General features: G+C 41.1%; 1 protein-coding gene and 1 non-coding gene across 4 annotated transcripts; one reads left to right on the top strand and one right to left on the bottom strand.

The window, feature by feature from the left end:
• Positions 1 to 16,307: 16,307 nt before the first annotated feature.
• On the top strand, positions 16,308 to 61,255 carry SLC6A15 (solute carrier family 6 member 15). 3 transcript variants are annotated; one of them, XM_020777777.3, is made up of 13 exons: positions 16,308 to 16,481; positions 30,049 to 30,162; positions 35,236 to 35,716; positions 38,130 to 38,287; positions 38,849 to 38,975; positions 42,425 to 42,606; positions 47,658 to 47,768; positions 53,471 to 53,712; positions 53,822 to 54,011; positions 56,094 to 56,286; positions 58,080 to 58,239; positions 58,489 to 58,651; positions 59,800 to 61,255. In XM_020777777.3, the coding sequence occupies exons 3-13, from the start codon at positions 35,428 to 35,430 to the stop codon at positions 60,169 to 60,171; spliced, it is 2,187 nt and encodes a 728-aa protein (XP_020633436.3). In that variant the 5' UTR covers positions 16,308 to 16,481; positions 30,049 to 30,162; positions 35,236 to 35,427; the 3' UTR covers positions 60,172 to 61,255. The 3 variants fall into 3 exon arrangements, with proteins under 3 accessions (XP_020633436.3, XP_020633441.3, XP_078233102.1); XM_078376976.1 differs by lacking the exon at positions 16,308 to 16,481 and adding an exon at positions 16,976 to 17,088; XM_020777782.3 differs by lacking the exon at positions 30,049 to 30,162 and having other exon boundaries at positions 16,309 to 16,481.
• A 3,778-nt stretch (positions 61,256 to 65,033) lies between these two features.
• TRNAW-CCA (transfer RNA tryptophan (anticodon CCA)) lies at positions 65,034 to 65,105 on the bottom strand. Its single transcript has one exon. It is a non-coding gene; the product is annotated as a tRNA-Trp (tRNA).
• Between the last annotated feature and the right edge of the window lie 6,984 nt (positions 65,106 to 72,089).

Here is a 72,089-nt window from a genome sequence, read left to right as displayed (position 1 = left end):
CAATACAGCATTTTAACCACTGCGCCATGATATTCCACCAAGGTCCACAAATCACTGATGACCTGTGCCGTAAGTGCCTTACCTGTCCGGCAAACTCAGACACTGTCAACCAAATGAATCACTGCAATGGCAGGAAGCACTTCTGGAGTACCCTGGGATGCCAGTTCAAAGAACCTATCCCAGGACATAACTCTCTGTCTCCTCCATTTCCACAAGGCTGAAGCGCCCAGGCCCAGATCCAGACCTCAACTGGTCTGACTGGCACGCTTGGCAACCCAGTATGGAACCATGGCCATTTGAAAGAGCTCAAAGCCATAACAACAGGATCACCAGCCCTGCAAGGGGAAATACACAAACACCAGCAACATAGCACTGTGATATTGAATGCCCATAGTACATAACCATAAGTTGATCACTACCCTACCTTGTGTATACTTCCCACTCTGTTTCTAAGTGACTAATTGATTGTGTGCCAAACTACCACCCTTGAATGCCAGACTGTTGTAAAATTTGTAAAGTTGCTCTCCATATTTTTCACATTCTTATTGTTTTTGTATTTTTATTTTATTTTATTTCCTCTCATTTTTGTGACCAGTGACTCAGTCCTGAACCTCAAGAGCCCCCTTCCTCATCTCCTCTGCATTGCAAGGAAACCAAATCACTCACAGCAGTCAAGGTCCCTGGTTGAATACTTCCCATGTAATAACCTGACCCTTTCCAACCTGCTTGGTGATTATTTTCCTGGTGAATAATAATGTGGTCTTTGGGGACCACCACACCCTTCCTCTTCAGAGAGTATAGGGATGCATCCCCCCCTTGAGGCTACCCCTAGCTCAATGACTCAGCAAGTCTCAAAAGGCCTCGCTTTCAAAAAGGGGTCAGATGTCAAAAGAGTCCTTATACTCTGCCGCCCAGGTGTTCCTTAACTGCACTAGCATGGCTGAGGAAAACGTGATAGCTCGTACCCTGCTCTGCCCTCTGTAATCTTCCCCATACAGAAATCAGATGTTACCTAAGTCTTGTTACCCTGGAGCTATAGCATAGAATGCTATGGTGAACCTTTTGCCTAGAATTGACCTGGATGCCTACTCCATATGGTGAGGATATACCAAATTGCAGCAGGTGCTCGACCAGGGCATGGCCTAGCCCTTCCTTATCACAAGTTGAGAAAATTCTGCACAGGCCTCTGCATAACTGTGCCGAGTGCTAGGCAGCACTGTCAGACATATGGACCTTTGGTCTCCAAGATTCTCTACCTCCTGGCAAGACAGCCATTTGAGCTTGGGCCCCAAGCTCCAACACGCTGAACCAGTTGATCTGTTAATGGGACTGGGAGTCTGCAAAAACTTTTGCCCATGCCTGACTACTAGTGGGCCTGAATACTATATTAAACCACAAGCAGCAGAATCATTTAATTAATTAATTGTTATAAATTTTTCTTGAACTTGTTATCCTTTATGTTGTAAGCCGCCTAGAGTGGTCGAAATGTCTAGATAGGCGGGGTATAAATACAATCAATCAATCAATCAATCAATCAATCAATCAATCAATCAATCAATCAAGGCTGTACCCAGCACCCAACCCTATAGTATCTGGACAATATGGAATTAACAGCTTGTACAACTACTTGGTTGTCATTAAAAGGCAAGTCCCTAATCGGCCCTTGAATAATGCCATGCCACAAGGCCTGCCTATGGGAAAAGCTCAAGAGATCAGATCCCTTGTGCTACTGGGAAACTCACCACTTTGGTATATTGTCTGCCCCAACAATATATCCTGTAGCTCAGGGACGCTACTGTATTGGTTTGTGCCTAAACGTCAGTCCTCAAAAATGGACACTGTTGACTCCATGAAAAAACTGTAGCCCTGCCCAAAATCTTAAGACCATCTAAATTGGCCCTGGGCACAGCTGGCCTGCAGTATGGCATCTAACTGAGTATTCAAGTCAACACTGTGCACGGTCTTATAGTCTTCTATGACTAAAATTGTCCCAATAATGAACCATGTGGGGTAGTTCCACCCTGATGAAACCCCTCAAGTGTCTGCAATAGTTGGCACATCCTCTGGGCAGCAGCCTACATGCAGAGACAACCTTCAAATGCCCCAAACCTCTAGGAGATTTTTTTAAAAAATCCTTGGGGTACGCCAGTAGAAGCCTAAAGACTGGCTCAAAGTCACACTCTGCTAACTCTTTCCCCAACCTGCAGGCTCTCACCATGTGCACCGCTGCGTCAGCAGACATATTGGGCACAGCAAGCTCCTGGGGAATCCAGTCATTACTGAATCCTCTGCCTTAAGCAAATGGTGATGTAACTTAAATTCCCCAGATGCTTTCTTTGATATGACCCCCCAATGAAGACACTACCAATGGAGTGGGGCTGTGAAAGGCTCCCTACCCTTCTTCATGACACTTCTTTGTGCATTTCGTATGCACAATGTCAACTTACACATAACTGACTTAAACTGTTAGTGATGGAGGCCACCCTCAAACTGCACTGGCATGTTAAACCCAGCTTAACTATTGCTAGCTACCTGGCAGCCACCCTATCAAGGTAGGCTCACAGCCATTCTTTCCAAGTCTGGAATTGCCCTTAGCTGGGCTTCATGCTGAATTTGTGGGACTGGTGGGCAGCATTCTGTTCATTACCTGTCTTCTCAATGGAGTTAGTGTGCTTGCTTGCAGCACCACAGAATCTGCCACATAAGATACACCCAATTGGCTAGAATGTGTGGTTCCTACACAGTGAGATAGGAGAACATCACATAAGCAAGCTGCCCATTTGTTATTTGCATGCTTTGGATTCTCTCCAAAATCTTCACACTGCAAGGGTGCCATCCTCCAACCTCTCCAGAGCCCGCTCCATAAACCGTGCCTCAGTTTCCCCATATAGCCCTGATAGTTACTTGGCAACTCCTGATTTGCTATTTTGTTTATCAATCCATCCATTTATTCATTTATTTATTGATGTCTATTTTACACACACATGCACTCTCACATACCTATATATGGAATAACAACACACCACAAACACACATACAAAGGAAGAAAGTATAGTAAAATGAATAATATAGATACAGGGATATATATATATTCCATTGAGTAACACTGCAAGCAAAATTGGGGAGATGGGTCAGAATTCCACTCGTCCACTGGTGCTTAAAAAAAACAGACGCACCTCCCCCTTCTTACACCAACAAAACTCCCTGCTTCTCTTTTATTTTCATTTTTTTAAATAGAATGGAATGGCTTGCACAGGGCTGGGCTGGCTGGCTCAGAGCCACTCTGCGGCCTCCCTGAGTCCTTCTTTTTCTCTTCGTTCTTTTTCTTTCCACTTCACCTTTCCTTTATTATTATGATCATGATTATGATTATTAAATAGGTCAATTTCTCTCTCTTTTAATAATAATAATAATAATAATAATAATAATAATAATAATAATAATAATAATAATAATAATAATAATAATAATAATAATAATAAGTAGTAGTAGTAGTAGTAGTAGTAGTAGTAGTAGTAGTAGTAGTAGTAGTAGTAGTAGTAGTAGTAGTGGGTTTTTTGCGGGCTCTTTGGCCGTGTTCTGAAGGTTGTTCTTCCTAACGTTTTGCCAGTCTCTGTGGCCAGCATCTTCAGAGGACAGGAGTAGCACTTCACAAATACAATAGCCTTCGCGAATACAGTAAGAAATCCCCTCCATTTCTCGCATGCTCCATTTTTCCTCTCTTTCTCTCTCCTTCTTTCTTTCTCTCTCTCTCTCCCTTAAAATATGAGGGGCCCACTGAGCCCTACAAGCTCCAGACACCCCCCCTTTAGTCTCCAAACCATGGGGGTTGTGCTGATGCACAACCCCTTCCTCCAGGCTTCCTCCAGGCTATTCAAAGGGCGGAATCAAAACTGTCCACAGCTGCTGAGCTGATCCTTTCCCCCCTTCCCATCACCTTCTGGGAGAAAGAGGCAGAGTCAGGGGCAGGCTCACCTATAGCCCTGCCCCCATTCAGCCGGTGTCCCTTTTTCCCATGCTCACCTTCCTTTGTGGACAAAGGAGCACCACTTTTGCAGCTCCATGCAATCGCAAAGGACTTTGTGCCTCCCTCTGCCATGAGCAGAGGCATACAGTAGTTGAAGGCACACAGAGAGATTCCATTTGGTATCTGTTTCCGGATTCTAAAACTTCATGCCAAGCATGGAGGAATATTGTATGTTCGCCCATTTGGTCTTTTTTTGGGGGGGGGGCAATGTTTGAGTGAACTCTGATCAAGTACTAAAAATGGGTAGGCCAGAAGTCTGTCTTTGCTATTCTGTGTTGGGCACAAGGTAATGGTGGCTGCCTTGGTTACAGTTGTTATGGAAAATAGGCTTCATATTGGCAGTTTGAAAATGACTAGGAGTCAGAGGAGGAACTACTTTTGTTTGAACTGGCTAGGTGGAGGTTATCAATAAATGTGATTGGCAAGTAAGTGTTATGTTCGAAACATGACTTGTCAGTGGTTTTGGCCAGGAGAAAAGAAAACTATACACCTTTATAAAGTAGATAAGGTTTTATTATGCCCATTCACTGTGTTCACATGGTCTGTTGTATTGCATAGATAAGACCCCAGAAAAATCAACAGATGTTCACACTAATTATGCTGCCTTCCTGCTGGCACTCTCACCTGAATCCCTTACTCATTATCTCTTTATAAATATTCTAAATGGAACCCATTCTTTGCATATGAAATAGTTTCCTACATACAATGGAGATTTGCAGTTTTGTGTTGTCCAGTTTCCCCTATTTAACTCATTGAATGATAGACTGACTAGGCTGGAAAGGGACAGAAGGTCACAGACACATGAGGAAGGAGATTGAAGCCAGGGTACCTTTGTTCGGGTTTACCAGGTGAGACTCAGAAATTTATTGATTGGTTGACTGATTGGATTGCAGCCTGGTCATTGATCATAATTCCCAAAGGTGCACAGAAGTACACCAAACCTCAGTTTTAGCTGCCACTAGGCACTCTATGTCAGCATTAATCAAATGAATGAATGGCTATATTAAGCTTACATACAAATTTTACCAGTAAATACATCCTAGTTACATGTAAAGTGCAACTAAGCACTCAGTGCATGCTTACTACAAACAAGAGCAAAGAGACTTTTCACACACACATTGAATTGTTTCCAACAAACTGGATCTTATATTTTCGGAAATTTTATTTTGACATGCTTACTGTCGCCATCAAAAAACATTGTAGTTTTGAAATCCCCACTGTGATGTTTGATCTGGGACACTGAGGATTTCATACTATTTTACATATATCGCTAAAGTTCATTTTCAATATATAATAAGTGAACATGGCAAACTTTAAAAATATACAGCCCAAACTATAATGAAGTGGCAACATGATTTGGAAAACCATATGGATTGAATCTCAGGTCTCTGAAGCAGCTGTACAACTAAGCAAATATCTAATAGAAATGAATAATTCATTATAGCATTGAGCTGTAGTAATTTTCTCCAAATTGTTGGTAAAACTTTTCTGAAAACCATGAAGGCAAGGTATAATTTGTCTCTAGCTGTCTTCTTTAATCCTTTCCTCTTCAATTACATCAGGCTTTCCAAAGGAGTAGAATATTTAAACCATAAAAGCTCACACTGGAAAAAAATTTATTAGCTTGAAAGGTGCCACAATTCTATTCTCTGTACCATTACCAAGAACTTCCTGCATGAGAACTGTACTACATTATTCCTTACTAGAAGTGGAAAGAGTAGTAGAGTATTTGAAGGGTTTGAGTTCTAAAATATCATTCTTATGCCTGTTCATCACATTCTGCTAGTTCTAGCATCAATTTTTATTATCAAGTGCCTATTCTGTTGTGTTTCGTTCTATTCTGTCCTCATCTTATACAACATATAATAACTACAGTGAAGAAGTGATTGAAAAGTCAAGTTTAGTTTTTGTTTGGTTGTTTTTTTAAGATACATATTTTAATGCAATTATTTTCTGAAGCTTCCTCTGGAATTGCTTGCATAAGTCAATAATTTTTTCACACTAATAATTCCATAGCCACGGAGATCTAGGTATTTATTGTAAGATATCTTTACATCAATTTTTACTCCAAAAAATCCCAAATCAGTTGGCCATATTGAAATATCAAAAATATAGTAATGACACAATGCTAACACAGATGTACTGGCACATACTGTGAATATCAAGAACTTCCAGGTAGAGCTAGTAAAATATTGTGCCTTAAACCCTAGACACCGACTGCTGACAGTCAGAGATAAGAATACTTGGCTAGATGGTTTGGCAAACTATTAGACCAGCAGGCACAAAAACTCTAACTGCAGCTGTCTCTGTGTGAATAGATTTCTTGATATAGCTACTGCCATATCCAAATCCCTACTTTCTCATACTGTCCAGGATGCAAAGTTCTAAGGATAGCTTTAGCATGCTTTTCAACCTAGTTGATACCTTCATTAAAATTTTCCCTAGTGAAACAAGAGTAAATGAGCACTGCCACCTCCAACGAGGCAGAAAATCAATATTGCAGACAACAGCTCCAAATAGCAACTTCCAAGCAGGGTAACTCAACATGAAATCCCCCTGTTCCATCAGACTTAAAGTGATAGATGCAACAAACATCAAAACATTCTGTACTTTGCAATGCAACCAGTGGTGGGATTCAAATAAATTAACAACAGGTTCTATGTCCTAATGATAAATAAATAAATAAATAAATAAATAAATAAATAAATAAATAAATAAATAAATAAATAAATAAATAAATAAATAAATAAATAAATAAATAAATAAATACCCAGGACATTTAAAAAAAAGGTACCACATAAGCAACAGTCTTATGTGGTACCTTTAACTTGAAAAAAATCATAGTAAAATGAGGACGGTTGGGTGTTTGACTGAAGAGGTCTCACCCCAAAACCTTTTCCCTCTGTGTCCTGCCTTCATGCCTTGTCAATCACCCCCCCCTCTGCCTCAAAGCCATGAGCTTTCCTCCAGTGACGTCAAGGACTCATCGTCACCCCCCCTTTCCCCCATTGACACCTCTGCTCTTTCCAGGGCTTTATCTCTCTCACCCACACCCCACCTCAGCCGGCTCAGTGTGGTGCAGGAAGGGAGGCAGCTAATTGTGCCCCCCTCCCCCCGCTCGTCGCTGGTCACCTGGCCCCTCCTCCTTCATTCATCTCAGGCCAGCAAACGGTTCTAAGAACCAATAGTACATTTAGGAATCGGTTCTATAGAATAGGTGCGAACCTGCTGAATCCCACCTCTGAATGCAACCCATTATGGCAATTTCTGAGAAGAATAAACCAAAAATCTGGATCAGCTGGTAGAGAGTGCTGGGGATGAGGTAGCAGTGGTGGTGCATGTCAGCACCAACAATGTGGGGAAATGTAGTCAGGAGGTCCTAGAGGCCAAAATTTGATTGCTAGGGAGTAAGCTTAAAGCTAGGAGCTTCTCAGAAGTGCTACCTGTTCCATGCACAGGGCCAGGTAGGCAGGTGGAGCTCAGGGGTCTCAAAGTGTGGATGAGACAGTGATGTCAGGGAAAGGGGTTTAAATTCATTAGGCACTGGGAAATGTTTTGGGACAAGCTGGACCTGTACAAGAGGGACGAGCTTCATTTAAACGAACACAGAACCAGATTTGCTGGTGTGTGACATTAAAAAGGTGGCAGAGCAGCTTGAGGGGTACTTGAAATGAGGAGACAAATCAGGGAGGTGTCCAAGAGGGACAGGATTGTAATCATGGGGACTACAATTATCCTCACTTTGACTGGGTCAATGCATGCTTTGGTCAGGAAAGAGAGACTGGGTTTTTTGACATGCTAAATGACTGTGCCTTGGAGCAACTTATCCTGGAGTCCACCAGAGGACAGGTGACTCTGGATTTAATATTGTGTGGTATTCAGGACCTGGTTAGGGAAGTGAATGTCACTGAGCCACTAGGGAATAGTGACTATGCTGCAATTTCTTTCACCAAGCATGCTGAGGGAAGAGTGTCAAGCAAATCTGACACAAAAACCCTTGATTTCCAAAGAGCAGACTTCCCTCTGATGAGGAAATTAGTTAGAAAGAAGTTGAAAGGGAAAGTAAAAAGAATTCAATATCTGCAGAGTGTATGGAGACTGTTTAAAACAATGGTAGTAGAGGCCCAGCAGAAGTGTATACTACAAAGAAAGAAGGGCTCCACTAAGTCAAAGAGGGTGCCGGAATAGTTAATGAGTGGAGGGGCTTTAAACGCCAAGGAGGGGTCCTTCTATAAATGGAAATCCTTCCCAAATGAGGAAAATACCGTAAAAAGGAACACAAACTCTAGCAAAAGAAATGTAAGAAGATGATACAGAAGGCGAAGAAAGATTTTGAGGAACTGTGAAGGCCAGGAGGACAAGAGTGCACCGTCTCCTTCAGAAAGCAAGGATATAAAAGGGAAGTAAAGGGAGAGGGAGGTGTTAAAGACAAAAGAGGATGAAGAAAGGGTTAAGATAGAGGTCTGCCTTACAGAGGAGCAGAAAGGAAAGGAGGAGGAGCAAATGATTGATGTATGGGAGGAGGACATAAAAGTGGGGACCAGTGCACGGGATTTTTATATTGAGACAAGCAAGAAAGGAAGGGAAGAAAAGAAGCATGACCATGTAAGCAATCTGCTGAAGGACTTTCCAAACCTGAAAGTAGGAGGTCTGTTGCCAGACCCAGTATCGGAAAGAGGAGGAGTGACCATCAGAGAGACATCCGAATGGACAGTGGTGGTTTTTGTGAGGGGAGAAGGTCCCTGGAAGAAGGTGGTACACCCAGACCCCACTTTCAACAAGCCACCTCCAGAGGGGGATTCGGCCCGCCACCTGTGTTGTGGCAACATATGCCCGGTAAGGAGTGCCCCACTGAAGAAGCCCAGCGACAAGGAGCGTTTTGGCCTGGCACCCCAATACTAAAGAAAGACTTTAATTCTGATAATGTTAAGCGTTTTGAAAGATAGTTAAGTGATTGGGATCTGTTTATCCCAACCGAAGTTATTATTGATACACCTTTGTTAAACATGAATAAAAATGGTTATAGTTTGAATGACACGTCTACTTCTATTTCCGCGCCAAATTCAGAACCTTCTAAAACTTTCAACAAACCTTTTGACAGGAACGTATGACCAGCAATATAAAGGGGAATAATAAAAGCTTCTTTAAATATGTTAGAAACTGGATACCTGCCAGAGAAGTGGCTGACCCCCTGGATGGTAAGGGAGGTAAAGGGGGACTTTGAGACTGCAGAGAAATTAAATGAGTTCTTCGCATCTGTGTTCATGACAGAATACCTTGGGCAGATTCTGCTCCCTGAATGGCCCCTCTTGACTAATGAATTAAATTGGATACAGGTTAAAAGACTTAATCAATAAATTGAAGATTAATAAGGCACTGGGCCCAGATGTCAAACACCCAAGGGTTATTAAGGAACTGAGGAATGAAGTTGCTGATCTCTTAACTAAAATATACAACTTAAAACAGTCACAGTGCCAGAGAACTGGAGGATAGCACATGTCACGCCAATCTTTAAAAAAGGAAGGAGGGGGGACCTGGGAAACTACAAGCCAGTTAGCCTAAGGTCTGTTCCAGGGAACAGGGATGGTGGAAAGCCTCATCCAAAATAAAATTGTAAAACACATAGAAGAACAAGGCTTGCTGAGGGAAAATCATCATGGCTTCTGGTAAGGGTAAGTCTTGCCTCACAAACCTTTTAGAATTATTTGAAAAGGTCAACAGGCATGTGTATATGGGCAAATCTGTGGATATTGTCTACCTAGATTTTCAGAAGGTGTTTGATGAGGTCCCTCACCAAAGGCTGCTGAGAAAACTCCACAGTCAGGGGATAGGAGGGCAGGTCTTCTTATGGATTGAGAATGGGTTGAGAACTAGGAACAGTGTCAATGATTAATTTTCATAATGGAGAGAGGTGAAAAGTGGTGTGTCTCAGGGATCTGTCCTGAGACCCATGCTTTTCAACCTGTTCATAAATGACCTGGAGAGAAGTATAAGCAGTGAGGTGGCCAAGTTTGCAGATGACACAAAACTTTTCCACATGGTGAAGACCAGAAGGGATTGTGAAGAGCTCGAGAAGGATCACTTCAAACTGGAAGAATGGGCAGCAAAATGGCAAATGTGTTTCAATATAACAAAATGTAATGTACATTGCAGCAAAAATTCCAAACTTTATTTATCAGCTGATGGGTTCTCAGATGTCTATGATTAATCAGGAAAAAGACCTTGGTGTGCTGATGGACAACTCAATGAAAGTGTCAACCCAGTGTGTTGTGGCAGTGAAGAAGGCCAATTCCATGCTTTGTTTTGTTGTTTAGTCATTAAGTCGTGTTTGACTTTTTGTGACCCCATGGGCCAGAGCACACCAGGCCCTCCTGTCTTCCACTACCTCCTGGAGTTGGGTCAAATTCATGTTGGTAGCTTTGATGACACTGTCCAACCATTTTGTCCTCTTCTCCTCTTGCCTTCACACTTTCCCAACATCAGGGTCTTTTCCTGGGAGTCTTCTCTTCTCATGAGATGGCCAAAGTATTGGAGCCTCAGTTTCAGGATATGTCCTTTCAGTGAGCACTCAGGGTTGATTTCCTTCAAAATGGATAGGTTTGTCCACCTTGCAGTCCAGGGGACTCTCAAGGGCCTCCTCCAGCACCACAATTCAAAAGCATCAGTTCTTCGGCGGTCAGCCTTCTTTATGGTCCAGCTCTCTATTCCATACATTGCTACTGGAAAAACCATAGCTTTGACTATGTGGACCTTTGTCATCAAGGTGATGTCTCTGCTTTTTAATATGCTGTCTAGGTTTGTCATTGCTTTCCTCCCAAGAAGCAGGCGTCTTTTAATTTCGTGGCTTCTGTCATCATCTGCAGTAATCATGGAACCCAAGAAAGTAAAATCTGTCACTGCCTCCATATCTTCCCCTTCGATTTGCCAGGAGGTGATGGGGCCAGGGGCCATGATCTTAGTTTTTTTGATGTTGAGCTTCAGACCATTTTTTGCGCTCTTTCACCTTCATTAAGAGCTTCCTTAATTCCTCCTCACTTTCTGCCATCAGAGTGGTTGTTGATATTTCTTATGGCAGTCTTAATTTCAGTTCGGGGTTCATCCAGTTCAGACTTTCACATAATGTATCCTGCATATAAGTTAAATAAGCAGGGAGACAATATGCAGTCTTGTCACACTCCTTTCTCAATTTTGAACCAATCAGTTCTTCCATATCCAGTTCTAACTGTTGCTTCCTGTTCCACATACAGTAGATTTCTCAGGAGATAGATAAGGTGGTCAGGCACCTCCATTTCTTTAAGAACCTGCCATAGTTTGCTGTGGTCCACACTGTCCAAGGCTTTTGCATAGTCAATGAAGCATAAATGGATGTTTTTCTGGAACTCTCTGGCTTTCTCCATAATCCAGCGCATGTTGGCAATTTGGTCTCTAGTTCCTCTGCCCCTTCGAAATCCAGCTTGTACTTCTGGGAGTTCTCGGTCCACATACTGCTGAAGCCTACCTTGTAGGATTTTGAGCACAACCTTGAAAGTGTGTGAAATGAGTGCAATTATACTGTAGTTGGAGCATTCTTTGGCACTGCCCTTCTTTTGGGACTGGGATGTAGACTGATCTTTTCCAATCTTCTGGCCACTGCTGAGTTTTCCAAACTTGCTGGCATACTGAGTGTAGCACCTTAACAGCATCGTCTTTTAAGATTTTAAATTGTTCCACTGGAATGCCATCACCTCCAAGGGCCTTTTTTGTTAGCCATGCTTTCTAAGGCCCACTTGATTTCACTCTCCAAGATGTCTGACCACTCTCCAGATGTCTGACTCAAGGTCAGCAACCACACTATCTGAGTTGTCCGGGACATCCAGATCTTTCTGATATAATTCCTCTGTGTATTCTTGCCACCTCTTCTTTGTGTCTTCTGCTTCTGTTAGGTCTCTACCATATTTGTTCTTTATCATGTCCATCTTTGCACAAAAATGTTTCTTTAATTTCTCCAATTTTCTTGAACAGATTTCTGTTTTTTCCCTTTATATTCTTTTTCTCTTATTTCTTTGCACTGTTCATTTAAGAAGGCCGTCTTTTCTCTCCTTGCTATTCTTTGGAAGTCTGCATTCAATTTTCTGTAATTGTCCCTATCTCCCTTACATTTTGTTTCCCTTCTCTTCTCTGCTATTTGTAAGGCCTCGTTGGACAGCCACTTTGCTTTCTTGCATTTCCTTTCCATCGGTTTTTGTTGCCGCGTCCTATACAATGTTTTGAGTCTCCATCCATAGTTCTCCAGACACTCTGTCCACCAAATCTAGTTTCTTCCATGCTATGTATCATTTAAAAGGGGACTGAAAATAAAAGAGCCAACATTATACTGCTATTGCACAAAAAAAAAGAGGTAAGGCCGCACCTGGAAGGTATTGAGTACAGTTCTGGTCACTGCACCTCAAAAAAGACATAGTGGTGCTGGAAAAGGTGCAGAAGAGAGCGACCAAATGATTACTGAGCTGGGGCACCTCCTATATGAGGAAAGGCTACAGCATTTGGGGCTGTTTAATCTAGAGAAAAGGCACCTGAGCGGGAATATGATTGAGATGTATAAAATTATGCAGGGGATAGATAAAGTGAATAGAGGGAAGCTCTTTTCCCTCTCACACAATACTAGAACCAGGGGACATCCACTCCAATTGAGTGTTGGGAGAGTGAGAACAGACAAAAGAAAATACTTTTCTCCAGCTTGTTGTTAGTCTGTGGAACTCCTTGCCACAGGATGTGGTGATGGCATCTGACCTAGATGATTTTAAAAGGAGATTGGACAGATTTCTGGTGGAAAAGTTCATCATAGGTTACATGGCATGATGTGGATGTATAATCTTCAGGCTTAAAAGGAAGGTACTTCAAAATGCCAGATGCAGGGGAGTGGTATCAGGAAACAGGTATCTAGCTGTCTTGTGGCTGTCTTGTGTCATACCAGAGGCATCTGATGAGGCCATGGTGAGATATAGGAAGCTGGTCTAGATGAGCCTTTGGCCTGATCCACCTGTTCAAACTCATGACTCATTTGTGACTAGAGGTGCACCTTCTGAAATATGTTTTGGATCATCAAACAATTGTTTCTGAGTATTACAAGCCAACCTCATTTGTCAGTCATACCAGAATCAGCAGGACTAAATTAGCAAATCACAAAGCATTCAAAGGGCTCACATGCCCTTGTTGGTCCAAATCATCAAATCCAGGCAACTGCACAGGACTCTTCAAATGCCTAGAAGAAATGTAACTTTCAGTTGAGCATATGCACTCCAGTTACCTCTTTTTAGCTGAAAAGTACTGAACTGCTACCCCTTAAAGAGCAATGTGAATTATCACCTGTACCCATCCCATAAAACTCAGTGTAGTCAACTTCTAGGCATCAAAGTTTTGAAGAAAGTTGCAGTCAGATTTCTTTCCTATAGTTCTCTTGTTGCTCATATGTGTCATCAACTTCCTTCTGCCTTATGGTGACCCTAATAGTCTTCTTCTTTTTTTTTTTTTTTAAAAAGGTATATTAGATGATCAAGGAAAGGTTTACTGTTGTCACTCACAATGAGTTTCCTTGGCCAAGTGAGAATTTGAAGCCATCATCGGAGCCCTAGCCTGACCATACCACATTGGGTGATGTAATATTCAAATGAAATGTTCTTTTAGACAGAAGGGAAAGGCACAACACATCTCAATTTAGAGAAAAGGTGAAAGAAAAATATGGATATTTGTTACAAAACCTTTACGTTTAAACCACTCTTAGGTATGTGGCAGTGTGGCTCGTTCTTTGCCATAGAATGCTATCAGGGCTTGATTTGAACCTTTAGTCAAATCACTCTAATTAACTGTCTGAGATTTCTGTCTGAGGAACATTTCAATGTATGAATGATTCATCGGCTATGATTCCATGACTGCAAGTAGAAGTTTGATCACACCACTTTATGATAAGTAATATATCCATGTTTAAATGGAGGGTTTTTTCTAGGCAAGCAATAAATACCTAAATTAAGTAATGGACTAGGACTCTGAAGACCCAAGTTTGAATCCTTGCTCAGCCATGGAAACTCACTGGGGAATGGAACTAGAAAAGCCTCTCAAATATCCCACTTACCTTGAAATCCCTGTTCGGGTTGCTATACTTCAGTTTTGACTCAATGGCACATACTAACCAAGGTGCTGAAAAACAGCCATGATAATTGCTTTTTGTTTGAGTGAGATGCAATTAACTGATGAAAAAAGGATAAGAATTCAAAGATTTTCCCTTGCTTGTGAATGGTAGTGAGCACCAGAGAGGATGTAGTAGAAAATCTTAACAGATAACATTAATGCATCAGTTTCCAGGCTGGCTTATGCTATGTAAAGTTGGCTGTCTTTTTGTTTTGGTTTTTCCTGCTGGCAATGCTGGCATGATATTTCAAGGAAGTGTCAGACCACTTTCTGGCATTTTTAATCATTGACCACAGAAGCAATACCCCACATTCATAAATCAGAGGAAATTTTTTTTGGATGGATGATTATATGTGTACACAAATATATATATGTATACACTAGTATGATACTAATACAGCTATTAATTTGGACCAATATAAAACAAATATTGTATATATATATATATATATATATGGGTCTCTGACCAATCCATACCCAAGTAAGGGCACACAGGTAACTGGCTCACTCTGCACTCTTTTGGTGACACTCCAACCTGATCTTTGTCCAGGTCTCTGATAGTATTTGTGTGTTTCCAGAGTTCTGTCCAAAAAAAAAATGGGTATGACCAGAGGTGGGATTGGGGCCACACAGCCTTCAGTTTTGGTGATGTGATAAACAGGAGTATATTAGCTCTGTTGGCATACACACATCTTGCAATTGTTCAAAAGTCATCAGGCGGTGGGATCTGCACTACTACACAGAAGCAAACAAAGGAAGATGGTTGAGGGGGGGGAATGACAGATCCTAGCACATAAATGCTGACCTAGTCTATCAAAGCCCATGCAAGAGGAACAGAGGATCTGCAGTCACTGAGACACTGAATCATGGTAAGTGATCTAGTTTGGTTGGCTTACTAATTAAGGAGGACAAAAAAAGAGAGAAAATTCTAGAATGTGAGTCCTAGCTAGCAATGAACTGTATTAATCTTTCACTTCAAAGCATACCTATGTAAAATGGGTGGTAGAATGGCTGAATGGGTATATACACCTCGCACTGAGTTCAGCCCAAGCCTTTCCTAAGGTTTAATGTCCTGGAAGATGTTGGATTTTATAGGAGAAGTTCTACTATTACTCTCTATCCTTTGTTGCCATCAACTCTGCCTTTTCAATTGCTGTTTGCTCAATTCAAATTCTGGTTAAAACTCTTCATCTCATGGATTTTAGAAGGAACACAAAGGATCTGCAGAGTGTTGCTCCCACAGGTGACCAGGGGCTCTTTGATCTGCCCTGCAATCGCCCCAGAATTGAACATGTACTTCCCATTTGGTCCATTTTCGCAGATTTATCTGAAGACATTGCAAGCTTTTAATATGTATGCAGTTACTATGAGCCAATGTACGTGTGTGCCAGACTTCGTATCTTACACCTAACTTCTATTCCTATCTGCGATGCTCCTCATCCAACTAGTCTTCCCACAAGAGTTCTCTTATGGGGAGCCCCCGCCATTAATCCACTACTACCCTTCCAGGGGCGGCAGCTGCCCTCTCCTCCATGTGCACCTTGAAGGAGACGTTTCCTTCTAGCGCGGCCCCCTTTCCCCCTTCAAGAACAAGAGGAGGCTTAAGTACCTAGGCGGGAATAAAAACGGTGTGTGTGGGGGGAGGGGGAGAGAGAGAGGCGTAACAGAGACCACAACGGGCGCGCGCCTATGAGGGCAGAAAAACCCACCCTGCCGCAACATCCCGCTCCGGAGCCGTAGGGTGGGGTTAGGCGGGGAGGGGGTGAAGGAGGACGGAAAGGAGCGGGGAAAGCGGGCCTGACGAAGGGCGGGAGCTCTGCTTTGTTCTCCCAGAAAAGCCTCCAGCCTAGGTTTGGCGGTTGCGGAATGGGGCAACGCCCTCAGCGGAGTGTGTGTGGGGGGGAAGACCCTGCGCTCCGTCAAGCCTGGCTGGGAGGAAGATGCTGCCCGCCGTTGCAGGCGGCTCTGCGTCAAGGGAAGGGCGGCCCTGCCTTTGCCCCCTCCCTCCTGCCCGCCTTCCTTTCGCTGCGTTTTAAATGCTCTGCATCGGAAGAGTCGCCCACATGTCGCTCCCCTCCTTCATAGAGTCACACACGCACGCGCGCGCTCCCCCACCACACAGTGACCCAAGCCGCGCGCGTGCTCGCTCCCGCCCGCTGGTTAAACCCCATCATTGAGTCTTCTCTTTCCCATCTCCGCCACATTGCAGGGGCTGCGGAAGAGGGAGCGAGAGGGCAAGAGGGAGCGAGGGACTCCTCCGAGGTACACTGGCCGGCCCTGGTGAGAGAAGGTAAGTGAAGGGCGACGAGCCACACCTGGAACGCGCAGAAGAGCGGAGGCGAGAGTGAATAGAGGGCTCAGGCAAGCCTCGTGGTCGCCGAGGCGAGGCTGTGGGGTGGCGCGTGGCACGGAATATCACGCCGCCAGGTATCGGGGAACTGAGAGCCCGCCAAGGGCGGAGGCGGCGGCGGAGGGGGGGCGGTCAGGGAAGAAACCATCTGTCCCCAGATGGTGGTTTTGCCTTCTCCCATGGGAGAAGTAGAAATATGCAGCATCCTAGATGGACCAGGCGAGAGAAATGACACAAGGCCATGATGTGATGAACCAGATGGATCAGAGACCCAATATGGGAGTCAAGGGGAATGGACTCATAACCAAGGGGTTTTTTTCCACAACGTTGATGGGCATTACCTCTCCCCCCCCCCATCTCTGCAGAGCTCTCCCATTCCTCCCGCCCAGCGTTGGAGCACAGAAAAGGGCATTCGCGCGCGCGCACACACACACACACACACAAAGGAAGGCTGGGGCGGGCGAAGGGGATGTCGAAGGCCAGGGCGATCCTCTTGAGACTAATGGATGGATGGGCCCCGGATCAGCCGCAGCGCAGGCTGGAAGAGGTGCGCGGTGCCTCCTGCCCTCCCTCCGGAGAATTTGGCAGCTTTGGGGCGGTGGAGGAGAACGAGTACAGACGGGAGTATCCTTCCTGCCTAGAAGATACCCACACAGCAGGATGATGGAGCCAGGGTGGTCAGACTGAAAAAGGAAGGAAAGCAAGAACGGGGGAGGGGGAGGCGAGAGACAAAACAAGAGGAGGCTCCGGCGGGCGTCAATGTAGGTTAGTAGGGTTTAGGGGCAGTAGAGCTTCCCGTATTCTGTGTCAAGTTTTCATCCTCCCCCCCCCACACACACACACACCTTGGAGGAGGGAGGTGGCTGCAGGAGCCGTCCGGCTTAGCGAGCAAGTCCATTCTTGCAAGAAAGCAGGTTGCCCGTAGCATCCTCCTTCCAGACAGATCTTTAGTGCGGCCTCCTGGTCGTTTATTTTGCTTTCGTGACATGTGTGCGTGCGTGGAGAAAGAACGAATAAGAAACCCGGCCGTTTCCAGCGGAACGCATGGCTGGCATTTTGCTTTCTTTCATTGACTGCATCAGGAGAGTGCAGGGCATCGCAGCTTTCGGCAGGTTGATTTAACATTTCCTCCCTGCCACCACACCTGTGTTGTGACTGTGTCGCTTAGTGTGTTCGGCAGGAAGGCCCCTTCTCTCTCCCCCCCCTCCCAAACCTCCGCGATCTGATTGATAACTGAGGTTACTAGGCATAGTTAATTGGAGAGACTCTCAAAGACTTTCTAAAAGGAAAAACGGGTCTTCCCTTGTAAAGGCTTGTGGCCGATCCCAGAAGGTGACGAAAGACGGCATCAAGGACGCGGGCGACCCTTCTCGGATCTTTCATTCGGAAGGATAAGGAGGGAAGGAGGGGTTCCATCTGCTAATTTGCCCGTGCTGGGGTGGTAGCAGGAACTCGGCGTAGGGAGGAGGGGGGAAAAAGGCAATCCTTCCATAGGTGGGAGGCAGAGGGAACGAGATCCTGAGGAGAAAAGCTGCCGTTTCATCCCAAGTTACAGCTCGATGACAATTAGAGGCAAGGACGGGCTCGGCTTCCCTAGTGCATGGTGCAATAATTCCAGCCTGCCGCTCCGTGACGTCACCGTGTTTGGGTGGGTATGTTAATGAGGAGCCGCTCTTTCTGTCTGGAGAGCAGCGCCTTATTTTCCTTCTAGCCAGAATGATCAGCCCCACCCTTTTCTGTTCAGGTTGCCTGTAAAGGAGAGGTGCTGTCTTAAAATTTATAGTGTGATTGATCCCTCCTTGCAGTTATATTTCCTCTATATAAATTAAAACAGCAAAGCTCTGACTTGCTTGGACTACATTTTGAGGCTTTGTTTTGTTTTTGTTTCTTGTTTAGGATATCCAGTGTGATACATAAAATAGTTGTGGCCATGTATTGTGTGTATAATATTGCCCATAAAAATTAACATATATCTTACTACTATCTGTCTCTGCAATCTGCATGCACACTGTTCTCCCTCTAATACAAACATTGATTTGGAGCCTAAAATTGTTAGCAGACTCACTTTGAAGTAAGTTCCATAGGGCTCCCTTGGGCTCCCTCCATAATCCATAAACATGTTTAACTTTCTAAGTAATAATGGAACATTTTAAGTAATAATGTATGTGACTTGCAAAGGAAGAGAACATTTGAAATTGAATTGAAATTGAATTTCTTATTTCCACAATTTCATCTTTTCTACATCCTTATGGTTCCTGAATTCCCAAGAGCAGCTTTAGAGTGGAATGCAGAAGGAAGGTGTAGGTGAGAAAGCCCCATTCTATGAATGTAAACTCTTTTTTTTATTACTAGAAGGTACATTTAGATTTCCATCTGTAGTGGACATGGGTGGGACAGCAGCATTAGGCCCTGAATCATGTGTTCTGTTACTGAGCAAACTGTGCATACAGATTATAGAGATAGATGAAAACGAGACAGAAATGTATATATTATTTCTTATGGGCAATATGTTTATACTCTATGAACAATTTCTTACTGTTAAAGTGAGAACATAGAAAATAATTTAGAATGATAAAGAATTTCAGTTTTCATTGGCATCTGCTGAAATTTAATTTTTGTTTCTGTTTCTTGCATTCAAGATCACTTCATGCTGTGTTGAGATATTTTAAACAGAGCACTGCTAAATATTAGTCACAGCAGATTTCTTTAGACTTAATATAAGATGTGTATGTCAAAGAAAACTGAAAGTAAGGAAATAGTTTAATTTTGTTCCTTTTGTAAAGTGCTTAAATTAATGAATTGAAAAACTGATGACTTTTAAGAGTCAGATGGTTCTTCAGATTGTATGTTATGACTGTGCATTAAAATCAGTTTGGGATTTCCCCACATACTACCCTGTAAATGAATATTATGAACGGAAACATTAACCAGATAGTTTTGTTTCCTCCTGGAATGGGGAAGGTGAGACCATTCTGCAAAAGGACCATGAAATTGCATCAGCAGTCTGCTGTCAGCAGCTTATATGCTTGCTGGTGCATACAAATGCAAATCTGTCTGTTAGAGGCATAGCATCAACCTCCTTTGAATTAAAAAGGAAGTACAGTTACTAATTATTATGTGTGGTTGTGTCAAAATCTGTCAGTTTGCAATTCCTCTGTAATTATCTGCAGTTCAAATAATAGTAGCTAGGCACTGTTATTATCTGGCATACCTGGAACCATTTTTTGTACACACCCAAATTCCTGTGAACGGTTGTAAATTTAGGATCCAAATCTAACTGATTTTATCTTAGCGGGCAGAATTCCAAATATGCCAGCAAACATATTAACTACTGATCTGCTGTCACAATCTTCTGTTTCTTTTTGCAGAATACATCTGACCTTTCCTTTCACACAGAAAAACAAACAAAAAAACCCCACCCTTAGTTTTCAGATTTCAACTACCTTCCCACACACCTGGAAATTAGGAAAGATATGCAGAAAAATGAACGTGGCATGATATAAATCAACATTTCTAAAAGTAATGATAACAGGGCAATTCTACAATACTGTTTGCAAAGATAGCTTTATTAAAATATAGTCTCTGGATTATTTGTGCAATACCTGGAGAAAACACTGGGAAGTTAATTGGATCCAATGATCAACCTGATGAACTCTGTAGGATTTCATATACACTGCAGCTAGGAAAAAGCCTTTGGACTAGAACTTCCAGAATCCAAAAAAGGTTCTTTTCCAAGCTCTGATAGACAAAGCTGTTTCTCTGCCAGCTCTGCAAGATCCCCTGAGGTGATTCCATAGTGATCCTTCCACTATCTTCATACTGATCTGTGGAAGTAGTGAAAACTGTTATCATGTACTCTTAGATTTCAGGCACCTTTCTCGGAGGCAAGCCTCTAAAATGTACAGATAGAAAGAACCTCATTCAGTTGGCTTTTTGCATGGAATATGGCCGCAGAGACCACTGGTTGCAGAGCAGCCATCATGTTTTCGCGTCTTGCATATGTTCCAGCCTATGACTTGCATCATCTCTGGCTGTTGTAGATTTATCTAGATGGGTGGTATAAAAGCCAAATAAATAAATAAAATATTGATCATTCTGGCTGAGGATGATCGGAGTTGCTGGCAGAAACATCAGGGGAAAACAGTGGCTCTTAGGAAAATCTTAGTCACCAGGGAAAACTCATATAGACTGTAGGTTGTAACAGCGGGAAACAATTTTGTAGGGCTCTTGGCTACAGTACACTTAGATGACGAGGAGGAGCATGGTTACAGATTGCATGACATGTTGTGCCCAAAGGAGAAGATCCTATTGGCAGGCCCAAGCAGGCCGAATGAATAATTCTTCTTGCATTGTCCTTACTTAAGTACATTTTGTGTCCCAGGGCAGAAAGTACATGTGTCCTGATGACGTTGAGGGGCTTTTATAATATTACAGATGGCTTAAAGGAAAAATAAAGGCTGGCCTGCAGAAGAGGCACATCCAGTGATGTTACAACAGACATGTGTCAGGGCTTCAAGATTTCACTGTAAATGTATCCAATCCAACTTTATCAGTTTGTTTTGCAACAGTGTACTGTTGCTTTGATTTTTCTGCTACTGTGTTGTTGATCTGATTTGCCACATGTAGAGCTTCAGGAACAGCCCCTATTCTGATGATTCCAAGATTTGGCTTGTATAAAATGACAGTAGGATCTAGTGCTGTTAGGCCACATACCATCTTGAACTTCAAAGGACTTCTCTCAATCAGGTTTACAGCAACAGTTACTACCATGTACTACTCCAAGCAAAACTTGGCCACTAGACATTCATTTAGTTTATTTTGTGTGGTGGGTAATTCTTTGCCATTTTCATCTCTCTGATCATGTTTTCCAGTTTTCGCAGGGGTTGACTCTTCACCCTCTCTGGTTTTACTATCTGAACTTGTACTTGACTTTGAACCTAAACATATTACCATGGACTGTTGATTAATTTTCAGGTTCTTATGATGTAATTGGTCCTTGTGCATGAGACACTATAGCTTTAATCCCCATATTACTTACTTCAAAGGTTTTGTAGCGCACTTTACAATAACCTTTGCACTTGTCTCGAGCAACTGGTGATAGCCATGGAACGAAGTCAGGATGAAGTTTGAAATCCAGCCACTGCATATTAAAACTGTCCTCATAGAAGCCATCTTCAAAATGTGGTTTCAGATACAGCTATACACTGAACCACCTGCCTGACACCAAGATGGTAGCAGATTTGTTTTCTGGCAAGTAGGAACTTTCCAAAGCTGGGAAAGCTTCACTTTCACTTTCTGGTTCCAGAAGGTGTAATGAACAGAGCAGCAGCAAGAAAGGAGGTGGAGTTTAAGTGCTCGTAGATCATTTCTGCAACCTAGAGAAGCAGACAACCCTCATTTGCAACCTTTATGCATGGGAGAAGTCAGGGAAAAGGGTAAGGGAGGTGGTATTCTGTAAACTCCAGCATTTTTCACTCCAAATTTTTCACATTTGAAAAATTTGTATGGTGCATAGTAGAAAGTGCTAGTTGATTGTGAAATCCAACAGCAGCAAAACTCATTTGCAACTCTGTGCTAGGTTTAGCAGGAGACAAAACATCAATTCCATACACAAGCATGGCCCCAAAATATGCTTATCTTTATACGTAAGTTAAATTCAATTCTAGCAGGTGGGGATGAAAACAGATGATTAAAGTTTGTATCTTGCTAAATGTTTAAACTAGCCTTGCTTTGCAAATGCTACGGGCAGACCTTGGGAATCATGCACAGTAGGCTGGTTGCTGGGGGTGGAGCTGAGAAAAAAGTGTAGCTGGGAAAGGGCATCATTCAATTTTACTTATATCCTGCTACTTCTCTATTCCAGTTACCACAAGAGAAGATCATGCTCTTGCAGCAGCAGGTCAAAAATCCACTGCTTGAATACATTTTAATCACAATTTCCCTGACTTTCCCTGACCAATTTCCATTTCCCTGACTTTCCAGAAAGTGGCAACTCTGTAATAGTAATGTTTCAAAGCTTCAACAAAGTCCATTTTCTGGACTGTAACTCCCAATGGCCATGCTGATGGGATGGTTTTTGTGGAACTGTTGTCTAGAAGAATAACTTTTAAGTCGTGAGAGTATTGTAGAGTATGTAGATTTTTTGAAACAACAACAACAACAACAACAACAACAATAACAAAAGAAAGAAAGAAAGAAAGAAAGAAAGAAAGAAAGAAAGAAAGAAAAATCTGTCCTGATGGTAAACATTGAAACTCATGGGGATAGGGACCAGATAGAGCATTCTCCTTCTTATTGCCCAGCTGCTCTCAAATGAATAAGTTCATTTCCACCTGAATGATGGATGTACAGTAGGCATGACTGTTCTCCCATACCTGGTGAACGTTCTGGTTCTCTGAAAAAAAAATTGCAGTAAGGAAAATTGCAGTTTAGGAAACAGTTTTTTGGATTTTTTGGGGGGTCCATGCTTCCTAAAATTTCCAAGTCACCCAGAGTCCTGTAGGCTGGGAAATTCCAGGAGTCATCAAAAACCCAACTTTTTCAAGCTCTAGTTTTGCTCCTTTATTTGCTCTCCCATCGCTGACCTAAATTCTATGTCTGCACTGCCATCAGAACAAAACTTTGTTCTTCTCCCCTTTCCACCTCCACTGTAGCCTTTGGTACCATTCAAAAACTATGGTTCGGGGGGGGGGTACCAGAGTAGTTTGGGGGTGTTATGAGTTGCTGTTGTTGTTTAATCGTTAAGTCATTAAGCCGTGTCCGACTCTTCATGACCCCATGGACCAGAGCACGCCAGGCCCTCCTGTCTTCAAATGCCTTGCGGAGTTTGGTCAAATTCATGTTGGTTGCTTCAAAGACACTGTCCAATCATCTTGCCCTCACACTTTCCTGACATCAGGGTCTTTTCCAGGGAGTCTTCTCTTCTCACGAGATGGCCAAAGTATTGGAGCCTCAGCTTCAGGATCTGTCCTTCCAGTGAGCACTCAGGGTTGATTTCCTTCAGAATGGGTAGGTTTGTTCTTGCAGTCCAGGGAATTTTCAAGAGTCTCCTCCAGCACCACAATTCAAAAGCATCAATTCTTCGGCGGTCAGCCTTCTTTATGGTGTTATGAGTAGTTGTCATTAAATGTGATCTGCTAGATTTAAGGCAGCTAATTATTCCCAGACTTCCATATTTTAACACAGTTTTGATAGTTGTTACAGTCAACTCCCTGGAGGTCTCTCATGTGACTAAACACTTTCTGATTTATTCATATAGAGTGCTTTGTATTCACCAACTGCATTTTGCCTTTTAATCCCCTTTAAAGTAGGAAAAGTGATTCTGAACAATTTTTTTTAAAAAAAACCTAGGTATTAAAGTATATGAAAGCTACTAGGAAATTGCCTACATGTAAGACTGTTCAGATGACAGTGAGCCAAAACACATCTGCAGTAGACTGGTAATAACAGCCTATTAGCACTTTAAAGGATTATCTGTTTAGTGTACATAGCTCTTTCCTCCCACCTAAAACACAGAATGTTAAGGGTTTGATTGAATCTTAATAATACCGTGTCAGACTAGGACCATAACAGTGTGTGGAAAGGAGAGAGAATCTTGTGAGTTATGGTATATTACCTGATAAGAAGGAAAACAAACAATGAAGACTTTGATTTCTGTTCTAGTTCATCTGTCAGTACTACTTAACATCTACTTTGGGTATTAAATTTCAAAAGGATTTGATCACTAATGAAATAACAATGCAATACTTCAAATATGATTCTTGAAAATTAATGTCACAATGTATCCAGAAATGTGGACAGAAAAAAAGTCCATTAGTAATTTTGTACATTTTCCTATTTATACAAATGCCATTGCATCATAAAATTAATCAGTAGTTTACATTAATAATTAGTAATCTAAATACCATATTGCCCCCAAAATAAGACAGGGTTTTATATTAATTTTTGCTCCAAAAACACATTAGGGCTTATTTTCAGGGGATGTTTTATTTTTTTCATGTACAACCATCTACATTTATTCAAATACAGTTATGTCATCTTATGGTTGCTGCACAGTGGTGGAGGGCGGGGTTTCACTTAACCGGGGCTTATTTTTGGGGTAGGGCTTATATTAGAAGCATCCTGAAAAAATCATACTAGGGCTTATTTTCAGGGAAACAGGGTAGAACGCTGGTTGGATAGCTCAGAGAGCTGGGTGCCTGGCTGTAATGCCAAAGGTTGGGATTTCGAATCCTCGCTATGGTTTCAGGGAGAAGAGCCATCTGTGTAGCTTCCTCTAAGCTCAACAGTCCAGAAAGTCCCCAGAAGAAGAGAATGGCAAACCACTTTTGTGTACTTTATTTCTGGAAAACCATGGAAAGTTTTGCTGTAAGTCAGAATCCACTTAATTGTGCATAATTACAGTATTAATTAATATATATGGAATCACCAGTCAGGTCTTCTATTCCATTCTGCTCCGTGCTCCCTTGTTTTGTTTGTTTGTTTGTTTGTGTTTTGTTTTGTTTTTGCTTTCCCTCTTCAGCATTAAACATTGTGTATCTATGAGATTTTGGAAATCATTCATTTATTAATGCTTTCAGCTACTATTTTAGAATTCAGTATTTTTAGGATTAAATATCAACAGTGCCAATCTTTTAAGATAACAGTGTTTCTCAGTAATTTGTTACTGGCCATTTTTATGACTCAACTTCCAGTAACCTCACCTAGAGGACTGAGAGTCTTCACAGATATAAATCTGGAGCGATATTTTTTAATGAAGCTATTCAGTTGCCTTATTTTTCCTTGTATAAAATGACAATTTTTCTTAAAATAATCAGAGAAAAAATTGAGGGTCGTTTTATACACGGAAGGCAGCAGGAGGAGGCGGAGACTGAGGCAAAGAAGCAGCCGGGCTCAGCCGCTTCTCCTGGCTGCCCATTGACTGCTGCTGCCGCCGCGTAATTGTCTCCTTGCGGTGGCAGCAGCAGTCAATGGGCAGCCGGGAGAGGCGGCCAAACCCGGCTGCTTCTTTGCCTCATTCTCCTCCGGCTGCTGCTGTTGCTGCCTCCACAGCTGGTTGCGGGCTCAGTGATCATGCAGCCCTTTGATCCCTGCTTTTCCCTTCCTTTTGTTAAGCCCCGGGTTTAGGAAGTGGCGGGGAAAGCAGTGATCAAATTTTCAAATTTGAGGTTAGAAAAGGGGGGGTGTCATCTTATACATCGGGTCATCTTATAAACAGAAAAAATATGGTATGTAAATCTAATTATTAATTAATTAATTGAGTTAACACAGTCCACTCCAATCTCCTGAATGGTATTAGGTCAATGAATTAATATTCTTTAAATACTCAAAATTAGTATTTTAGCACCAATAACGTTTTTTCCAAGCTATGGTGGCTACTAGTCATGTCCTTTTCTTATTGGACTGTTTTAGTTTGTTTTGATCCCATAGGTTTTTCTCCTCTAAAGATTCTACAAATCTTGCATGCTTATCCCTCTCCTTCTCTCTCCCCCTCTCCAGAAAATTCATAATTTCAATTCCGCTATACTTAAAATACTTACAGCTTTTATGTAAATTACACTGGGTTTTGAAAAATAAATTTTGCTTCAAAGGAAAGGCCACTTAGGCATCAAGTTAAATAACATGTATAAAAATGCACTATTCTTTTGGGTTCAGTTGGCATATTCCATTAGTGAAAGTTCCAGCCATATGCAGCTTGAATCTTCATCTGTTTGTAACAGGTTGGGAGACATTTTGTTTTAGTGTGTAGTCATGGAGATGGTACCATCCAAGTCTATAAAATTTCCATATTAGATTTTAGATAGTATTATAAGTAGAAGTTCTAATACAGCAAAGAAAAAAGTATATTAGATTCTGTGCATCAGAGGCACAACTCTATATAGTAGTCCCAGATTGGAACTGCTCTAGATTTACAGCTTACAATTGTAACTCAGAATTATTACAATATATGAAATGTTTTAACACACATAAATAGCTATGGCTTGTTTCTTAACAGCGCTACTCCTAAATCCTCCCACACTAGCAGAACGATTGTTATCAGAGATAAGAAAAGTTAGTGTTTTGCACAACAGTTCCCCAAACCATAGAGGTAACAGGGCCATTTTCCCCATCTGGCACATCATTACTCTTGCATTGGTGGGAGGTCACTACCCTATAGTCCTTATCAGTTAATTGGTCTCTACTCATGCAGCAGAGCAGATGGTGTGTGGCAGAGAAGTCCTATATGCCTAGGCTGGAATGTGATTATCACTGTACCATCCTGAACATGTCAATTTTATTTCATAAGTTGAACAGGGTCAAATGCTTGGATTGGAAAACTGAGGCATACTGGGTTCGGTACTCTACCAAGGCACTATTACTCGGTAGAATAGTATGGTCTTAGATTAGGGTTAGGAAAGCATCCTGCAAGAAGCACTGGTGAGATGTTGCCAGTTAGATTTGACAGTAGTGGAGTAGATGGGCCAATGGGCTGATTGATTGTGTGGCAATTTCCTCTGATTCTCTGAATCTCGGGGTTAATTCCATAACCCATGGAAATCCATCAACAGTGGCTTAGCAATTTGCTGTCACTGGAGTCACTGAATAGTTCCAGGTAATGATCCCTTTTTTCTTTCTCTAGTCCCGAATTGCTTTGAAAGATTGAATTCCCTCTGTTATTTGGCCAGTCTCTGTGTGAAGCCTGCCTCCCCTGCCCCCAGTGGAATTGGCAGCCTTGGGTTTTGCCACCAATAACTCAACCAGATCCAGATTGCTGGTCAGAGCATTTTTTATTGAGTTAGGTTCCTTCACCAGCAGTCCCCAGGGGACTTCCAGCACTAGTCCCTTGGAAACGATTATTTCAGTACAGTACTGGCTTAAAGTCTCATCAGTGAAGCCAGTGAAGTCCTGGTGAGGAACAAGCCCTGTCCAGAACTGGGCTTGGAGCATTTCAATAAAGGCCAAAGCGGTGCCTACACACTTGCTCCTTGAGGAGCTTCCTTCTTCTCTTGTGCTCATGTTTGCATCATCAGCTCATTAGTTGGATAGGGGAGGGCACCACAGGACCTGTCAAGCATATTGGGTGCCACAAAGCTGGCAGGGAAGGAGCCTTCTCCAGGGCAGAAGTGGTGATAGTTCCTTTTCCTTGGCCATGACTCCTAGCCGCTGAGAAGGTGCTCAGGAACTCTCACTATGGGTCATCTTTTCATTCCCAGGCCAGCTCAACAGCTGCATACTCCATAGGCCCCACTCCTTCATTGCTGAGCCTCAGGTTTATTCCTTCTCTGTGGATCCCTGACTGGGTGTTCCAGACCCAGCAGAACACCCAGAGCTTTTTCTCCCCACCTTCCTTTAACCTTGGCAATGGGTCCTCCTCCAGCCCTGTCAGGTGCTTCTCATCCCCTTCCTCCCTGAAGACACTTGTGCTTCCCTCCTTCTAGTCTCCTTGGGTTTCAGAATATCTGCTTTGCCCAGTCTCTCAGGGATGGGGATGCAGTGAGAGCAGACAGTCCACATGGGGTGGTGTTGGTGACCACATCACAGTCTCTGCATCAAAAGGACAATATAAGAGCTATCCAGGAACTACATGTATACCATGACATAATAATAATAATAATAATAATAATAATAATAATAATAATAATAATAATAATAATAATAATAATAATAATAATAATAATAATAATATAATTTATTGTCATTGTAAGTATATACACAGTATACCATACAACGAAATTCACAAATTCACAATTTTTGGTGATTTTTTGTTTTCCCTATTTAAATGAATTGAACTGTCCATTCAATTGATTTAAATGGGGAAAATAAAAAAATCATCAAAAATTAATGAAGACTCAGAACAAAACCAAATTAAGTTTGCACATGTTTCACAAGGTGCACTATGGAATCCAAGCATTTAAAACAGGTTTCAAACATTTTAAGACACTTTTAAATGAGCAAAAAGGGACATCGTTAAGTGAAATTCCCCCATAGAGAACATCGTTAAACGATGGGGGAAATTCCTCAAAAAAACCCATCGCTGTGTGAATTCATCGTTGTATGAAGCAATCATTGTGCGAGGCACCACTGTACTTAAGTCAAGTCAATATTTTCCTATGAGAGCGGTTCTTAAGTCAAAATGTTCTTAACTCAAGCCGTTCTTAAGTCAAGACCCCACTGTAGTTTCTGGCCCCAATTCCCATGGCAGATCATGGTTCTCCTGCTCCCCTAGTGATGGATTATACTTTATGGAGGATGATGAGAAGCATGTGCTTCTCTAAAGAAAAAGCATGTGCTGCTTCTTTATCGAGCATGTCCAGAATGTATTTATCCCCTCACTGATGGCACACATATATTCACTGTGAGTCATAAATCAAATGAGACTACATACATTCCACTACAGATCCCCTAAAAAGAGACTGATTTCTATATAATTTCTGACAGTTACAGACTTAATTTAGTCACAGTTTTTTTTTTTTTTTTACAGCTGGGAAAGGAAAAGGGGGAAGGTGAGTGTACTTGGAAGGATGAATAGTGGGTGCATAAATGGGGATGTATAGACCGTTTCATTCTGCATATCGGTTCTTCATTTTTTAGAACAGTTACACAGCAGTGTTTCCTGAGTAGGCAATAAAAGGGATGTTCTTGTGTGCAGGAGCGTGTACACACACATCTCAATTGAGCCTTTTCGTGTGATATTTGTGCAGTTATAAAATAATTTGTGTAAATTGCATGTGGCCATCTAGATTTAGAGAACTAAAATATGGCCACTTTTGGAGATTGAGACAGTTGTGGGGAGCAGTGCAAAAAGAAAGGGAAGGCTAGCTGAGAACTGAAGTGGAGTCATAGAAAAGCTAAAAGTAAATAAGAAGTGGGACTGGACAGAAGATAAATAATAGTACAGTGAGGATGATAATGGATTTTGCAACAAGCTGAATAGACAAGCGGGTAGAAAGATAGAAAGAGCAGTCTGAGATAAAGAGTAAAGGTGTATGGGGGGAATGGAGACAGCAACAGGGTGAAGGGACATAGTTTTTTCAGATGACACAAACTGAGGTATATTTGCTTGTCTAGTTCATAAAAATTGATTATGATGATATCAAGAATATGCTTGTCTTGGAATTTGTAATCTAGTTCCTCATGACATGGTATACGGTAATTAGCAGCTATTTCCTTAAAACAGATTGCACAAAACACCTCCAGTCTGGGAAACAGGTATGCCTGCATTCTGCAAGGCTTGGGTAGTTTCATTTGTGACACTAAAACATTTATTGTATTTCGCATTCGGTGATAGTGGTGGAAAACCTACATTTGTAATACATTTGTATGGAGATACCTTCTTAATATTTGACATGGTTATTGTAGTAATGTGTCCTTTCTCAATATAATAACCCTACTATTTAAAAAGAAAAAGTCTTCAGGTGGGACTTTAAGCCAGGGGAGACAACATGTATTTTTGTTTCTGATTGGCTTGTGCCCTGACCTTGCTGCTTTCTCTTTGCTTTCTCTCTCTCTCTTCATATATGACCTTTAGGACTGCTTGACAGCGCTTTTGGACCCTCCCTGTTTGACTTTTGGACTAGTTTGGCTTGGGACTCTTTTGGACTGTGTCTCCAGATCCTGTACACATGGTTTACATTACACTCTGGTAAGCCTCTGTTTGCTGATCTTGGAACTAAGTCCACCTAGAAACGGAATTAATAAATGCACTAAAAGATAAAATAGGACTAGGTAAAATCTGGAATTGAATAGAATGGAACGGGGCAGAATGGGGACTTCTTAATCAAAACTGATGCCAAAAACAGTGGGCTACAATGGACAAATATCAAAACCATATTTTAGATTTCAAACCTAAAAAATGTTACTCTTTCACTAATCCTTTTTTGTTCAAAAACCCACTGGAATAGAACACAATGGCTGACCAGCAACTTCTGAATAGGATAATCATGACACATGTGATTAAATGAGACAGATGCAACAAGCCATAAATAATTCCCCGGAACAACATTATAGTACCCATTCTGGGCAGAAAATCAATATTGTGGAAAAAAAAAAACAGAATGGTCACTTACAAGTAGAGCAGCCCAACCAGATTCAGATATTTGATCCAACTAGGTAAGGATAATGCAACCAAGCCCCAAACACCCCTGGGAACAACATTCATGCACACAAAACCAATTTTGTCAAAAATAGCCTGGAACAGTGACTTCTGATTAGGGAACTGTCCAATCAAATGTACACTTCCTCTCAGACTAGAGGGGACTGATGCAACCAGCCCCCAAATGCCCCCAGGTACAACATTCTTGTACCCATTCCAGGCAGGAAAATCTATATTTCACTGATCACGGCAGAAAACTTCTGAGTAGCATAGCTCAATTGAAATTGCCCATTGCAGAAAGAAAAATGAAACAAACCACAATCACTTTTTCTATGTGAGGGCTGTGGTTCCTGTGGAAGAAGAGAGATTTCATGTATTACACCGATCTGGTTATATATGACTGTTGAATTGGTTGCTACTAGATCAGAATATGCTGTTCGTGGGTCTTTTAAAAAATGTGAACAATTCAGAACAGGTTCTGGACTCCGGAAGCTATATTATGGCTGGTTGTGTTTGTCCCACTACTGCAATGTGATGGGTGAACTTTGGCATGCTGTCCTATTTGGAAATTGTTGGTCTGAGCTGTCTTACAAAAGTATTTGTTTCTTACCTTTAAAGGGTACTGGAATGTACTTCCTGATGTTATTTTGTACATTTTTACATCATTTCCCTCTCATCTGTTGTGACATGTGAATATCACTGTCCTTGGCTGTTTTGTGCAATACTGATTTTTATTTTTTATTTTTATTTGTCTGGGACGGGTACCAGAATGTAGTTGCTGAGGCTGGTTGGAAATTACTTGAGACTACAGTGGTGCCTTGACTTACGAATGCCCCTACTTACGACCATTTCGAGTTACGACCAGCTCCGGCTGCAAAATTTTGCTTTGACTTGTGGCCGGAGCTTCCAGTTATGACCAAAAATAGGCAGGGAAGAGGGGCGAGAAATTCAAATGTACATTCTAACCGTTGGTGGTGAAGAGGCTGCTTCTTTGTAGCTCTTTCGGCACAACGGTTAGGGAAAGTGATGCAGCGCTCCTTGCCACCCTCTGTGGACGAATGCCACTGCTGCTGCTGGTGCCCGACACCACCTCCAGCTCCGGCACCAGCGGCTGCTTGCTGGGGTGGCCGCGTCAGGCCTCGGTGCTCCTTGCCACCCTCCGTGAGCTGATGCCAAGAACAAAGAGCCCCCAGCCCAGTGGCTCCTCTCCCTCCCTTCCCCCTCATCCATTACCTTCTGCAGGGCCGCCAGCACCATCAGCAGCAGCGGCAGGATCTGCGGTGGCACTACCACTCTCCGGCACATGGAGACAAAGCAAGCGGCTGGTGGGGGAGGGCAGGACTGAGACTGAGCGGCACGCACGGGAGCGAGTGAACCAAAAGTCAGTGGCTGGGAAGGTCCCCCTCCCCTGTTGCAACACAGGCCAAGGTGGGAGGGGTCACCAGAGGATCCCTCGGCGTTCGCCTCGGAGGAAGTGGCGACTTGGCTCCGGTTGAAGCGGCGGCTTGGTCTCTTGTTCACCCCCTTTTTTCTCTCCCTCTCTCTTTCTCAACCCCCCCCCGCCTTCCTTGGGTGCTGGGGATGGAATCGGCACACAAAGGCTGCTGATGAAGGAGTCAGAAAAACAGGTGCCACTGGGGGTGCCTGGCGGTGCTAGCAACTTCCTTTCACTCCCCTGTGGACCACATTCCTTCTTGCTCCTCAAGAAGCAGTGGTGGCTCCTCCTCCTCCTCCTGCTGCTGGATTGCCCTGGCTTGCAACTCGAGGCAGCCCCTCTCTCAGTGTGTTGCCAAGTGCGCCCTGACGCTGCCGCTCTGCATGCTCGCCCCTCACCTCCTTTGCCATGTCGGCCCGTATTACAAATGCCTTACACGGCCGCCCCGGTGAGCAGCTGCTGGTGCCAGAGCTGAAGGCAGTCAGGCACCAGCAGCAGCGGTGGCATCGGCCCACAGATGCCATCAGAGGAGGCCTGGGGCTGCTTGGTAAGGTAAGATGCTGCTTTTTTACTTTTTGAAACTGTTCTTGGTGGGTTTTGTTTTTTGATGATTTTTTTTGCAGTCCCAGCGTGGGGGGGGTGTCTCTGTTTATTTTTGGGTTTTGTTTTGTTTTGTTTTCCAGCCCTGGCACGTTCCTATGGGGCTTGCAGTGTTTAATTTTTTTTTGGGGGGGGGGTTGGTTGGAAAGGATTAATCATGTTCCCATGCATTTCTATGGGAATGCATGCTTTGACTTACGACCATTTCGAGTTACATCCATCTTCTGGAACGGATTATGGTCATAAGTCAAGGCACCGCTGTACAGTGGACCCCAGCCTAAATTTTAGCTGCACTAGTAGCTGAGTCTGAATGGAGAGGGCTTTGGATCTGGTGTAGGTCAGCTATCTTCCTTCTCATCCTTTTGTTTGGATCTTCTGCTGGCTGTAGTTAGGCCAGCAGACTTGAGTTCAGCCAGCATAAGAAGGTTGTCACAGTATAAATCCAGTTATACTGGTAGAAGAGACTTCTGCAAAGGGTCATAACTAGGGCAGAGCAACTGAGGCTATGCCCCAGAGTGCCAAATTTAGAAAGTACAGCAGCTGCCTTGTCCTCAACTTGTCTTCAAGTGAGCTAAAGGCAGGGGTAGCTGCACAGCCCAAACTAACTCATCATCTGCAATGGGAAGCAAAGCCCTCCCTCGATTGCTGGGCCTCCCAGCCCTGTTCAGCTCTCTGAATGTTGAGGGTGGGGAGGGAGGCCTCCAGTGCACACTGAAAGAGAAAGAAGAGGAAGCAACTATTGCACTTCCTGAATTAAGGGGTTATTTGTGTTGAATCCTGGTTCCAAGAGGAGGTGGTTTGAACCAAGGCATGATGGAAAGAATCATGTGCTATCTGGACACAAAGGAGCTCAGCAATTGCCTTGCCCATCATATCTTGGTTCCAAGGACCTTCCCTGGGAGTCAGCACCCAAGAAAAGGAGCTAGGGCTGTGCAGAAAGGACGTTCCTCAGTTCAGGAAGCATAGTGGCTGCCTTCTCTTGTTACTGTGATGGTGTACACTGAAAGTTTGGAGGATAGGCACTCATGGGGTACTTTGCTTCCCTCTAAATCAGGGGTCCCCAACCCCCAGTCCACAGCCTGCTGCCGGCCTGTGGCCTTCGCAGGACCAGGCTGCAGAGACACATCTCCTAACCCGCCCCATCATTTACCCCCCTGCACACTCGCATGCACAGCCGGCCCCTCCACATGCACATGAGTGCACCATGCACATCTGTGAGTGTGCCACGCCCACCCATGAGCGGGGGGTTCCCTGCTTCCCGTGCATGGAGCCTGCCCCCCCCACAGCTCAGAAAAGGTTGGGGACCACTGCTCTAAGTGACAGGTGGACTTGCTTCCTTCTGTTTCCCTCATTACAGAGAGGATGGTTGATCTGGATTTTTCATAGGCTTGCCATGGGGCCTACCGATGGGATTGTTTCTTCCTATTCCAAACCCACAAGGCATATCTTTGACTTGAAGAGCTTTCTGTTATTTTGAAATAAAACAATAGTGAAAAATCCCAAATAATGTTCATTGGGCTTTTTTACAGGAATAATAACCCTGTTTTGCACAAAGAGGTTTTACATATTACAAACCAGTTATTTCAATATTATTTCAGTTCTCTCCTTTGTTTACTTCCATGCTGAACTTTCACTCGTGAAATAAGTTCTTTTACAAGGCAATGTTATTTACAGTCAACCCTCGACTTATGAACGTCCCTGATATGAACTTTATAAACTGCTCCGTTGGCAAAAATTGGCATCGACTTGCGAATGGAGCTCGACCTACGAACGAGGTTGAGGGTTCGTTCACAAGTCAATGCCATTTTTTCCAACAGAGGCATTTGTAAATGGCTCCCTGCAAAAAGGCTGGGAGAAAGGGCTGGAAATTTGAATTTCCCACCCTTTCTCCCTGCCTTTTTGGCTTCAGAGGTCTCAAAGGGCTTTCTCCAATGTCAGGGGGACAGCCCTTTGAGACCTTTGAAGGTGCCGATCGCGGCGGTGGGGACCCTCGGGGAGGTCTCCCAGGGCTTGCCCACCACCATGGGAGACCTCCCTGGGGGTCCCTGCCACCGCAATCGGCGCCTTCGGTGCTCTCAAAGGGCTTACTCCGATGTCAGGCAGAAAGCCCTTTCAGAGCTCCGAAGGCAAAAAGACAGAGAGAAAGGGCTGGAAATTTGAATTTCCCGCCCATTCTCCCTGCCTTTTTGCCTTTTGAAACGCTGGAACAGATTAATTCCATTCCCGTGCATTTCAACTTACGAACATTTCAACGTACAAATGTCGTTCCAAAGTCGAGGTACCATTGTATTTCACAGTCACTTGGCTTTCAGACTTGTCTGGGGCTGGCTGGTTGTTTTAGTTAACTGCTGTTGAAACCTCACTTTAAAAATACAATGTAAATTTTTAAGACTGCTTTTTCTACACTGTCCTTAATTATTTTAATATACTCTATATCTTCAAAACTCTACATCTTGACAGTGCAGTCTGGTGTGTTACTTGGAAACAAGAAGCATTGGAAAAAAGAACCACTTTTTTGTCATAGACTAAATAGCTAAATCTTTTGGGTAATCTTTACTACTGTTCTATAATCATTCATTTGTTTGCAGGCATTCATGTTAACAGCGAACAGTTACAAACAGCACACAGTCTGAGTCATCTTGATCACCTTGCAGAAAAAGAGGCACTGTTGACATTTTCTTCAAATATTATTAGACTGAGCCAAACCCAGATACAGACTGAGGCTGAGGGTAGCCTCTCTGAAGTGAACTTGATCTGACTTTATCATTTCCTTATTACAAATGCCTAAAAACAGCAAGGTCGTAAAAAGAGAAATAGATGATGACGTCATCGAGTCTGTTAAAGACCTTCTGTCCAATGAAGATTCCGTTGAAGATGCTTTCAAGAAAAGTGAGCTCTCTGTTAATGACTCAGATGACAAAGATGTAGATGTGGAAGAGGGATCAGATATGGAAGATGAGAGACCAGCCTGGAACAGCAAACTTCAGTATATCCTGGCACAAGTTGGATTTTCTGTGGGCTTGGGGAATGTGTGGCGATTTCCGTATCTCTGTCAAAAAAATGGTGGTGGTAAGGCTCTACATGTCTTCCTTTCTTTTGCCTACATAAGATGGTCTCTGTTGTTCAGTTATAGCAACACAAAATAAAAATAATATAATACAGGAAGGGAATACATACATACCTATCATGCCTCTCGGGTATATAGCAGACATCTGCTATATACCTGAGAGGCATGAGAAACAAAATGAGAAACAAAAACAATATATATACTTCAGCACACATCATATGAGAAATAACGCCATATGTCCCAAATTTATTAGTTTAAAACTTTACAAAAAGAACAAAGATCAATTTGAACAACAGAGGAGTCCCATTTAAAAGGCAGTGGGACAAATCTAGTATTGTGCAAGCAGATTTCCATCTGGGACATCCCTCCTTCTCTTTCTGCATGCCCTCCCCAAATCTGCTGTGGATGGTTCCGAATCTTATGGAACATACTTGGAGCCATGCATGTTTTGCAGGTACATACAACCAAAACAACCACTGAAAAGAAAGGAAAGTCTTGGTTGCTACCAAAAGATCAGCGACACCACAGCTGTATTTCTTTGAATATGACATTTCACCACTTCAATTTCGAAACAAAAATGGATGGTTGTGCTCACATGTGGCTGGAAGAATCAGGGGAAGGCCTCAGAAAAGCCTTACTTTGCTTAGGCAGCTGACTTTACTAGGGCATGATTTGGATGAAGAAACTGCACAGAAAACCCTGTGCAATTAAATGTGTGCATTTGTAGTTCAATTTCACAATATTTCAGAACTGTGTGGGTGTTAATAAGACATGAGTGTTGAACCTTTGGGTGGACAAAAAGCTCAGGGAGAACATGAAAACAAACAAACAAAAAGACATGTATAGGAGATGGAAAGAAGGTCGGATCACAGACAAGTAGCAAGGAAATCCAGGGATGGCATTAGGAGAGCAAAAGCTGAGAATGAGCTGAGATTACCTAGGGATACCAAAAGCAATTTAAAAAAATCTTCAGGTAGGTGCAAAGGAAAAGAAAAAGAAAAGAGACAGTGGCACAGATACTGAATGGAAATGGAAAAGTGATAACTGATGACAAAGAAAAGGCTCAATTCCTATCTTAGCTCAGTCTTTTATAGACTGAACCTCCAGACAAATGTGAAGTGCAAATGGAAGGGACAAGATTGCAACTGGAGATATAGATAAATAGTCAAAGAATACCTTACCACCTTGAACGTGTTGAAATCTCCAAAGCCAGATGAACTGCATCTGAGAGTGTTGAAGGAATTGGCTGAATAACTCTCAGAACCACTGTCCATTATTTTGTTGAAATCATGGGAAACGGGTGAGGTTCCAGATGATTGGAGGAGGGCTAATGTCCCTATCTTCAAAAAGGGCAGAAAAGAGGAACCTAGGAACTACAGGTGAGTCAGCCTGATGTCAATCCCAGGGAAAATTCTGGAACAAATTATAAAATGGTCACTATGCAAGCACCTAGAAAATAATGCAGTAATAACTAGAATCCAACATAGATTTGCCAAGAACAAATCCTGCCAGACTAATCTGATCTCCTTTTTATTGGCTAACCTCCCTAATAGTCAGAGGGAATGCTGTGAACATAGTATATCTTGACTTTAACAAAGCTTTTGACAAAGTACCCCATGATATCCTGATTAGCAAGCTAACTAGGTGTGGGCTAGATAGATCAAGTGTTAGGTAGATACACAATTGGTTAGAGAATCATACTAAGAGAGTGATGATTAATGGCTCCTTCTCCAACTGGGAGGAGGTAACAGGTAGTGTACCCCGAGGTTCAGTCCTTTTCAGTATTTTTATTCATGACTTGGATGAGGGAGTGTAGGGAATGCTTGTCAGATTTGTGGATGACACAAAACTAGGTGGAATAGCTAATACCCTTGAAGACGGAAACAAAATTCAAAATGATCTTGATAGGCTGGAGCACTCAGCTGAAAACAATGAAATTAAATTCAGCAGGGATAAGTGCGAAGTACTGCACCTCGGAAAAAGAAACCAAATGCAGTTACAAGTTGGGAGATACCTGGCTCAGCAATACTACGAGCAAGAAGGTTCTTAGAATTGTCGTAGATCACAAGCTGAATGAGCCAGTATTATATTTGTTTTTGTCTGTGCTTATAGAAATTAGGGTGTCTGCTTATAGAAATCCAGTTTATGGGTCAGGCAACATCTTCCTCTTCCATAGAATGATCCACATGAGAGCTGGAATCCCAAAAAATAAAGTTTCTAAGTTCTGTCTGTGCTACATAGAATCTTAAGCAGGTCTTAATCTGTAAGGCTATGGTATTGAGGGGGTTTGTCCCATGGACTTGTTCTTGCAACTTAACTTGGCAATTCTGCTGATGCTCCATCACAGCTGATATGCTTGCAAACTGGTATTACCCTGTATTCTGATGGTTATTCAACAACTTCTTGGTTTGACAGGTGCCTATCTTGTGCCATATTTAATTTTGTTGCTGGTCATAGGAATTCCACTTTTTTTCCTGGAGCTTTCAGTGGGTCAGAGAATCCGTCGTGGAAGTATTGGAGTATGGAATTACATCAGTCCTAAGCTTGGTGGAATTGGATTTGCAAGCTGTATAGTAAGTTGCTGTGTTAACTCATTTCCCTAACCACACATTTCTCTAACCTTAACATCTAGTCAGGAAGAGTCCTGTTTTCTTTCCATTTAAAAGAACAACTTTGCTGTAGGATCGGTTTTGTAGAATACCTAAGCCATATATCCTCAGTGAGGACTAGAATCTGGATCTTTTAAGTCCAAGTTCAACACTAACTAGCACTCTGTAATGGCCCTTAGAAGGCAGTGCAAAAACTTTCTCTTGCCTGCCATCAAATATCCCTAGAAAGATTTTTTAAAGAATCATCCATATGAAGTATAATCTTCTGTGTCTGGTGTGTGGGTCATAGAATGAGGCAGAGGACTGGGCTTGCCATAGAGCAGATAGCAAGGATCTTCTTCAGCTATTACCATGATATTCACAGAGATGCCGGCCTGAATGAAGCTGTAGAACTTTAGTGTGTTGTGTCATAAGCTAGTATTTGCTGGTAAAATCAAACCACAGAATGAGATGACTTTTTAAAAGTGTTTTGTCTATACGTTTATTAAGAAAATATCATTTGAAAATACTTTGTTTTTCCCACAGGTGTGCTTTTTTGTGGCCCTCTACTACAATGTCATCATAGGATGGAGTCTGTTTTACTTTTCTCAGTCCTTTCAGCACCCCTTGCCATGGGATCAATGCCCATTGGTGAAAAACTCTTCTCGTACATGTATGTTCAGAATAACTTTGTGCTTCTTTTTTCATCCCTTTAACAATTTCATCTGGGAATTTAAAAAAATAATAACACGCAAAGGGAGATATTGAGTGAGCAACTAGGTACTGTATTTCCCTGAAAACAAGACAGGGTCTTATATTAATTTTTGGTCCAAAAATGCAGTAGGGCTTATTTTCAGGGGAGGTTTAATTTATTTATTTTTTCCATGTACAACAATCTACATTTATTCAAATACAGTCATGTCATCTTCTTCTGGTTGCTGCACAATGGTGAAGGGGGGGATTTCACTTGACTAGGTCTTATTTTGGGAGTAGGGCTTATATTACGAGCATCCTGAAAAGTCATACTAGGGCTTATTTTCAGGTTAGGTCTTATTTTCAGGGAAACAGGGTAATTGGGGTTGGCTGAATTTTTAAATGATTTCTTGGATTTTGTGCAATAATAAAAATAAGAATAAGAATGGTAATTATGAGTTACTTTTAATATAACCATAATAAATGGAAAATTTTAGATTAGAATCCTATATTTTTCCTCACTATAAACCTCACTGAACACTTTGTCTCAGTAGTTCTGCATAGGACACACTTTTAGCATTATTAAATTACTGTCTCTTATTACAGTTACAATACTACTGTTGTTATCTAAATCTCTTAATATCTAGTATAAAAATATTCTAATTGGAAAAGAGGAGAGACAATCACAGCATTGCTAAAAAAACAAAAGAACTAGTACACACTGCTTTTAAACTATTTTCATGTTTGTGTGTGTACGTCTAGACACTTTTGTCAGTTTCCTTCTTATGTCAATTCCTCTTGTTCAATTCTTCTTGCACAGACTTTTAAAATAATAGCAACAGATATGAAACACTTCTGGTTGTTAAGCTTGGCAAAAATGCTTACAGTGCATTTTACAAGTTATTGTACTAAGCTTTATTTAAAACAAAAAAAAAAACACACACACACAAACGAACTTCCCCAGTGGATTCTTCTGAGAATTTGTCAGGATAATGCTGTGAAAGAAAAATTAAATAATAAGTAGAGCTCAATTCTTTTTAGTGGAATTAATATTAGGTTTGGCTTTCTTGTAGCTTACATGGTGGTCTGTTTTCACACAGCTCTGAACTGGTGTTTGGAATTAACTGTATGTGGGGGAAAGCTATAAGCTACTATTTTGAACATAAACTGAAGCAGTGATATTATAGGTCTGACCCAGAAATACAGGCAGGGGAAATTGTGCTTGAAATGAGAATTTTATATGTGTGGAATATAGACTGAACGCCTCAGTGATTTAGAACTTTAGAGATCTGAACATCCTTACAAATGACCTCAACAAGCACCACTCCTTTCTCTCTAGTCATCTGCTGCATCAAAATACATGTTTCACACAATTTTTAAAAAACCTACACTCCAATAGAATTTGCGTCCATCTGTTGAAAGTCTCTAAATAGCTGCAAATGTAAGTCCATGCAGGAGCATCATAGGAATTATAAAGTTGGGATTGAAATTCTCCCAAGAATAAGAAACTTGAGGTGAAAACAGATGAATGGAATTATTTTTAAATTAAAAATGAGTCCAAAGGGTAAAGTTATATGTTACAGATTACATTTATTATCAACAGCTGTGACTTCCATCTTATGGTAACTCTAATGAAGCTTTTGGAGGTATGCGAAATGTTCTAAGAATAGTTGACCACTACCGCAACTTGATGAGTTTTAATGGCTGAGGTCATGGCTATGAACCCGTTGAATCCTTGCTTAATACAATATCCACTACCATTAGATGTGATACTCCTACAAAATATAGCTTTCCTGTTTGTTAGGTGCACTGTTTTAATGCAAAACTGCTTCCAAGAGAGGACAATGATAGTTTTGCACTGAATATTTTTTTTAATGGGGAGCATTAGAAGGGTCTACAGTGGGGTCTTGACTTAAGAACGGCTTGAGTTAAGAACATTTTGACTTAAGAACCACTCTCATAGGAAAATATTGACTTGACTTACATACTTAGATTTGAGTTAAGAACTGAAAAAAAACCATGTGGGAGGCAGGGAAAGTGCAAAATTTGATTTTTCAGTTAACTGTTGGCCAGTGAAAAGGGTGCCTGTCTGCTTCCTCACTCCTCCCAGCGTTTAGAGAGTGGATTGGGAGACAGTCTTCAGACTGCCTGGTACTGAACTGCCTGGACTGTATTTTCCCTGCCTTCCCTGAACCTTTCTTGACCTAAGAAAAAAAGAAACAAAATATCCCCCTCTAGTGGTTGAAGGCAGAATAGCAGCTTCCCATTAGTTTCTATGGACGGAAAAGAGCAGATACGGATCAAATGGTTTTCAATGCATTCCTATGGGAAATGCAGATTTGACCTGAGAACTTTTTGACTTGAGAACCGCCTTCCAATACGGATTAAGTTCTCAAGTCAAGACCCCACTGTAGATGAACCAAGAGGCACAGAAATGTCCAGGTAGTGCAATTCTGCCACCCCAGTGGTCAAGTGGTCAAGAAGAGTGTTCACTGAAGTTTTATTGTAGCACATTTAGCACTTCCTAACTAAACCAACACGTGTACCCTAACTGCACGGAGACAGTTTCTGTGTAGAGGTAAAATTGGAAGAGTATTATGGTGACACATATCCCCTCCTCTCCTTAACTTGTCCTCTGTTGCTCTACTTGTGTCTGTTTCTATACTTTTAAGTTTCATGGGATAAGGATTTCTGCTCATTCTTTGTAAAACACCAGGTATATGATGATGTTGACAAGGGTGACTATTATTCATAATTTTAAAAAAGCACAATGCATTTCTTGTCTATTCACTGTATCAGAAATGCTATTTTTCAAAAACATTTATTGCTTTTCTGCCTATGATCATCCCAAACTGTTGTACAGTTGGCAGTTTAAAAACAAAATTAAAAACATTATTTGAAAAACAAGTTAAAAACAGATTCTATACATTTGACTGCTTGCCAGGAGCTGAACAGGGATGGAGCAAACTTGGCTTCCCTTGGGAGGCACTTCCATAATCAAGGAGCTGCTACAGAGAATGTGCTGGGACATGTAACAGGTCTTCTGTGCAAGCTCATGGGGGAGGAGGTGGTCTTTTGGATATCTTGCCTTCAAGAAATTCAAGGTTTAAATGTGTCTTGATGAAGCTGAATTTAAAACATGCCTAAGCTTAAATTTATCTTGATAAGCTTGATACAACTGGATTTAAATCTGGACGTTGAGCCATGGCAACTGGATTTAGCTTCTTCAGTGTGAGGAGAGTTGGTAGGAGACCCCTGATATATCAGGGATCCTAAGGTATATATCAAAGTCTCCCAAGGTGAAGCTGCCACGTACGCACCACAAAAAACCTAGGGGGGGCTGCATGTGGCCCAACTTTGGTTCATATATAGATTTCTGTTGAGTTTCCAATGAATATTTTTATTGCTTTGTCTCCATTTTTCATTCAGTTGTGGAGCCAGAATGTGAAAAAAGCTCTGCCACGACCTACTACTGGTACAGAGAGGCACTCAATATTTCTAGCTCTATTTCAAAGAGTGGAGGCTTGAATTGGAAAATGACAGTCTGCCTACTGGCTGCTTGGGTCGTGGTTTGCCTAGCAATGATTAAGGGCATCCAGTCTTCAGGAAAAGTGAGTATCCCTCCTTTTTTCTCCCCACCTAGACCTTTTTTTACACTTCCAACCTGAATTCTTATCCCTTTGCCTGTCCTCCCATAATATCAGCCTGTATGGGCAAGCTGGAAGCCATGACTCACTGCGCCTTTTTTCTAAGATAGAGTGTAGAAACATCGGTACATTGTTTGTTCAGAACTGTAGTATATTAAATAGACAGAAACCATCCTTGGTGAAAAGAAAGAAACTGGGAGTGTTGTGGCATGAGAACCCTTTTTGTTTTAATTTGTCATAGATAATGCTTATTATATTTCAACACATAGTTAAAAAAAAGAAAATACAACAAAGAATTAAATTACCAAGTGGCTCTTTGAATATTATTTCTTTTTCTTTCTTTCTTTCTTTCTTTCTTTCTTTCTTTCTTTCTTTCTTTCTTTCTTTCTTTCTTTCTTTCTTTCTTTCTTTCTTTCTTTCTTTCTTTCTTTCTTTCTTTCTTTCTTTCTTTCTTTCTTTCTTTCGAATCAGAACTGGGTCCATAAAAACTATCAACATGCTGGGCCAAGTATCAAAAGAACTGGAAAGAATCCCTTGTTGGTTGTGGTATTCTAAAAATTATAGCTGAAAATTAAAAAAAAAACAACAACAGCTTCTTACCATTGAGCAGGATACAAGCTCACATGCTGAGTTGTAAGACTGCAGATGACCTCTTAGTGGGAAGAATACATGAAAAACTTTGGATCACAGCAGCAAAATAACAGTGGTACTTCTGTACAGAGCAGATAAGGCACAGGCTAGATTAGGTAGAGGTGTCAGTTATACAAAAAAGAAGGCAGAAGTAATGGAAATTAGGGTTCTGAGAGGAAACCAGAAGTACACAGAGCAAAATGTAAAACAGAGGGCAAAGGTGAGTGGAAACTTCAACAGCATCTCTGCAAAGAATGTTCAACTAATGGTACATTTCCCAGATCGTCTCACAGAACCATAATTCACAATTGAGAACATTAAAATGAATGATCAAATTGATCTGAAGATAATTTCACATGCGAAGCGTCCCCCTTCCCTACGCCAGGAAAGAGGATGTTCCATTCTGCATGCCTAGTATGGCTTGTGAAGATTCATCATTTAGCCTAACTAAAACCTAGGACTCACCTTTTGGTTTCTTGACCAATGGCCGTTAGGACACATTCTTTATGGAATGTGCATATACTCTACTTTCGTTGACAGACTTTGGCAGTTACATGTCCCAGATTGCATGACAAGATTTTTCAGAGGAAATTAAATGTGCTCCAGCTTCTGTTGTTGTTCTGAAAGTGATCCTGACATGTCAACCAACTGGACGGTATGTTGCTGAACCATAAACTGAAGTTGGGTATAGTTGCTCACATGAGAACTCTCATATGGCCTCCTTCCCTTCAGGCAAGAGGACTGAGTCATACTATGAATGTGGTCTCATAAAACCAATGGCAAAGGAAGATCCCTGTTTTCACATGGTGCTTGAAATAAGCACAATTCGTTAAGAACTTATTTCGCAAGTTTAATTTTGATGGGAATAGATTTTTGCCATTGATTTCCAAGGTTTGTGGCTGTGTAGTGCAATCTCAAGCATGTTTATTCAGAAGAAGGACCTTGTTATTCTCATGGGGCTTATTCTGTGGTAATAATTAATTAAATAAATTATTACCTGCTTTTTGCAGCGCAGCTACCTTCCCAAGGCAATGTGCAGGATATTTCTGTAACAATAACAATAATAATATGCTCATTAAATTAAAACCACATTTCACCCTCTTAAAATCCAAGAGTAGCACTCGATGCAACGCAGACTTAAAAAAAAAAAACAGGGTTTAAGAAAGCCTCCCCAGATTTATTGCCCTCAGGATTTCTGATTCCCTCACCACTCGCTATGCTGCCTAGTACTTGTGTGGTATGCAGACCAAAATGGGTGGAGAGCACCAGGTTGGGGCAGGCTCCTAATGCTTCTCCTTAACATTTCCAAATATATTTCCCAAGGGATCACACCTCAAATGGCCATGGAACATGCATAGAGTTCCACTCATAAACCCTTTCAGTCATTCCAAGAATAATAGACCAAGAAGGGAAGAAGGGGGCTGGCATCACTTTCTTTGTAAACTGCTGCAAAGTTAATCTGCAATGGAAACCAGAATTGTTTCTTCTGAATACAGTAGATAATCAGGTGGAAAAGACTAAAGCAGCACTTACAGGATATATGACAACTGTGGCAAGACTTTCATATGCTCAATATTGGAAAGTGAAGCAAGCACCTATAAGAGGAGAATTGCTACTTAAGGTGCTGAACATGGCTGAAATGTCAAAAGTGTCAGATCTTATAAAGTACAAAGCATTGACAATGTTTAAAATAACTTGAAAGCCTTTATTGGACTTTTTGCTAGAATGGGAAAAAAGAGGAATAATTGACATACGGTTTGAATTTTACAGGTTTGGATAAGTTATATAGATAAGGAGACTCTTAAAACTTTGGGTATGGACAGTTATTAATGCAGTGACTATCCGGATGATTATTAGAAACAAGTGAAGAAACAATTGTAAGAATGATTAACAAATTACGAGAAGATCCAAAATGTCACAGAGTGTAGAAATTATAAAACTAGTCCACCCTCTGTGAACCCATTTCCCTTTCTCTCTCTCTCTCTCTCTCCCTCTCTCTTGTTTTTTTGGTATTCTCTCTCTATAAACCTTTATTGGCATTATAAAATACAAGTGGGTGCACAGCGTAGTTACATTCCAGTTCCAGGTAGAGGGGGGAGCAGGCTAGGGATTATAGTAGGTTAGGTTCGAGAAAATTTGTAGGGATATGGGGAGGGGGGAGGTCTTTGTAACAATGAGGAGGAATTCGGCTACTTGATTGGTAATAGAAGTCGAGAAATCACTCAGTAGTATGGGGGAAGGGTCAGGGAAAGAGAGGGAGAGGGAAGAGAGAAGTGGTCCTAGCAGACACTTGCGAGGGGTATTGTGAATTGGGCACCGGAGTAGAATGTGGTCCAGGGAGTCAGGTTCAAGTGCACAGAAATGGCACAGTCTATTGAAACGAGGAGTTCTTGTGAATCTTCCAAAGTGGGCTGCGGATGGGAAAATATTCAGCCTGGCGAGCATAAAAGCTCGTCTTTTTTGAGGATTGGACAGTTGGCTAAAGTAGTTAGAGGGACGGCCGAGGGAGGGGGATAGGCCAAAAGCGAGAGGGGAACAGGTAGGGTTCATTTGGGAGAATAAGGTTGCATATTCAAGATCATAAAGACTGGACCTAATGGTTTGATGTGCTGAGTGGAGGTTCATGTCGGCTAAGGTTTCGACAGAAAGAGATAGTGAGGATAATTTGGCTTCAATGAAATGAAGCCACCTGGGAATAAAAGGGTCCTTTAATAGGTCTTGTAAGATTGAATTAGGAGGGGTTAGGAGATGAATTCTGAGCCAGAACTTGAAGGTAATGGACCAGGCTAGGGTAGAGGATAAATGGATACCCAGTTCTAGGATGATGGTGGAGAGTCTGATGTTTTTTTTTTTGTTTTGGTATTTCTACCTTTTGGGAAATTCAATAAAATGCACTATAAAAGTATTTTTGAAGTTCTCCCATGGACAGCATATTTATTTATTTATTTAAATTGTGTGATGCGCTGAAAGCGTGGTGGTGAGAATAATTCATACAAACTTGTTTCTTTTCCTACATGACTAGCTTGTGTAACAAGCCATGGGGGGACAGTTATCAAAATCCAATTTTGGCAATAGAATATTTAAAATACAACCAGTTCTGTTACACAATTAGTTTCTTTCTTTTTTCCTAAGCAATGGTCAATATCAAAAGGTACTTCGTTACTCTTTAAGGTCATCCTTCAAAATATGATTATAGTGACATTAAGCCTCTTTTTCTACAGAGTTGTTAGGCTGCAGCTTTTTATAGTCCTGGCAGAGTGTTGGACCAACAACTTGTAGACAAAGACAGTTGGATTTAAAGTTTCGTTTTTCTGGTGGAACATGCCCTTCTGTCAGAGCATGCCTTCTTCTGTTGGAGGATGGGAATCTTTGGATCACACCCAGTAGATCCTCTGACCCAGTACATTTTTATGGGTGCAACTGCAATGTACAGTTGTAGTCATTCAACACCTTTTAAAGGATTCCTACAAAATATTGGAGTTTGTATTTGGGTGTGTTGTACAAGTTCTAGTATAGTCCTCTGAACTACAGCAGAGATTCTAGGGGCTTCATCAAACTACAAATGCGGTCCCACAGCAATGAAAATGGCATTGGAGTGCTATAGCTGTAACACAGAACTACTACTAACCTCAAAAATAATTTTCCTTTCCTTCCTTTTGTCAATGGTAGTTACAGTTTATAAATGAACTAGAATTAACCATTGTAAAATGCTAACATTTTTTTTCCATAACCATAGTTTGCAATTCAAGCCAGTATTTCATTTGTGTGGTTTGTTCATGCCCATTTGCACATGAATGTGGTATGAAACCGTGGCTAACATGGAGGGAAAGGAGAGGAGAGATTAGTACAATATTAATGATACTTCACAATTTGCACCCTAAGTTTATAGGAGACTGATATGCTAACAGAATGTGACACAGGAAACTTCTGTTTTATCCACCAGTCTGGTAGAAATGATGTAGATTCCAAAACATTCAAAAACAAGCAAAGACACTCAATTTGCCTACTCTTCTCAAATAATGCATTTTAAAAAGATATGACCAGATCATTACACTGGTGGGCTCTCATACCTGCTTCTTTCTTGACAGACACTCAGGAGTGTACCTGATGGCATAGTAGATTTCAGTGTTTTTCTTGCTGTTTTCAAGTGAATAAATCAATTCTCATTTTGAAGGATCCACTTCTGAAGAACAATGAATCTATGTTATTTACCACTGTTAGCTTTAGCCATTCTCTTAAACCAACATAGAATTTGATGAGTCATGGCTGAGATTTGTGAATGTGGGATGATTTTAGGTTTCCAGGCAGATAGACAGACTGGAGGGACACTCGTGGACTTGTTTTTAAAATGTAGTTTCTTCTTCTTTTTTCCCTATGTGTTTCAGATAATGTATTTTAGCTCTCTTTTCCCTTATGTGGTACTTATATGCTTTTTAATCAGAGGGCTGCTCTTAAATGGTTCACTGGATGGTATTCGTCATATGTTTACACCTAAGGTATGTATTTGAATTCTACTGATTATGTTTGCTTATCTTAGGCATTTTATTTTATGCTTGAATTGTTTGAATAAACTATCTTTTGGGAAACAGATAATATGGTAATAATTTGGAATCTGTCTGTGTATGTAATATGCATCTGCTGTGAATTCCAATTTCATATATTTTTTTTAAAAAAACCCACAGAACAAATTTGTTTTTCATACCTTTAGAACTAGATCTTCACCTTCTGAGTCTAGTGCTATTATCGGATCCAATTGTCTTCATTGGTTGCTTGATTCACACTTGCTCCCTGGCGGTGGAGGGTCACACTGCAGGAAATAGCTCCTTCTATGCTGTCTGCCTGTACATGAAGAAAGCCTACTATAAATTAGAATCCTTACTTCCTCCTGCCACTGTATACAGTTGTGACTGCAGCAGAACAGTTTAATCATCTATTCAGTTGTTCCCAACTTTGGATAACCCAGGTGTATTTGGGCTACAGCTCCCAACTCTGTGCTGTCTGGGATTTCTGGACAGTGCAATCCAAGAACACCTGGGTTATCCAAGGTTGGGAACCACTGATCTGTATTAAACCTACAACAGATATGCTCAAATATGCTTCAACATACAGGTGCTAATGCTAGACCAGTTAGTTTACCTCTGATCTTCCTGTGGTCTACATTAAGATTTTAAGTAATGCATGTGAAAAGTGGCATTGGAGAATAACTGTATGCTTCACAGCCATTCTCCCTTCCCCCCTATTATTTTCCACCTTCCCTTTCCCCCACAACAGTCTTGTCAGTAGGGTGAAAGATCCAAGTTTACCAATGAGTGTTTTTGTGTACATGTGAATTGATCTCCCACTAATCCTCATCTATTGGATTCATTCTGTAGAAACTTACATTGCAGAGAACTTATGAAATCATGTCAGCATATAAAAATCCACTCGGAGAGTCCTTCCATAAACTTTAGGAAATAGCTTTGTTGTACCCGTATAGTAGATACATTACTGGAGCGATTTAATTTACTGAATTTACTGAACAACTAGGAATCTTCAACTCACAAACCTGGAAGCCATTTGTGGCTCACCATTCAGTATTATTATGAACATACTCACCCTTGCGTATACACATATTTAATTGATTTCTGTCCCATAAGAAGATAATTAGACTTATGAAAAAAAAGGTGAAATAGGACTTAATGGTAAAATAACATCAAAAATCTAGTGGAATATCATAAAATCTTATCCTATTGGAATGTTAGAAGATCTGTTAGCATGTTCTAATGGTTAATTTAACTACATCCCACTTGTACACAGTGGAAGATTCACAAGTCCGTAATCAAGATCATTTGTACAAGGGAGTTACAAATCTTGGTTAAAACAAAGCAAAACAAAACAAAACACCCTTCCCTGAAGCCAAAGACAGAATAGAAGGCTGTATTACTCATATCTTAATGATGAAAAATTAAGCCAGAGTATGATTAAGAGATTTAGGAAAAGTCACACGGGAAGTCTTAAGCCTCAGCTGGTTTGAGCTGAAATTTTGTTAATCCTCTATATGGGCACCCATGATAGTTCAACATTCTCTTCAAATCTTAGATATCTTTCACATTAGTTGTCCATGCTGTTCATCTTAGATAAGCTGTTTTGTTCGGCATGTTTGCAGTGGTGTTTCAGAACTGATATCAAATTGCCTGGGTAAAATGTTTTCTCTCTAACATCTGGCAGCCTCTTTTGCTGCCACTGAACCGCCTAAATTTCTCCTCCCCCTCTGTTTATGTTACATGGTTTAATATCTTCTCATTCATGGAATCATGGTGGGGGGAGTAAAGGAAGAAAGAAAGAATTACCCATATTCTTTGCTTTAGTGACAATGAGAGATCTGCAACTTCAATTTTTATCACCATCCATTACTTTGGGTTGAGATTCCTTCCTAGAGTGGCTTCTTAGAATAGAACAAAATCAGTACAACTCTTGTGGCACCTCAGAAACTGAAGTGATTTATCTTTCCTAAGGTTGTGAGATCACACCCTATTCCTTCAGAGACAAGTGCCCTTGATTCTGAAGAAATGGGCTGCAGTCTGCAAACATGTGCGCCAAATCAAACTCCTTAGTCTTTATGGCATCACAAGGCTATTCGTTTTGCTGCAACAGGCAAAATGTCTGGGATTTGGAGTAAAAACAAACCACCAAAATGAATGCAGATGCCTATTGTTATGCCCCCTCATCTTTACAAAAGAAACACTTCCTGCATAATAGCATTTGTACCATGTTACTTCTAAGACTCAGTTTGTAATTTCAGTTTTCTTGGAAAATAGCAGCAATAATCATAATAATCATAATCTTAGAACCACAGATGTTTTATTTAATACTATTAGAAGTGCAGAGTTGGAACATAAGAGTGAATGTGTATATGAGTCCTAAATATTAATAATCAGAGGTTGAAAGTTAGGAATGGAATGATCGTTTTAAAGTAAGTCCCAATCATATACCATCAAGTCACTTCTGACTTATGACAACCCCTTTTCAGGGTTTTCCAGGTAGAGAGTACTCAGAAGTGGTTTCCCATTCCCTCCTTCTGGGGACTCTCTGGGACTGTGCAGCTTGCCCATGACTACACAGACTGCCTTTTCTCCCTGGAGACACAGTGTGGAATTGAACTCTAAACCTCTGGCTCCACAGCCAGATACTTAACTGTGAGCTGTCCAGCCGGCTAATTAAGTATGAAAGCACGATTCTAAAACTTGTGGCCCTCCAGTTACGCTGGACTAGAATCCATACAACTGGCTATATTGGTTAAGAATAATGAGAAGTCCAACATCATCTGAAGAACCACATGTCCTCCCAGTTCTGTTCTAAAGGTATCTTTAAGCAACACCTGTGCCAGTGTTTTTTTTTTAAATGAAGTAATTACAACTATATGCCCTGAGTGTGCAAACTATATAAAGTAAATACAATTATTAAGGCTCAAGTCTGAATCACAAACCCAATTTGGCTAATTTGGATCAACTTTTATGAAGTCTTGTTTGAAGCCAAATGGCCAGACTTGAGTGAGGTGTATTTTTGCAAATTGATTTAGGTCTGGGACATCATCCTATTAGTTTTCTTTTAAAATAACGTTTCTAAGGTGTTTAATACACAAACCTTTGAACTTAGCCCTTTACTTCCCAGCTCACAATCTTCCATGTCTCCAGATATCATGTATACCAACCAGCACAAAATGAAGTTACAAAGATGTTGTTTTTTCCCTGGGCAAGTCAACTGGAGGTTGGCATAATGCATTTAGAAATTAGCTGAGATCCAGGGTATAAATTGAATTGGATGGACTACAAATCTCTTTGGGTCAAATCAGGATAAATTCCAAAGTCCCAAACTGAGCTCCAAATTAAATTTGGGGAACTCATACATAGCTCTAAAAATGATTATTTTCTGAGTTTATTAAATTGTTTGAGTGCATTAAACAGCTTTAATGAAAACATAAAATGACTCAGCTAACGCAAGAGTGGAGAAGATAAAGTTGCATATCACGATAAACGCTACTGTTAGCTGAGTCTTAAGATGAGCATAACCAGACTGAGGGCTGAGAGGCCATGATATTTTAAAGAAGAATACTGTGATGGCTAAGGGAGTATGGAGCTAAGTTACACAACAGTGTTGCCATGTTTGCAGTCAGCTGACCCATAGAATGTTGTCCATGACCATTGGCCCATTTAGCTTAGTATTGTCTGCATTGACTTGCAGACTTTCAGAGTTTTGGGAAAAGATTCATCTTTGCATTGTTAAATGCAAAGTAAGTGTTGTGCCACTGAATGATGACCTCCTTCTCTCCCTACATCCTTCATTTGTTGACACAGAAGTAATTCCCACATATTTCAGTGGAATTTGCTTCCAAGGAAATATGTGTGTAGCCTGCATAATTAACTTATAAACTGCCCAGACAGTGCTTTAAACCATATGGGGTGGCATACAAGCAACACACTTTGCTTTGTTTTGCTTTGCTTTGCATGGGATTACAACCTTAAACATATACAGCATTTCACCAAATTACGACTATACTAGTTGTAAGTCTTCATTGAGGATACAGAGACACCTATTGGACAACTATTGGAACAACTATTGGAACAAAACTTTTCAAAGGCAAAGCAGTGGGCAAAAGATTCTGCGAGTAGTCAGAAAGAATGAAACGTGTATTTACCACCACCTAGTGAGCAAACCCTGCTATGACTGCAACTAAACATTTACAGTATATCTGTGACTTCCTATAAAGTCTTGATAAAAAAAGTACATTTCATTGTTTCTGATTATTGTGTGCATTTTAGAGAACAATCTCTTTTTAAGCTCTAGAAAATTCCAAACTATTATTTAGAAACTTATGAAACAGCTAGGACATCTAGTCTTAATACTAATAAAAAAATACTAGTTAATGGAAATAATGGCATTATTGACTGTTTGCATATGTTTCATACATACAGTTCCCATAATTCTTGGTCATCATCCCTGGTAGTCCTCATCTCTGATTTACCAAAATGGCAGTGCTGTTGATAAACCACATAAATAGAACACTTCATAGACCAAAGTGCTATATACACTTACTTGAGTGCAACTCCCACTGAACTTCTAAATCAACTGGCCTGGTCTGCACAACCAGTCCTTTAGCTACCTAACAAGTGCTTCATTATCACTGAATTTTGTCAAAGAAATCTCATGTATTCAGTTTCTACTTTAATAACTGAAATTCTGTTGCTTAGCTTAGTAAGTTGTAACTAGACTAAGCTCATAGAATAACTTCCATTGATTCATTGGGCCTGCTCTAGTTGTGACATGGTAAGCAATAGGATTTCAGCCACTGTCCCATTAATTTCTACTATTGTAATGCATTAAATACACATGGGGGGAAGTGAGAGAGATGTTACCTGGCATTTTGAAAATTATTTCTTCTGTATACACACTGCAGATGCTACTTAGCTATATTTTAGGGAAGAAATGTTCACGATTTCTAAAATCTTTTTTTCCAAACAACTAAATTTAGCATTGTTGTTATTATGCACCATCAAGTTGGAACTAATTTATAGTAATTCTAATAGGGCTATTGAGGTAAGTGAGATAGTGAAGGAGTGGTTTGTACCATTTCCGCACCTCTTCCTTACAGCTAGCTGATAAAGCTTCAGAACATGAAAGCTATTTCTGAAGCTTTTATCAGCACCTCCCCAGTCAATTTTGTAATTTGCAGGGGAGATTGTATGGTAGAAGGGGGGTTGCTGCCTCTCAGGTCCATTTAGTTAGGTGACACACCCCATTGGAGTCTGGCCATGATGATCCTCCTGTTTTTACTCTAGTGATGAGTTGCAGACTAAACAGCAATTACTCAGATCAATTAAGGGTTGCTGTTTTTCCCCTGTTGGAAACACTGCTCTACCTGAAGAATGTTATCAGTGACGTTGATAAGAGACTGTCTGGGAGGGGGGAAATATTAGCAAAAGTATTGATTGTAGATGCAGATATTTTTTGTCATTTGTTTCCCGTCCAGATAAAGAGGCAAGGTGCCACAGATAGCCCAGTGCCAGAACTTAAAGTCAGTTTTGGATCTGAATTGCATCTTGACATGTGGGTGTAGAATTTAGGACATTATGGGTTATCTTCCTCAATGATGTGTTGCTTCTCCCTTTAGGAGAAGTGCTGTATTTTGTAGCTGACATATATTGTGTCTAATTTCAAACAGCTTGAAATAATGCTGGAGCCCAAGGTCTGGAGAGAAGCTGCTACTCAGGTGTTCTTTGCCTTAGGGCTTGGATTTGGTGGAGTGATTGCCTTTTCAAGCTACAACAAGAGAGACAACAACTGCCATTTCGATGCGGTTCTGGTGTCCTTCATCAATTTTTTCACTTCTGTGCTGGCAACTTTGGTGGTGTTTGCTGTGCTGGGCTTCAAAGCAAATGTCATAAATGAAAAATGCATTATCCAGTATGAATATTCATTTCTTTATCCATTTTTATAGTATATTTCACTTAGGAATTTCCACTGTAGTTCTTTGGATTGACCACGCACTTTTGTGGTTTCTTGTGTTTTGCAGAAATTCTGAAAAGATTGTCCAACTTTTGAACACTGGCAATCTTAGCACGGCTATAATACCTCCTCATATCAATTTTTCAAGCATCACAGCTGAAGATTATAATTTGGTTTATGATATTATTCAAAAAGTGAAAGAAGAAGAGCGTCCTCTTGGTCTGAAACCCTGTCTGATTGAAGATGAATTGAACAAGGTTAGAATGGTCTTCTATCCAAACTGAGCAACTGTTTTAATTACTGTTTGGATGAGCTTCTCATTCTCCCATTGAATACACGTTGGCCGCTACAAATCTGACTAGGGCTTGTAGCTTGAAAAGGCCGTGGTGCTGTGAAATCTAATTGAAGACTTTCTAAACCACAGTCTTTGCCACAGTTCCCTGTCTCATCAGAACCAAGAACCTCTGATGTATTAAACTAATTAGCAAACAAGAAAACAATGTGATGTTAGGTTTTTTTTTTTAGTAATTCCCTCCACACTCACTGAAACAATTCCCATCAGTTCTCACCTATAGATTAATGTATTAGTTTTCTGGCACTTCAACCAGAAAGTCTTTTTATTTCTCTATTGTTGGAATATTTCTTTACCCAGCGTGGTGATGTCTGTGGAACTCCTTGCCACAGGATGTGGTGATGGCATCTGGCCTAGATGCCTTTAAAGGGGGATTGGCCAGATTCCTGGAGGAAAAGTCCATCACAGGTTACAAGCCATGATGGGGATGTATAATCTCCAGCTTTAAAAGGAAGGTACCTCAAAATGCCAGATGCAGGGGAGTGGGATCAGGAGACACAGGTATCAAGTTGTCTTGTTTGCTTCTAGAGGCATCAGGTGAGGCCACGGTAAGATACAGGAAGCTGGACTAGATGGGCCCTTGGCCTGATCCAGCAGGGCTCTTCTTACGTTCTCGTGTGGAAGAAGAATCAAGGCCACATCTCAAGACTGACAAATATAAAATTCCTCACTAATGAATGTATGTGTGTGTAAGTTGGAGGAGAGAAGATGGACAACAGATTTAAAGCCTTTGTTGATTGGGAGACTTTAGCCATGGTGACTTAGAATAGCCTAGTCATTAAGTTATTAGCTAGTTAATCATGTTATTGTTTTATGGGAAAGTCTTACAGAAGCTTACTTAATACTTAGATGCTTGGCATTTAAAAAGTACAAGTGTATCTTTTTGTATTTCTTTTGTTTTATAACTTTTTTACTCTTTTTTGAATAAATATTGTATATTTTACTGAAATGTGATTCTTGGAGGCAAGAGTGAGAGTTCCTAAAGAAAGTGCCTTAGCTACAAGGACTATGTTTGCTATTTTTTGTTATTTTTTATGTTTGTTTTGCTCCTTTGTTTGAACGACTTATCTAAGGAGACACGTTCCTGACAGTGCCATTCCTAGCCTTTGCATGACTGTTAGAATACCTGTAAGGAGCCTCCAAGCATATTGCTGGCAGGATTGCTGTTTTTCCAGAATCCCCCATCTTGCAAAGAAAGCATGGGTAGCTGTAAGCAAGGGGGGTACCTCTGTTTCCTTCTTTCCTTCATACATGCATGCAGTCATTATATGTGTATTCTTTCTCCCGTGAGGGTACCATATGATAAAACAGTATAAATACTGTTAAAGCACACAATGAATGAATGCAAACATTAATGTAAAACATAACTGAAAGGCATGTCAGTAAAAATAAAACACAGCTCCCGTCTGGTTAGGAGCCCCTTCGGCTGCAGAAAGGTCAGCTGGCAAAGGCATACCTTGAATAAATAGGTCTTTGCATGCCAGCAGAAGGACAACAACCTGTCTTACCTTGATCAGTTTGTTAGTTGTAAGTCCTGCCTTGCTCCCAGAATTAGCCTTCCAGTAGGGAGACAACAAGAGGAGCCAGCCTACCCTCCTTTGGTAGAGGGTTCCAGAGCCTGAAAATAGATTCTGGAATGTTTTTACAAACATTCTAATGAAATCACACAGGTTTTGAGTTTCGGCAAGGAAGCCCAGTTGCCATGAGGTAAGAGCTGATGCGTTTGCTTATTGCCTGTTTTCTGGAAAGGTGTCATCAATGCTTGACAAAACGTAATAAGAAATGGGGAAATGAAGAACTAAAAAAACAAATTGCTGCTCCCACCCTTATTCTTAACAAGCATGTGTATCGTCACCGGAGATAACTCAAGGCATAGGATTCAAAGGTCACAATTCTACGCTCCTGCTCCCTCCTTCAGTCAGTTTACATGGCACACTGTGTGAATTCTGCTTTGATTTTGCTCTTCCTTCCTACTTCTCTTTGACAGGCTGTTCAAGGAACTGGACTGGCTTTCATTGCCTTCACTGAAGCCATGACACACTTCCCTGCTTCCCCATTTTGGTCAGTGATGTTCTTTCTCATGCTGGTAAACTTGGGGCTTGGCAGCATGTTTGGAACCATTGAAGGGATCACAACGCCTATAGTTGATACTTTCAAAGTGAGAAAAGAGATTCTGACTGGTGAGTTATGTATTTCTCAACACAGGCTCCTCATTCCAGGATAAAGGTTGTAAGATTTGAATTTTTGAGTCCTTTCATCTACAGATTTTCCTTCATCTGAGGCTGTCATTTCTATTGTCAGCCACTGTCTTCTTAAATTTAAACTATTTTTGCAAGCGTTATCACATTTACATTTAAAAAACAATTACACGTATTCTTGGTTGCCTATGTGTAATACAAAGATATAGCTTGCATCCAAGCTTAGAAATAGTTCATTTTTGGAATTACTAGTCCTGGAATCCCTTGGCCAGCAGAGAATTCTGGCAGGTTATAATTTCCAAAGTACCCAGGGTGGTGTGGTAATGGACTAGCACTCAGGAGACCTGGGTACGAATCCCTGCTCAGCCATGGAAACTCATGGAGTGATACTGGTAAAAGTACTGTAATCATGAAATACTTCATTTACCTTGAAAAGGCCTATTAGGGTTACTGTAAGTCAGTGCCGACGGCACATAACACACAAACAATCCCCCAAAGTGACTTTTTCCAAGCTCTGACTTGATTCAAGAAATGATCTTGAAGTGGCTCAGGAGACCTGTGGAAAAGTCTGTGACTTTAAAATGATTCACAATAGGTCAGGGCAGGAAAAGTGGGTAGTTCAAGACTTTTTGAGGCAAGCCAAGAGTTCTTAGAACCCTAAGGATTGTTCATTTTATTTCTTTTCAGTTTGGAATGCAAGGAAGTACATAGTTCTAAATCAGCCAGGAGGATAAATAAGTTGTCAACATTTCTATGTGGTGTTCATGAAAACTAAAATGAATGAGCCAAAAAACCCACATCCAGAGTTAATAATATTTCGAGGAAGCCCATCAAAATCTATGAAATCTAACTCTGCTAACTTAAGTCCCATTAATTTCTGTGGGTAACTTAGAATATGAGTAAATTGGGATCCAGCACAGTGAGACTTTATTTGCAATCCGTATTCCGTATATCTTTCTTTGCTCTGTTTTTGTGCATAATAACTGAGACATCTTGCACATTTTTTGTTGTTTGAATATAGAAACTGTTCAAACCCTACACTGGATTTTAAAAGTAACTTTTCATGCCAAGGCCTTTGTGTATGGGACATGCTGTTAGGGAATAATGAATCAGTCAAATGGACTGGTCCCCTGAATGTTTAATTTCTTCCCATCCTGGTTTATTTCATCCTGTTTCTATATCAGTTTGCTAAAAAAAAAAAAAACTTTTTGACTCAGTTTGTGCTATTCCCTCCCCCTCATTCCTTTGTATGTGATCTTGCCTGTTACAGACCATTTTTGCAGTCACTTTCCCATCATACAGCATTTACCCTTTTTTTGGTAATATATGCACTTCTATATATAACTCTTGTTGATTACAGAATTGTTATCACAAAGGTTTGCCGAAGTGCAAACACTGAAAAGCAACTTTGCCCATTCGTTTTGGGAGTATAGATTGAGTGGGCTTACATTAAAATGTAAATAAAATGAATTTTCAAACCATTCTAATAAGGATGAATTCTTCCAGGCTGAGTGTTGACTTGTAACACAGAGAGGAGAATGAGGAACTGGGTTGGAAAGAAGCTTGGTTCATTCTCAGTCTCATGAAATCCATGAAAGGGAACAGTAAAAAAGCAACAGGGACACAGTTCCATGGCCTTTCTTACCGTCTGATACTATATATTGGAAAGTCACTTCCATGCAAGGGACCTCCCCCACAAACTGGCAATTCCACCTCCCTATTATCTGAAAAATGTTAATGAAGGGATGAATCCGTCTTTTTTGTTTATATTGCAGTCGCTTGCTGTCTTCTGGCATTTTCCATTGGCCTGATATTTGTGCAGCGGTCTGGTAATTATTTTGTAACGATGTTCGATGACTATTCAGCTACATTGCCTCTGCTTATTGTTGTCATCTTGGAGAATATTGCCATGTCTTATGTTTATGGGATAGACAAGTAAGTGCATATCATGGTTTGCTTTCAATATTCTGTTCATGGTTATAGCTTTTTCTAACACTATTGGCACAATCCTTTACTAAAGGTATACTTGTATTATAAATTGGTCAATTCATGCAGTCTACCAAAGCATAGTAATTTATTTTAATTTTTAAAATATATACATTATTTTAAATAAGCTGAAGTATTTTGTACTAGATCTTACATCAGCACTGTTGTATTTAAACTATTAAATGTTATTTCCCTCAGGTTCATGGAAGATCTAAAGGATATGCTTGGTTTTTCTGCAAACCAGTACTATTATTACACATGGAAATATATTTCCCCTCTTGTTTTGTTATTTTTGTTGGTGGCTAGCATTGTCCAGATGGTATTAAGCCCTCCTGGTTACAATGCATGGATTGAAGAGAAGGTGAGTGTGTCTGTTGTAGAAAATGAACAGACAAAACCAGTAATCTCAGAATGTAGGTAACATGCATTTCAAAAATATCCATGTATCCTATGTGTATAAGAAGCAACCTAAAACTATAATTTATGAATCAAAGATCACATGTTTCAATTTATGAAACCAACACTTTCCCCAGGAAATATTTTTCTTAAAAGATGATTAGCACAACAGCCATAATTCCCCAGATTGGAGGGTTGGTGGTTAGGTTGTCAGATTTCCTCTACTGGGAGGAGAAAGACCTGCACTCAACAGTCCCAGTTCCATCCACAGGAAGCTTTGTAGGGGTAGGCCCTGTGACTAGGACAGAATACATAATACATACTCATTACTGAGTTAGGAACTGGAGGTTTCAGTGGGACTTCCATGGAAAGTCTTCAACAGGAAGATGGGAGAGGTGTGGAAAGTGGCATCTTTATCTCCACTACCTAGGCTGAAGGGAATAACTGCTACAATAGTATCCTACGTTCCTTAGCTTCTTACTCTGTGTGACAAGGACAGGCTATTGAGGGACACCTCATGCCACATGCTATTAATTCAACAAATCCTATAGTCCTCATACGCAGTCCTGCCTAACATCCTAGATTTCTGGATGACTCTCCTTGAGATCTAGATTAGATTAGGCCTTCGTGTTTGAGGCTTCCCATGACCTTAGTGATTTCATTGTTAGTGGACCCCACATCCTGATGGTCTTAGTTTGCTGCCAAGTGACCATCCAGCCTAGAATGAATCTCCCAGACATCTGAGGGTAGTATGCATTTTTGGATTTAGCATGTGTGTTAAGGCTTCCTTTGGAGAAGGGCTTTGTGCTACCTGCCAAAATGCATGTTCCTATCTTGGTGGTAACAGGTGTCCAAGACAAGGCTAATATTTATTATCTGAATTACCCAGTCAATAAACGTTACAATATATTCTGGTGGAATGCATTGTATTATATGTTAAGAAGACCTTAACAATGTTTTCTTATACTTGAAACTCCAACATAGAGAACCTCAATATTAATGAATTTTGAATATATGCCTTCTGAAGGGAGTTGTTCCCAAGAGGCCAGTGCAAATGTTAGTTTAAGAAAAGACAGCTAACCATATTTCTGTTATTTCTCTTGGACTGCACAGGCAACTGAAGAATTTCAGAACTACCCAACCTGGGGGCTGATTGTCTGTATATCTCTAATTGTATTGGCTATGCTCCCTGTCCCAGTAGTCTACATAATTCGCCAGTGCAACCTTATGGATGACAGCTCTGGGAGCTTGGCGGCTGTTTCTTACAAAAGAGGACGCATTATCAAGGAACCTGTGAACCTTGAGGGGGATGACACCAGTCTGATCCATGGGAAAAGTCCAAATGAGTTGCCATCTCCCAGTTTTGGGAAAAAGATATACCGAAAACAGACTGGCTCACCAACTGTGGATACAGCCCCCAATGGTCGCTATGGTATCGGTTACATCATGGCAAACATGTCAGACATGCCTGAGTCTGACTTGTAGCTAGAAAGCAGGGTTGGTGCCTCTGGTCTTATACTGAACCACTGAACATTGGTTCTCTGTAAGAGGAAGCGGTCAGCTTCACTTACTAGAGTGCAATCTCAGGTGCCCCGTGAATATGTCCTTCAAAAAACATCATGACATACGGTCAAAAGAGCTTGAAAATTCCCTTTGGCCTGATTCTTTGGCTTCTATTTGTACTCAAGGGAATGCACATAAATACCAATCAGTGATGGCCTAGCTTTGTCAGGATTGCCAATTTTTAAAAAAATTATTTTTGCATTTAATTTAAAAGTTTTCTATCTCTCTTTAAAGTACAGGTGTTTACCTCAGTTTGTAGCAATTTTTTAAGTGAATTCATATTTCTCTACTGCTGAACTGGAACGTGCTCCTTTGTTCCTGCTGATTAACTTCCCTACCCTGTTGGGAAAAAAAAGAGTTCCAAAGAGTTCACCGAGCTTGTATGAACTGCACTTATTTGTATATACGTTTTTGTAGATAATCCTGTACTTTTTTTAAGCACTTACAGTTCCTTAGGCTACTAGCTGAGTTTTAAAAAAAAGCAATCGAACATTTAAAACCCTGCAGATTATTTTCTTACATGTAATATCTGTATAGAGGAAAAGTATTAGAAAATCAAGTATGATTATTCTGGAAATACAGAATTCCTCAAGCGTGGGGGAACTGCATATGTTGTGGCGGTATTTTACATATTATATTTGTTTTTGTTTTTTCAGTGTGAAAATTATGTCAGAGCGAGTCACTCCGAGACTCTTAATGATTGTGCAGATTCTGCATTTTTCTAAGCTGTGTGCCTAAAATAAACAAAACAAAAAAGCCCTTCCTGATATTTATTGTGGTTACAAGATTATATATATTATATTTATATATAATATACTTGTAATGTACATATGTATAGTAAAATTGTATTTAACAGCTTCAAGCCCTGAATCAAGATGGCTTTAAACAGATGTTTCTGTTTTGCTTCTGTTTTATGCAGAGAGGAACTCCATTTTTCCCCAGTCAGTGATAATTAAGAACTGTATGCTATTACATTTAATCTAGGAATAAAGAGAGTGGAAAGGCATTGTCTTTTGTGTTCTCTAGCATTTTGCCACGTTTATGTCTCTCACATAAGTAATAAGGGGAAGGTGAATACAGTCTTTGGGACTGCACAGACCATATCTTCTGTGGGACAAGATGGATTGTTTCCTGCAACAGTCCTAGGCTCCCTTGAATAGCATCCCAGGGGGCCATATAAAATGACCAGTTTCACACACCAAGGGTAGAATAAGAGGTCTGCTTATAGAGGGTCCAAGAGATCTGGCCCATCATAGTCCACTCTCGACAGTCTTGAAAACCCTTGGATTGATTCGTCTCTAAAATCAACTGCAAAGAAGGCATATCACAAGTGTGGGTGCACCAAGAGTGACTGGGACCTGCAGAATCCATAGCCTTTCCAGTCTTCTGGAGATGCATGTAAATTGACCACTGGCCTCTGCCAACCCTGGAGTGGTTGAAGAGTAATTTTCTCCTGTTGGTGGCAATTATGATAATAGGGGTGGGCACCCTGCTCTTTCCTTACTTTCACACTCTGTTATGAACCTCACAGGATTCTGGGAGTTGTTAGTGCACATCGTGGTTGGGGGGAAAGGATCACAGAATTACTGTTTAAGTAGCATTAGTCCTGCTTCCTGTTAAAAACGACAAGTGTTGATTTAAGCATGGCTTGGGGAGAAAGATTTATTGTGTCTATTTTAAAAGAACAAAACAAAACACAAAGTTGATAGCCACAACTGGTGGAGGAGCATTTTGTGAGCATTCCTTGGTATTTGTTCCATTTAAAAATATTTGTGAGGCCTACCATTCATGTTGTGACACTAATCAAGGGAAAATCCCAGAAACTGACTCCTTTTTTCTTCAGTTGATGACTTCGTGCCCAAACACAAAACAATTGTCAGGGCTGTTTTTGACATGTGATAATATATATGTTGAATTATTTGTGCATTGCCTCAGAAAAAAAAAATTAATCTAGCTCAACTGATGTGTGGATTGTTTTACAACGTTTTGTGAGAGAAGAGCTGTCCACTAAAGTGATCCATGAACCTTCTTCTGAGAAGATTTTCCCCAATATATCCTACAAGGCAATAGGTGTAACATTTTTTTAAAAAAATACTTAACATGCACAAGACAGGTGTTACTGCTTTTTCAACACTACAATGATGTGAACACGAATAGGAAAAAAAAAGCTTTCCTATGTAAGGTGCTGCTATCTGAAATGGCAAGGAACGTTGGTTAAAGAAACTGAGGAAGGCACTCCTTTGAACTTAACAAATTCCAAAAGTTATTCACTGATACAACAATAGCACTTGAGTTTTATGTGAATTGCCTACACAGTTCATGGAGAAGGAAACATTCACAAAATGCACTTTCAAAGTACAGTATGGTAAACAGAGTCTTCAGGGCTACATTTCCAAAAGGGAGGCCATTTTCAGGACCAGTTTTAGGGTGACTGATGAATGTTGTATGGCCCTCAAGTGTACTTTCTTTGAAACGGACTCGTGAAAGCTAGGTGGCTACCAGTCACAGTGATATAAGTAGAGCTCTAATGGAAGACGCCAAGACCTGTCATGGGCTACTTTCTGTTCCCACTAAGAAATCAGAAGGCCATGAGAAGCTTCCAAGCACATGAATTTAACAGTACCCTACTTCTTATGTTCTCACAGGTATTGAAAGGTCTAATACTTTGGCTTGGGTACGAGTGATAGCTTACAGAATTATATTAATAGCCATTTATATCCCGGTCTTCCATAAATAAGTCTGATTCCCTTTTAAACCCTTTGAATATGCTTTCTAGACTTCTGGAGATGCATTTAAACTGACTGCTGGCATATGCCAACCCTGGAGTTATTGTAATTTTCTCCTATTGGTGGCAATTATGATACTGTAATAGGGGTGGGCACCCTGCTCTTTCCTTACTTTCACACTCTGTTATGAACCTCACAGGATTCTGGGAGGTGTTAGTGCACATGGTGGGTTGGGGGGAAAGGATCACTGAATTACTGTCAAAGTAGCATTACTCCTGCTTCCTGCTAGAAATATGACAAAAAGTGTTGATTTAAGCATGGCTTGGGGAGAAAGACTTACTGAGTCTGTTTTAAAAGAACAAAACAAAAAGTTGTAGTGAAATCCACAATATTAACTCTGTCTTTCCTAAGGAACTTTTTGTCTTTCTGGAATCTCCCATCATTAATCTTCATCAAATGACTCTGAATTCTAGCATTAGAGAGGCTAAGGTTTTTTCCCCCCTCCTTCCACTTTATCTACACAATTTTATAAAGTGGATCGAACAAGACAAGCCTGGACCTCACAAGGCAGTACATGTCTGAATTCCAGGTGCAATGACAGAAAAGCCACTCACTTGGTGCCTTTGCTTGCAGTCTTCCACTAGCCATGGTGTTTCAGTATCAGCAAGATACTGAAACAAGGAAATCTTGGTGCGGCGTGGTTATGTGGTTAAAAAGCTATTGGCTCAAGATAAGAAGAGCACCGAGTTGGATCTTTGATGGGAATAGAGGGGAGCCAGGCTGGTCTTCCTATCTGACAGAGTGTGACACACACCTCAGGTGGCTGAAATGAACATCAGCTGGGTGAGCCTCCACTCCTGGCAACTTTGTTCCCCATCCTCTCACTCCAGAGCATGGCCAGGAAATAGCTTTTTCCATCAGCTGGGCTCAAAAATGCCAGCCAAACATGAACTGGATTGTCCGTCAGTTATGCATCTACCTCCAACTTACCAGGAATGTGTATTTGTGCAGACCGGCCAGATCTGACCTCTTGTGGTCCAGGCAGAGAGCACAAGCATCTAGCTAGTGAAACAGAGTTGTTAGTGATACTATGTCTGATTTCAGTTCAGAAGATCACAGCTTCACATAATGCCAAGTTGAAGTCTGGACTGCTGTCTTTTGCACTGAGTTGAGACTCCATGGCCACCCAGTTAGCGGAGACACTAGCACTTCAGTTAGCAGAGGGATTTAAAAACAAATGCTGAGAATCCTGCCCCTGCTGTGACTTGAACACACTATCTGCTGATTTATAGTCAAGCACACTATCACTGTGCCTTTGCACCACTGTCATGAGCTTGTCAGAAGAAACTATTCACATGTCTCCCAAATCTGAAAAGAGAGAATTATTGGTGAGAAAAGGTAGCAATGTAATGCTAGTTGTGTACTCGAGTCTCTCCCGGCTTGAGCCCTGATCTGTTGTCATGAGTGTCATGGCTTCTCCACTGCCTGCATCTCAGCCATCACTTGAAGGGGGGGGGGAACCCTCTGTCTTTGTAGTATAGATCCAGCTACATTTGCACAGTCCATCCTTAGCAAGACCTTGGAAAAATTACTTCTCCAGAGCCTAGAAATGTTTACTTTTTGAAATGACAACTTGCAGAATTACATTGCCAATCTGGCCATTGGAGTAAATAATAATAATAATAATAATAATAATAATAATAATAATAATAATAATAATAATAATAATAATAATAATAATAATAATAATAATAATAATAATAATAATAATAATAATAATAATAATAATAATAATAATAATAATAATAATAATAATAATAATAATAATGAGCAGTTTAGGCTCTTAATCAGAGGTGGCTTGTGCATGAATCTCCCTGGCCCCTATCACGGGATGCCCATGCTTTCTGTGATTCCCAGGTTATTGTGTTTGGATTTGAGGACTGCAAGTATGAATTCTGTTTGGCTTGAGCATTGAGTTGCTGTTGCTCGCACTAAACCAACACCAAACCGTCACCTCCTTTCTTACTGGCAAAATTAGTGTGCTGGGAAACACACTCCTGACCCTGGTGTGATTCGAACACACAGCCTTCTGATCTGGAGTCAGACGCGCTACCGTTGCGCCACAAGGTCAGTTCTTGTTTCAGAATGCATTCATAGCAGAAGCTATTTGTGGGCTGTCTGCCACTGTTGGGTTTCAGGCCAAGAAAGAGCAGTGCTTTAGTAGAGCTGGCCAAGGTTGAGGACTGTGAGACACGTAACAGTACTTAAAACAAACAAACAAACAAACAAACAAACAAAAACTTCTTTCCTACCCTTTCTCCCTTCTTCTCAACCCTGATCCCAGAAAAAAAAATTGGCATCCCTCCATTCATCACCTCTTGAACTTAAACTTAAATAGATAGAGGGTGGTGTAAAAGAGGGTGTGTCTGATTTTGGATTGGAAACTTGGTAAATGCGTGTTTCAGCCACAACATGAGCCCTATTCACTGTTATTGAAGCCCTATTCAGGTGTTTTATAGGCTGGTACATTCATAGAAGGGAACACTAAGCCTCAACCCACCATTATGATAGCTCAGTGGTTTAGGTATCCAGCTGCAGAACTAGAGGTTGGGCGTTCCATTATTCACTGTGTCTCCTTCACAGAGGCTGGACTCAATGATTCGTAGAATCCCTTCTAGATCTGCAGTTCTGTTGTTGTTGTTGCTGTTCACAATTTCTGTGTCAGGTCTGAAGAGCAGGATCCTGCTGACTTGCAGGCTCTATACAGAAGAGCACATATGAAAGAACCCAGGACCGTGAAATTGAAAATACTGTGGGATTAATTTGAGTACTTTCCTCTACCTGCGTATGTTCAATGACTGGGGGCTATGATGGTAACATTTATGGATGCCCTCAATTATTGTGGCTTAAAATATTTGGTAATTGAGCTGATTAAAAGGGAGGGACCCTGGCTAAATCTTGAGAGGTGCTCAGGACTTTATGTGTAGGGTTACCATGCCAGCATCACTTTCCTTGAGATTTCAGAAGCAGAGCCTGAAACTTAAGAGGCAGGCCCTTGCAATTTTATGGTGGGTGGTCAGGAGGCAAAGAGGCAGTCCCAAAAGCAGCAAGATCAGGGAGCTGGACAGGGGACAGACTGTATTTGTCTTCAGTGTGGAAGGGATTGTCACTCTCAAATTGGCCTTCTCAGCCACACTAGATGCTGTTCCAAGACCTCTGTTCAGAGCACGTTAACATCGTCTCTTGAGACTGAAGGATGGCTACATAGGTCAGGGGGTTTCAGCAGTGATTGCAAAATGGTAAGTGGCAAGTAGTGTAGATACACTATAAAGAATTCAAAGGGCAGCATGTTAATTCTAGCAGCAGTTCTAGAGCATGCAAGATAATGAAAGAGTACAAGGATGCTTCTGAGCATGTATAAATGGCATGGCCTGAAACTATGAGTATGAATCCCATAATCTAGACCTGCGTGGTGTGGGAGCATCTTAGTCCCTGAGACTGAAGGTCAGTGTCTAAGACCTGTCCTAGAGAAAGAGGCTTCAAAGCCTGAGACCTGAGAATCCTACATGTGAAACATATATGTCATTGAACCAATTGGCTTCACTCTGATGCATTGTACCTCTGTTTAAATTATTTCTAAATAGTCAGCAACATTTATAAATCAGCATTTGCAAATTTTATGAAATCTGTATCCTCACTGTTCATGTATTTATTTTTATTTGGTAATGTAAAAGTATTGATCCTGATGAGAAGATGATTAACCCATTTTCTGCTGGTTTTATCATACTATGTGCAGCTTCTTACCCAGAGACCAGAGTAGATACAGAATTCAGCAGCTAGATTGGTTAGTGGAGTGAAGAAATTTGACCATATGTCCCCAATCTTGCCCCACCTGCATTGGTTACCAGTCTCGTCCCAGGCCAGGTTCAACGTGTTAGTTTTAATGTATAGAATCCTTACCAGTTTAGGACTTTCTTAGCTGTCAGAGCCTCTCCCCCACAGAAACGTTGCCTTTTTTACCTGATTTTTCTAGGCCTTGCTGTTCTGAGTAGCCATGCCAAGAGAGGAGAGGGAGGTCACAAATTCAACATTCTTGGTGGTGGCTCCTGCACTTTGAAATGATCTAGAAGGTTTCCCCCCTTCACGGATTGCTGCCTTGTTGTGGCAAAGGAGCTTGAGTAATTCAGAGAAGCTATGGGCTATGCCGTGCAGGGACACCCAAGACGGACAGGTCATTGTGGAGAGTTCTGACTAAATGTGTTCCACCTGGAGCAGGACTGGCAAGCCACTCCAGGATCTTTGCCAAGAAAACTCCATGGACAGAAACAAAAGGCTAAAAGATATGATGCTGTAAGATGAGCCGCTCAGGTCAGAAGGCATCCAACATGCTACTGAGGAAGAGTGGAGGACAAGTTCAAGTAGCTCCAGAGCTAATGAAGTGGTTGGGCCAAAGCCGAAAGGACGCTCAGCTGCGGACATGCCTAGAAGTGAAAGGAAAGTCTGATACTACAAAGAAAAATATTGCACAGGAACCTGGAATGTAAGATATACGAACCTTGGTAAGCTGGATGTGGTCAAACAGGAGATGGCAAGAATAAACATCGACATCCTGGGCATCAGTGAACTAAAATGGACAGGAATGGGCGAATTCAGCTCAGATGATTATCATATCTCCTATTGTGGGCAAGAATCCCATAGAAGAAATGGAGTAGCCCTCCTAGTCAACAAAAGAGTGGGAAAAGATGTACTGGGATACAATCTCAAAAATGATAGAATGATTTCAATACGAATCCAAGGCAGACCTTTCAATATCACAGTAATCCAAGTTTATGCACCAACAACCAATGCTGAAGAGGCTGAAATTGACCAATTCTATGAAGACTCAAAACATTTTCTAGAACTGACACCAAAGAAAGATGTACTTCTCATTATAAGGGACTGGAATGCTAAAGTAGGGAGTCAAGAGATAAAAGGAACAACAAGGAAGTTTGGCCTTGGAGTTCAAAACGAAGCAGGGCAAAGGCTAATAGAGTTCTGTCAAGAGAACAAGCTGGTCCTCACAAACACTCTTTGCCAACAACACAAGAGGCGACTCTATACATGGACATCACCAGATGAGCAATACCAAAATCAGATTGATTATGCTCTCTGCAGCCAAAGATGGAGAAGCTCTATACAGTCAGCAAAAACAAGACCTAGAGCTGATTGTGGCTCTGGTCATCAGCTTCTTATAGCAAAATGCAAGCTTAAACTGAAGAAAGTAGGAAAAACCACTGGGCTAGTCATGTATGATCTAAACCAAATCCCTTATGAATACACAGTGGAAGTTAAGAACAGATTTAAGCAACTAGATTTGGTCGACAGAGTGCCTGAAGAACTATGGATGGAGCTTGTAACATTGTACAAGAGGCAGCAACAAAAGCCATCCCAAAGAAAAGGGAATGCAAGAAAGCAAAGTGGCTGTCCAACTAGGCCTTACAAATAGCACAGAAGAGAAGGGAAGCAAAATGCAAGGGAGATAAGGAAAGTTACAGAAAATTAAACACTGACTTCCAAAGAATAGCAAGGAGAGATAAGAGGGCCTTCTTAAATGAACAGTGCAAAGAAATAGAAGAAAATAATACAAAAGGGAAAAACCAGAGATCTGTTCATGAAAATTGGAGGTATTAAAGGAACATTTTGTGCAAAGATGGACATGATAAAGGACCAAAATGGCAGGGAACTTACTGAAGCAGAAGACATCAAGAAGTGGGAAGAATACACAGTGGAATTATACCAGAAAGATCTAAATGTCCCGGACAACTCATATAGTGTGATTGCTGACCTTGAGCCAGACATCCTGGAGAGCGAAGTCAAGTGGGCCTTAGAAAGCATGACTAACAACAAGGTCAGTGGAGGTGATGGCATTCCAGTTCAACTGTTTAAAATCTTAAAAGATGATGCTGTTAAAGTGGTACACTCAGTATGCCAGAAAGTTTGGAAAACTCAGCAGTGGCCAGAGGACTGGAAAAGATCAGTCTACATCCCAGTCCCAAAGGGCAGTGTGAAAGAATGCTCCAACTACCGTACAATTGCACTCATTTCACACGCTAATAAGGTTATGCTCAAAATCCTCCAAGGCAGGCTTCAGCAGTATGTGGATTTTGAAGGCGCAGAGGAACTAGAGACCAAATTGCTAACATGCGCTGGATTATGGAGAAACCAGAGAGTTCCTGAAAAACATATATTTCTGCTTCATTGACTACACAAAAGCCTTTGACTGTGTCGACCACAGCAAACTATGACAAGTTCTTAAAGAAATGGAGATGCCTGACCACCTTATCTACCTCCTGAGAAACCTATATGTGGGATAGGAAGCAACAGTTAGAACTGGATATGGAACAACAGATTGGTTCAAAATTGGGAAAAGAGCTCAACAATGCTGTATATTGTCTCCCTGCTTATTTAACTTATATGCGAAAGGCTGGATGGGAGGAATCCCAAACTGGAATTAAGATTGCGGGAGGCAATATCAACAACCTCAGATATACAGGTGATGCTACTCTGATGGCAGAAAGTGAGGAGGAATTAAAGAACCTCTTAATGAGAGTGAAAGAGGAAAGCGCAAAAAATGGTCTGAACATCAAAAAAGACCAACATCATGGCCACTGGTCCCATCACCTCCTGGCAAGTAGAAGGGGAAGATATGGAGGCAGTGACAGATTTTACCTTCTTGGGCTCCATAATCACTGCAGATGGTGACAGCAGCCACAAAATTAAAAGACTCCTGCTTCTTGAGAAGAAAGTGATGACAAACCTAGACAGCATCTTAAAAAGCAGAGACATCACCTTGCTGACAAAGGTCCTCATAGTCAAAAGGAAGTAAGAGCTGGACCACAAAGAAGGCTGACTGCCGAAGAATTGATGCTTTTAAATTGTGGTGCTGGAGGAGACTCTTGAGAGTCCCCTGGACTGCAAAGAGAACAAATCTATCCATTTTGAAGGAAATCAACCCTGAGTGCTCAGTGGAAGGACAGATCCTGAAGCTGAGGCTCCAGTACTTTGGCCATCTCATAAAAAAGAGGACTCCCTGGAAAAGACATTGATGTTGGGAAAGTGTGAAGGCAAGAGGAGAAGGGGACGACAGAGGATGAGATGGCTGGACAATGTCATCGAAACTACCAACATGACTTTGACCCAACTCCGGGAGGCAGTGGAAGACAGGAGGGCCTGGCATGCTCTGGTCCATGGGATCACAAGAGTCAGACATGACTTAACAACTAAACAACAACAAAGAAAGTTTCATCCCTCCAGAGTTTTAAAAAACTGCTCAAAATAACACTTTTCATGGAAGCCTTTAAAGATATCCTCCCCCTCAGCTAATCTGGTCTGTGATCCATTTGCCTCCTGAGGTCTGTTGCCATTATTTAGCCTTTTAGTCTGTTTATTCATCTGGATTCCTTTTATTGGTTTGTCAGCTGTTCTCATTTATTATTTTTGTTCTGATATGGAGGACAGAGAGGGGATAGGGTTATATTGTAAGACTGCCCAGACTAGTGGCATCCACTAAGTGGGGTGGCATGTAGTGTTACAAACAAACAAACAAACAAACATCATTACCTTTTGATGCTCACAATACCGCTGTTGCCATGCACAATGTCTTAATGTTTAAACAATATTTCACATCATTTTGTCTTCACCGAGCAAGCTGAACATGTACTGCCATTTGAGTGCTTTCATTGGTTATTCTACAGCTGCATATATTATGCATTTTCACCAACTGTTCATCTCCCACATATCACGTGGATTTAAATGCTAAATATTACTAAAACATTGTCTTGGTCACAGCAAAGTGCTTCTTGTAATTTAATTTTTTTTAAAGAAAAACACAAATTTATGTCCCCTTTCATCCATTGACCATCTCTTGTTATTAAATATTTTACTAAAGTTATTGCACTACCCTTGCTTCATTTTTAATATCCACGGAATGTTCTAAAATATAAATTAGTTCCATGTGACCCAAATGTGCTGCACTGAAGAGCCCTCTGCATGTTAAATATTTACTAAAATTGCATTTTTAAAAAACCACCAAGCATTTGTTGCTACCACTTCACACTTAGCCGAACATGAGACGTGCCTCCAAGGATGCTGTTTTACGTTGCTCTTGCAGAATTCTCTGTGAAATTTGCGACCTAGGTATATTCCTGAAAGGTAATTAGGTAAAGCTATGTGCCAGATATAACATGCCAGGTATAAACAATCTTGTATCAGTCCTTGAATTGGTAAGCAGAAACTAAGCACTCACAAATGACAAAAACTATGGAAAAATCTCTGCGCTACTGTACCAGAGAGGTATGTATAGTGCTCTGAGTGCTTCAACTGTTAAAAGGTCTGGATTCAAATCTCCACTCATCTATGAAACAATCTGGGTGATGGTTGTTGTGGGTTTTTCGGGCTCTTTGGCCGTGTTCTGAAGGTTGTTCTTCTTAATGTTTCACCAGTCTCTGTGGCCGGCATCTTCAGAGGACAGCACTCTGTGCTCTGGTGTAGTTTGGCTTGGGAGAGATGGCAAATCTGGGTGATCTCTGGCCCATCATATGCTCCAAGACTGACCTAGTTGTGATCTTGAAGTGGGAGGAGAACAGTTAAGAGAACTAGGAGGAAGTAAAAGTGACAAATATTCATCACCATCTGCATTATCAGAACTCTTGGCTAGCTCAGTGGTTTAGTATGGGGTTTGATTCTTCACTGTGCCTCCCTGACAGGGGCTAGGCTCATTTATAGTAATGAACTCTCCCCCACAACCAGACCCAAGAGTTTCCTGAAGATATTGATAATGTGACTTAGCAACGGTAGCTCATGATCAGGAAGGCGGGACTGAAATTTATTTATTTATTTATTTATTTTATTTCTATCCCGCCTATCTGATCATATTAGACCACTCTAGGCGGCTTACAGTAAAAACAACAATGTAATTTTAAAACTTTACAGCAGAAACGTAAATAAAAAAAATAATAATAATAGTAAAGAACAGAATAAGAAAAAAGATCGTCAAGGGTTTTCTGTTGGGAAGGCCCGCCTATACATCAATGTTTTTAGTTGTTTCTTAAAAATGCCCAACGAGGGAGCCGCGCG

This window comes from Pogona vitticeps, chromosome 5 (genome assembly GCF_051106095.1).
Source record: "Pogona vitticeps strain Pit_001003342236 chromosome 5, PviZW2.1, whole genome shotgun sequence".
Lineage (NCBI taxonomy): Eukaryota > Metazoa > Chordata > Lepidosauria > Squamata > Agamidae > Pogona > Pogona vitticeps.
The sequence above is the reverse complement of the archived record's forward strand: the minus strand, read 5'-3'. Positions and strand labels throughout refer to the sequence as shown.

Excerpts from the sequence above, each read along its gene's own strand:
- SLC6A15 (XM_020777777.3), top strand. The coding sequence starts at position 35,428 with ATGCCTAAAAACAGCAAGGTCGTAAAAAGAGAAATAGATGATGACGTC. Across the intron at positions 47,769-53,470 it reads GTCATATGTTTACACCTAAG|CTTGAAATAATGCTGGAGCC; the intron begins GTATGTATTTGA and ends AATTTCAAACAG. Across the intron at positions 54,012-56,093 it reads TTGAAGATGAATTGAACAAG|GCTGTTCAAGGAACTGGACT; the intron begins GTTAGAATGGTC and ends TCTCTTTGACAG.